The 71,892-nt window shown below is 48.4% G+C and overlaps 2 protein-coding genes and 1 long non-coding RNA gene across 5 annotated transcripts; 2 read left to right on the forward strand and 1 right to left on the reverse strand.

The window, feature by feature from the left end:
• Window positions 1-17,468: 17,468 nt before the first annotated feature.
• On the reverse strand, window positions 17,469-19,796 carry LOC125523068. Its single transcript, XR_007290092.1, has 2 exons — window positions 18,741-19,796; window positions 17,469-18,391 (listed from the first exon to the last, which is right to left on the reverse strand). It is a non-coding gene; the product is annotated as an uncharacterized LOC125523068 (long non-coding RNA).
• A 2,324-nt stretch (window positions 19,797-22,120) lies between these two features.
• Window positions 22,121-58,770, forward strand: LOC125525873 (glutamyl-tRNA reductase-binding protein, chloroplastic). Of its 3 annotated transcripts, XM_048690878.1 has the most exons (6): window positions 22,121-22,563; window positions 23,484-23,564; window positions 25,901-26,005; window positions 32,904-32,951; window positions 57,705-57,854; window positions 58,243-58,770. In XM_048690878.1, the coding sequence occupies exons 1-6, from the start codon at window positions 22,192-22,194 to the stop codon at window positions 58,465-58,467; spliced, it is 981 nt and encodes a 326-aa protein (XP_048546835.1). In that variant the 5' UTR covers window positions 22,121-22,191; the 3' UTR covers window positions 58,468-58,770. The 3 variants fall into 3 exon arrangements, with proteins under 3 accessions (XP_048546835.1, XP_048546837.1, XP_048546836.1); XM_048690879.1 differs by lacking the exon at window positions 32,904-32,951 and having other exon boundaries at window positions 22,125-22,563; XM_048690880.1 differs by lacking the exons at window positions 25,901-26,005; window positions 32,904-32,951.
• Window positions 36,656-37,615, forward strand: LOC125525874. The gene is given in 1 exon segment (XM_048690881.1): window positions 36,656-37,615. A coding segment is annotated over 1 exon segment (960 nt).
• Window positions 58,771-71,892: the final 13,122 nt, after the last annotated feature.

The raw sequence follows: 71,892 nt of genomic DNA on the forward strand, positions 1-71,892 counted from the left end.
CATATCATGTCATCATGTGCATTGCATTTGCATACGTGTTCGTCTCATGCATTCGAGCATTTTCCCCGTTGTCCGTTTTGCATTCCGGCGCTTCGTTCTCCTCCGGTGGTCATTTCTAGCTTTATTTCGTGTGTGGGGATTAAACATTTCCGGATTGGACTGAGACTTGCCAAGCGGCCTTGGTTTACTACCGTAGACCGCCTGTCAAGTTTCGTATCATTTGGACTTCGTTTGGTACTCCAACGGTTAACCGAGGGACCGAAAAGGCCTCATGTGTGTTGCAGCCCAACACCCCTCCAATTTGGCCCAAAACCCACCCAACTCTGCTCCATCATCTAGAGCGTTCGATCACGATCGCGTGGCCGAAAACCGCACCTCATTTGGACTCTCCTAGCTCCCCCTATGCCTATATATACACCCCCCATTCCAAATTCGCGGATCCTCTCCCCCCTAACCCTAAATAAATCTCCCCGCCGCCGCCGGACATGTCCGCCGCCTAACCGGACACGTCCGGCCGCCACAGCCGCCCAGTCGCGCGCCGCCATGTGGGGGAATGCCCACTTCACCGCGCCGCCGCCCGCGCGGGCCCGCCAGGCCCAAGGCCGGCCCCCGCGAGCCCGCGAGCCGAGCCGCCTCGCCCGCCGCCTCCTCAGCCGCGCCCCGCCGCCTCCTTCGCCGGCCGCCGCCGCCAAGCCGCCATCGCCGCCGCGCCGCAGCCGCCGGACCTCGCCGCCCGGCGCCATCGTCGCCTTGCCGCCTCCGCGGGCCACCGCCACCGCCGAGCGCCGCCACCATCGTCCGGCCACTCCGGCGACCGGATTCGGCCGGCCCCGGCCTCCTTCGACCTCCCCGGCGCCGCCCCGCGTCCCCCTCCGGCAAACTCCGGCCAGATCCCGGCGATCCTCGACTTCCGCGCCAAAGTCAACCCTAGATCCGGTGGTAAAATTCGGCTAAGTCCTCAGAATTCTCAGTTCAAGTGCTCATGTTCACGGCTCCGTAACTTTGCATCCGTAGCTCCGATTCATGCATGTAGCATATCAAAATGTTCATCTCAGAGAGTACATCATTTCATTCCATTGCATCATTTTCATTTGAGTTCATCTTGATTCCAGAAATGCTGTTAGAAGAAGGCTACTTGAGATAATTGTCAGATCTGCTACTCTGTTTAGCTTTTTGTCATTTTTGCAATGATTAATGTGTGCTTGTTATGCCCTGATGCTCTACATATGTTTTGTTAAGGGTTTGTCGTCTTTCCAGAGGTGCAACCATGTATTTTTAGGATGGGTGTGGTGACTAGTGCAAGCTTGCAAAGTGGTGCACTTGCTAATTCTGTTTTCAGGGACTTAGTAATTTCACCAAGTCCTGGAGTGTTTATCTCATGATGCCATATGTTCATATTGTTTCCTAGTGATCCGTGCCTCTTTTGAGGATGATCAGTAAGGGAGTTTTGTTAATATTGTAGTGCTTTATCCATCCATGCCTTTGTTTGCAATTATGGAGCACCCTAGCTTGAGTCAATCGAGCTCAACTTTTGCTACTTTGTGAATCTGGGCAGATTGTCAACTTGTTTGCAATTTTGCCGGTGATGTTGTAGTTGATCCGTGCATGCTATGCTATTGTTCTTGCCATGTCTAGATTGCATTTTGTGCCTTCTTGATGGGTGTATGCTTGTCTTTCCATGACTTGCACCGTAGTGAGTGCATCGAGCTCGTAAACATGCCTACTTGAGTTATATTTCAGCATGTGTCAGTTTTTCACTAAGTCTGAAACTGATTATGTTTTTGCTATGTTCACATGCTTGCAATTGTATTTTCTGATCCCTTTTGGCTCAAGGTCACTAAGGGACTTTTGTTAAGCTCTTTGAGTAGCTCCATGCCATGCTTTACTTTGCCATGTTCAGGTCCTGTAGCATGTAGTTTTGTTGCTCCGAAGAGGACTACCTGATCTGAAATTCCAGACAAGTGCTGATTTCACAAAGTCTGAGATCTGTTTGCCATATGCATTTTTGCCATGCTTGTTTGAACCTGTTAATGAATGAATTGGCCGTAGCTCAGTACTAGACTTTTCTTAAACATCTTGTGTGCATCCCTGCCATGTACTTTGTTGTCATGTTTGGGTGCTGTAGCATGTTCATTCCATTACATTTAGATGGCTACTTGCTGTAAATCGCAGACCGGTGTCAATTTTGAATCGCTTGCCATTTCCAAACCGTAACTCCGATTCCGGCGTTCTTTATATCATTTTCAAGCGATTTCATCTCATATTTCAAGTGGCACCCTTGGATTTCTAAGTTGAGGCCAGTTTCATGCATTTCCTGTCATATCTTGCATTTTGCATCCCGCATCGCATTCCGCATAGCATATCATCATTGTATCATATTGCTTGGTCTTGCACGTGGTTGATTGTAACCTTGTCGCTTGTCTGTCTTGTTCGGGTAGAGCCGGGAGACGAGTTCGCTAACGAGGAGCCCGTTGAGTTTGCTTTTGAGGATCCAGTCAACTCTGACAACTGTGCAGGCAAGATGATCATACCCTCGAAATCACTACTATCTTTGCTATGCTAGTTTGCTCGCTCTTTTGCTATGCCAATGCTACGATGCCTACCACTTGCTTCAAGCCTCCCAAATTGCCATGTCAAACCTCTAACCCACCATGTCCTAGCAAACCGTTGATTGGCTATGTTACCGCTTTGCTCAGCCCCTCTTATAGCGTTGCTAGTTGCAGGTGAAGATTGGAGGCCGTTCCTTGTTGGAACATTTTTATTTACTTGTTGGGATATCATTATATTATCTTGTTATCTTAATGCATCTATATACTTGGTAAAGGGTGGAAGGCTCGGCCTCTCGCCTAGTGTTTTGTTCCACTCTTGCCGCCCTAGTTTCCGTCATATCGGTGTTATGTTCCCGGATTTTGCGTTCCTTACGCGGTTGGGTTATAATGGGAACCCCTTGATAGTTCGCCTTGATTAAAGCTTTTCCAGCAATGCCCAACCTTGGTTTTACCATTTGCCACCTAGCCCTTTTCTTTCCCTTGGGTTCTGCAGACTCAAGGGTCATCTTATTTAACCCCCCCCCCGGGCCAGTGCTCCTCTGAGTGTTGGTCCAAACTGTCAGTCCGCCGGTGGCTACCAGGGGCAACTCTGGGCTGGCCTACCGAAAGTTTGGACAATCTGAGTGTGCCCTGAGAAAGAGATATGTGCAGCTCCTATTGGGATTTGTCGGCACATTCGGGCGGTGTTGCTGGTCTTGTTTTAACTGTCAAAGTGTCTTGAGTAACCGAGATACCGAGTCTGATCGGAACGTCTTGGGAGGAGGTCTATTCCTTCGTTGACCGTGAGAGCTTGTCATGGGCTAAGTTGGGACTCCCCTGCAGGGATTTGACTCTCGAAAGCCGTGCCCGCGGTTATGGGCAGATGGGAATTTGTTAATGTCCGGTTGTAGATAACTTGAACCTTAATTAATTAAAATGAATCAACTGAGTGTGTTACCGTGATGGCCTCTTCTCGGCGGAGTCCGGGAAGTGGACACGGTGTTGGAGTAATGTTTGCGCAGGTTGCTCTCTAGTTTCTCGCTCGCGCTGTGCCTCCTCTTCTCGCTCTCTTTTGCGAATAAGTTAGCCACCATACTTGCTAGTCGCTTGCTGCAGCTCCATATTTTACCTTGCCATCCTATAAGCTTAAATAGTCTTGATCGCGAGGGTGCGAGATTGCTGAGTCCCTGTGGCTCACAGATTACTATTACACCAGATGCAGGGCCTGATGATTCCGCTCCAGGAGACGCGTATGAGCTCAAGTGGGAGTTCGACGAAGACTCTCAACGTTACTATGTTTCCTTTCCCGATGATCAGTAGTGGTGCCCAGTTGGGGGTGACGGGACCGTGTCGCATGTTGGGTTCTCTTTTATTTTGGCGCCGTAGTCGGGCCATGAGTGTTTGGATGATGTAATGTTATTTATGTACTTGATTGACGTGGCGAGTGTAAGCCAACTATGTTATCTCCCCTTTTATTATCATATTACATGGGATGTTGTGAAGATTGCCTAACTTGCGACATATGCCTTCAATGCGATTATGTCTCTAAGTCGTGCCTCGACACGTGGGAGCTATAGTCGCATCGAGGGTGTTACAAAAGGCCCCCTCCCCCACTAATTCCCCTGGGCCTTAGCCCAACTAGACCGGCCCATCCGGCCCACCTAACCCATCCCCCCTCCCGGTCGCCTCTCTCTCCTGTATAGCCGACCGGGCGCTCGCCCGGGCCGTCCCCGTCCAACTAGCTCGCCGGCGCCGCCCCGAGGGGATAAGGATCCCCGCCGCCTCGGTCCTCCCCCCCCCCCCCCCCCCCCCCCCCCCCCCCCCCCCCCCCCCCCCCCCGCTCTCCACTGTCGCCCGCTCCGCCTCTCCCTCTCCCACCAGACCCCTCCTTGCACTCCCCCTCGTTCCCCACCGCATCCGAGCGTCGCCATGGCCTCGCCGCCGTAGAACTCGCGACCTCCGCACCTATCCGATGTGTTCGCTCGCTCCACCTCCTTCGACTACGCCTCCCTGGCGAGCCGCAGGATGCCGGCGTGCCTGCGGACGCTGCCCCGGCCTCATCTTCTTCCTCGGATCCCCAGCGCGTCTCCGACGAGCGCCGTCAACTCTGCTGCTCCTAAACCACCAAGGGTCTTTCGTGACCGCTCGGTGAGATCCATGCCTTCCTTCTCGTCCTCTCTACGCTGCCTGTCGCCGCCCGTAGCCGCCGCACCATGTTTGCCCAAACGGAGCTTCGTCGTCGTTGATGCTGCTATCACCACGGACGCTGTCGAGCTCGGCTGAGCTCGCAGTCGTGCTCGCCGTAGCCGTAGGATTCGAACGCGCCACTTGCCGCTGCTCTCCGTGCCCGGAGTCGTTGTTTCCATGCACACCCGAACGTCGTCGCCGCCTGCGCTCGTCGTCGCCGTGCCTCCGATGACCAAATGGTCACGGGCCAGCGCCCGTTGCATTCGCCGCCTCACGGACGTCTCGCCCTGGCCTCTCAGTTCACTCGCTAGCGTGCTGCGTCACTGTTTCCTCTCACGCCCGACTCCGGCCGTCCGCCGATGTGCTCGCCGCCATCATTTCCGGCCACCCCCCGCGCATTCCGACGCCGTAGATAGTCATGGGGCACTCTCCTCTTTCGAACGCAAGAGACGACGCTCGATATGGTGCCCCGTAGGCGAATCCCGACGCTCGCCGGTGTTCGGCCGCTGCGCGCGAGCTCGCCGGAGCTACTCCGGCGGCTCCGCTGAGCTGGCACACCGGGGCCCGCCCCTGGGTCACTGCCTGTGGGCCTGGGGCCCCATCTGGCCATGTTGACTGAAGTCAACTGCGCTGATGTGGCAGCTACTACCACTGACACACGGGCCCGCGTTGTTTAAAACTTTTTTGTAAATAATTAAAATGTTAATTATTTCATTAATTAAGTTAGTTAACTAAATAGTCACTGACTGCTGGGCCCCACCCACTAATTAACCCATTTAGTTAGTCTAAACCCCCATGTTAGTGCCCCTGACAATGACATGTGGGTCCCACTGGACCCACCTGTTTGGTTTGACTGGTCAACCGACCAGTTGACCTGCTGACATCACTCCGATGTCATGCTGACATCATATTCTCTTTTCTGTTAATTTAATAATTCCAGAATATTGTTTAAGTCTTTAGAAAATCATAGAAAAAAATTCATAACCCCGATGGAAATGTTTTCTATATGAAAGTTGCTCAGAAAAATCCCACGAATCCGAATGCGCGGTCTATTCACCTGTCACATGCCCCTAGCATGCTGAACATGGAACCGTCCCCTCTCTTTCATCTGTCCGGAATTCGTCTAACACCGGGGATTCATCCTCGGATGTTTATCCCCTCCGTCTGCAACGTGTAGTACTACGTTAGGACAACCCTAGCTCTGCCTATCGTCATGTTATGCCTTGTGATGCATTGTTTGCTCTGTATTTACTGTTTCTTCCCCCTCATCTCTCTGGTAGACCCCGAGACCGATGTTGCCCCTGTGATCGACTACGTCGACGATGACCCCTCCTTGCCAGAGCAACCAGGCAAGCAACCCCCCCTTGAGCATTCCGATATCGCCCATTTCTTTCCCTCTCATGCTTGCATTAGAACTGCTACTGCTTTCTGTATGATCCTACTCTGATGCATAGCCTGTTTTTGTTACCTGCTTTCATACCTTACATGCTTATCCTAAACTACTTAGTATAGGTTGGTTAGTGATCCATCAGTGACCCCCACCTTGTCCCAGTTGCCCCGCTTTATGTTCGATGACTCGATCACGTGATCGATGTCCAGGCTCCGACACTGCACATCACCCCCCTAGTTGTATGACTCTACAGAGTTACCATCGAGTGCCGAGGGTGGAAGCTCTTACATCACTCCTGATGAGATCTCTATAGTGTAGCTATACGGTCGAGGTCATCAAGGGTGATTTCCTCCTTAACCACTTCCGTTACGGCTCTGTCGTGCAACCCATCAAATGTGAACCTCGAGGGTGGATCCTCTTACGTTCACCTTGATGATAACATCGAGTGGGATTCACCGGGGGTGATTCCTCGGGTTTTCCCCTTGGTGTTAGACACACAGTTACTATGGTTACTATGACTTTGCACTGAGCCATGTTACTAAAGACGGGTCGGCCCTGAGGGGTACCCGCGCGAGCTTAATAGCGAGTGATGTGGAGTCGGATTGACCTCGAAGGTGCCCGTGAGATACTTACGAGGCGTGGCCGGGCATTCTTAGCCCTCTCCACAAGTACTCGAGATGGGGCGACGGGGTCACATCGATCGTGAGTCTCTGCTCGTTACCGCGTGCTCCTAATCCACTATGATTTGGATATTTGATCTGAGAGGCCTCTGGCCTGATAGCACTAACCATCACGTGGGCATTGTATGGGCGTTCTGCGTTGTATACATCAGCCGAAGTTTAATAGGCGTCAGCGACTGAGCGACGCGCGTCGGGTTGGACTGCGTAAGCTCCTGCCTTGTTTAAGGAGGTAGCTAGGTCTGCTCACCAGCCGCGTACGCAACATGCAGGAGTTCCCGGGGAGATGACCCATGACCCCTGGGGGCATAGGTTTAGTCCGGCGTGCTGGCCTCTCTATTAAGCCTAGGTCGGGTTGCGGCGTATTGTTTGGCCGAGGCCGGGCATGACCCAGGAAAGTGTGTCCGACCGGAGTTAATCGAGCGTGATGGGTAAGTTGGTGCACCCCTGCAGGGAAGAAAATATCTATCAATAGCCTGTCCTATGGTAACGGACACTTGGAGTTGTATCCCGATCGATACAACTAGAACTAGATACTTGCGATGAGAAATGAATTGTGCGTGAGAAATGGATAGTACGGCTCTGGGATTGCTTTCTCGCAGGGAGCCGAGAAAGGATCTCAGGCCGAGGTTGATAACTCTATTACTACTTTGCATTATGTCGATCTGTACTCTTCTATATGCTGCAAGATGCTTGAAGATGCTAGTCTTCGATAGGCTAGGCTTTCCCCTTCTCTTCTGGCATCTTGCAGTTTAGTCCACAGATACAGCCCATTTTCCTTGATACAGATGCATACTTGGTTTAGATCTGATGTAAGTCTTGCGAGTACTTTGGATGAGTACTCACGGCTGCTTTGCTACCTGTTTTCCCCCATACCCGATTGTTGCGACCAGATGACGGATCCCAGGAGCCAGACGACACCACTGATGATTACCACTACCCCGAGAGTGCCTACTACAACGTGACGGTCGCTGACGACTTGGAGTAGATAGGAGGCTCCCAGGCAGGAGGCCTTGCCTTTTCGATCGTTGTTGCTTTTGTGCTAGCCTTCTTAAGGCAAACTTGTTTAACTTATGTATGTACTCAGATATTGTTGCTTCCGCTGACTCTTGTGTATTCGAGCTTATGTATTCGAGCCCTCGAGGCCCCTGGCTTGTAATATAAAGCTTGTATTATTTTAAATTTGTGTCCAGAGTTGTGTTGTGATATCTTCCCGTGAGTCCTTGATCTTGATTGTACACATTTGCGTGTATGATTAGTGTATGATTGAATCGAGGGCGTCACAAGTTGGTATCAGAGCTGACTGCCTGTAGGTAGCCCCCTTTCCAACTCCTTGGCCGAAGTTGAGTCTAGTCACTACAAAAACTTTTACTAACATGGTTGTGTGTCTTACGGGCCCACGTCGCCATATGGGTGGTATTAGGATCTTTTACTCCTCGATCTTTACTCTGGGACTCTGATCTCTCTTCTATTCGGGTTACAATGGTTTTACTAATTCTAACATTAGGATCCCGTGACCACATTCACCCCAAAGCTGGATAAGCCATAGTTTTTCCTTAGAGTAGTATTCTGGATAGTACACACACTGTCGTGATGACAACGAAGTGGTATCCATCGTACCTCTCTCATTATGCATGTTTCATCATGAATGATCCTTGTTTTTACAATGCTCAATGCTAAACTACCCCCTGTTACATGTTAGAAGGATGGTTAGACCCGCTGGTCGTGGCTGTGGTGCCAACGATCCACCACCGCCCGAATTCTTTGCTGGAATGATGCAACAATTTGAGCTGAACCGCCAGTTCATGGAAGGAATGATGGCTTAGTTTCCTCGTCCGAACATGAATCAACAGCCAACCCCAGGAACTCTGCAGGACTTCTTTCGTCTCAACCCAACTATTTACCGCAGCTCAACTCAACCCCTTGATGTTGATGACTGGCTCTGCAACATCACGTATGAAATGGAGTCTGCTAGTGTGGCCTCTGCTAGCTATGTCACCTTTGCATCTTTCTTTCTGAAGGGTCCCGCTGCTCAATGGTGGAACAGCCACAGGTGTACCATGCCTGCTGGAACGGTCATCACTTGGCCGGATTTCCAAGCTGCTTTCCGTGCCCGCTTCATTCCTTAGGGAATCATGGACAGGAAGAAGCGAGAGTTCCGCAACCTCACCCAAGGCAACAATACTGTAGATGCTTATCAGCGGGAATTTCTGGACTTGTCTCGTTATGCTGAAGAAGACATTGCAACTGATGCTCGTAGGCAAGAAAAGTTCAGTGATGGACTTCACCCTGATATTAAGCTAGCACTGCTCGCTCATGACTTTGCCAACTTCGCCACCTTGGTGAACAAGGCTATTCAGGTTGAGACTGGTCTTCAGGAACACCGGGGATCCCTTAGGCGCAGCCGTGATGCTGGCTCATCTTCGAGCCCGTCAACACAGAAGCGTCGGATATGGATTCCCCATAGCTTGTATCGTCCAACTGCACCAACACCAAGACAGTCCTATGTTGCTCCGCGTTTTCCCCCTCCACCATAGAGGCAGCCCCTTCGGGCTGTACCACCCCAAGTTTCTGCTCCCAATCCCAATGATGGTCTGTGCTTCAAGTGTGGCCTTCCGGGTCACCACTCCAGGAACTGCCCTCAGAATCAGAATCAGCTGGCTCTGCCTTCTAATGCTCGTGGTATCAATCAACCCCGCAACCATAATGCCAGACCATATGGTCGTGGGAAGGCTAACAACATTGATCTGAATGAAGCTCAAGACCAGTCTGCTGCTATGATGGGTACTCTCCTTGTTAATACAGTACCAGCATCCGTTTTATTTGATTCAGGAGCATCACATTCATTCATGTCAGAAAAGTTTGCATACACACACGACATTCGATGCGAGCCCATGAACACTCCGATAGTGGTACGCACCCCTGCGGGTCGATGTCAAACTACCATGATTGGTCGCAACGTTCCCGTTGAGATTGAAGGGTTGGAATTCCTTGTTTCTCCCATTATTCTGGAGTCTTCCAATATTGACCTCATTCTGGAAATGGAATGGTTGAAAGCGCATACTGCTTCTATCATTTGCGCCACCAAGGTCGTTCACCTCCTACATCCTTTCGATGAGATAGTAAGCTACCACGCTCAACTTGTTCAAAACGCTGAAGCACGACTTTATGCTTTGAATGCGTTGAACACAGCACCTCTTGAGGGAATTGAAAAGATCCCAGTTGTTCGCGACTTCCTAGACATCTTTCCAGAAGAACTTCCAGGAATACCTCCTACTCGGGCTGTCGAGTTCGTCATTGACTTGAAACCAGGCACCGTTCCTATTGCCAAACGACCCTACAAGATGCCGCCTCATGAACTCCTTGAACTTAAGGAGGAAATCGACAAATCTCTTCGAAGTGGTTTCATTCGTCCAAGTTACTCAGCTTGGGGAGCACCTTCTCACTTTGTAAAGAAGAAGGATGGAACGAACCGTTTGGTCCAAGACTATCGTCCTATCAACCAAGCTACAATTCAGAACAAATATCCCCTTCCTTGGACCAATGATCTGTATGATCAACTGGCTGGTTCATCGATATTCTCTAAACTCGACTTGAGGTTAGGTTACCACCAAATCCGTGTTCGTGAAGAGGATATTCCAAAGACCGCATTCGTCACTCGTTATGGTTCTTACGAGTACACTGTCATGTCTTTTGGCTTGACCAATGCTCCAGCCGCATTCTCTCGTCTGATGAACTACATATTCATGGATTACCTCGACAAGTTCGTCGTAGTCTATCTGGATGATATTCTGGTATATTCGAAGAACAAAGAAGAACATGCTGAACATCTTCGACTTCTTCTAGAAAAGCTTCGAGAACATCAACTTTATGCCAAGTATTCCAAGTGCGAATTTTGGTTACCCAAAGTCACCTACCTTGGTCATGTAATCTCCAAGGATGGTATTGCCGTCAACCCAGAGCGCGTTCAGGCTATTCTTGACTGGACCCCTCCGAAAACTGTCAAGCAAGTTAGAAGCTTTCTCGGACTAGCCAGCTATTGTCGCCGCTTTGTCGAGAACTTCTCCAAGATCGCCAAGCCACTAACCAATCTGCTTCACAAAGGCGTTAAGTTCGATTGGACAGACAAATGTCAGGAAAGTTTCCAGGCACTCAAAGACAAGATGACATCTGCCCCAGTGCTTGCTCCCCCTGATTCTCGCAAGGACTTTGTCATCTATTGCGATGCTTCACGTCAAGGATTGGGCTGTGTCCTAATGCAAGAGCGCGGAGTGATTGCTTATGCCTCTCGTCAAGTGCGTCCTCATGAAGAGAACTACCCAGTTCATGACCTTGAGCTTGCTGCGGTTATCTATGCACTGAAGCTATGGCGACAATACCTTCTCGGTAATCGTTGCGAGATCTTCACTGATCATCAGAGTCTGAAGTATTTGTTTACTCAGCCAAATCTAAACCTCCCTCAGCAGCGATGGATGAAAGCTATTGCTGACTACAACTGCGGTATATCCTATACCCCTGGTAAGGCTAATGTAATGGCCGATGCCCTGAGCCGTAAGTCTTATTGCAATAATCACATGGTCTACAAAGCTCAACCCCGCCTTTATGAAGAGCTATGCAAGCTGAAAATTCAACTAGTTCCACAGGGTTCTCTGAATAACCTTGTCCTGGAACCAACTCTTCTGAAAGCAATTAAGTCTGCTCAAGCCAAAGATGCTCATGTTAATCTGATGAAAAGGGATCTTGCCTTAGAGAAATCCAAAGATTTTTCACTTGATGAAGATGGAACCTTATACTTCAGAGATCGCATTGTGGTACCCCGATTCGAGCTTATGACAGAGAAGGTGATGAAAGAAGCGCATGACACCCCTCTCTCTATTCATCCGGGAAGTACCAAGATGTACTTGGACATTCGTCAAAAGTATTGGCGGTCTAAGATGAAGCAAGACATTGCTCGATATATTGAAGAATGTGACGTTTGTCGTCGCGTCAAAGCAGAACATCAGAAACCGGCTAGACTTCTGCACCCTCTCCCTATTCCTGAATGGAAACGGGATAAGATTCAGATGGACTTTGTCACTGGCCTTCCCAAGTCTCAGAAAGGTAACGATGCTATCTTTGTCGTCATCGACCAATTCTCGAAGGTTGCTCACTTTTTGCCAATCAAGGAGACTATCACTGCTAGTCAATTAGCAAACTTGTATATCTCCCGAATTGTGTCACTCCACGGCATTCCGAAGGAGATCAGTTCAGACCGTGGCAGTATATTCACTTCAAAGTTCTGGGATAGTTTCCAAGAGGCAATGGGAACTCATATTACCTGGAGCACTGCTTATCATCCCCAATCCCAAGGCCAAGTCGAGCGAGTCAATCAAATTCTTGAAGACATGCTTCGAGCTTGTGTTATTTCTTTCGGTAAGAAGTGGGAAGAATCTCTCCCTTATGCGGAGTTCTCTTATAACAACAGCTATCAAGCCAGCTTGAAGATGGCACCCTTTGAAGTGCTTTATGGACGTAAGTGACGAATCCCTCTGAATTGGTCAGAAACTGGGGAATGGACGCTGATTGGTCCAGACATTATTCAACAAGCTGAAGAGCAGGTTCGTATTGTCCGGGATAATCTCAAGGCGGCCCAGTCCCGTCAGAAGAGCAACTATGACAGAAAACATTGGGGTTTAACTTATCAACCTGGTGAACAAGCTTATCTGCGTGTCACTCCTTTGAGAGGCACTCATCGGTTCGGAGTTAAGGGCAAGCTAGCTCCGCGTTACATTGGTCCCTTCCGCATCCTCGTCCGTCGTGGACTGGTGGCTTATCAATTGGAGTTGCCACCTCAGTTCTCTCACGTCCATGATGTCTTCCACGTGTTGCAACTGCGTCGATGCTTCAAGGATCCGGAACATGAAGTGGATCCGAAATTGATTGAAGTTCAAGATGATCTCACATACAAGGAGCATCCGATCTGCATTCTTGAAGAAGCTGAACGTCGAACATGCCAGAAGGTTACCAAGTTCCTCAAAGTGCAATGGTCAAATCATTCTAAAGATGAAGCCACTTGGGAACGCGAGGATAACCTCCGTGCTGAATACCCCGACCTGTTCCCTTCTACCTCTTAATTCTCGGGATGAGAATTTCTTTTTGAGGAGGAGAGTTGTAACACCCCGGTGTAATGATGCTACAGTAACCCCTGGGGTTAAGCTAATCATTTTGCTAAACAAGTGTTTGGTCATCATTGTCCTCTATCTCTTTCATTATTCTAGTTTCTGATTCAAAATCAAATCCTAAGTGAATTTCAAAAATGCTCAAACATGAAAACTAAAATGTTCATCATGTGTAAATTATTCTCCTGGTAATATTGGTGGTGAACCAATATTTTTGCAAAATGCCTATGTGGCCTAAAATAGCTAAAACGGAAAAGCTTTAAGAGAAAAGAAAAAGAAAAGGAGAAAAGGGAGAGGAAGGAGAAAGGCCCCCTCCCCCACTAATTCCCCTGGGCCTTAGCCCAACTAGACCGGCCCATCCGGCCCAGCTAACCCATCCCCCCTCCCGGTCACCTCCCTCTCCTGTACAGCCGATCGGGCACCCGCCCGGGCCGTCCCCGTCCAACCAGCTCGCCGGCGCCGCCCCGAGGGGATAAGGATCCCCGCCGCCTCGGTCCTCTCGCCCCCCCCCCCCCCCCCCCCCCCCCCCCCCCCCCCCCCCCCCCCCCCCCCCCCCCCCCCCCCCCCCGCTCTCCACTGTCCGCCCGCTCCGCCTCTCCCTCTCCCACCAGACCCCTCCTTGCACTCCCCCTCGTTCCCCACCGCATCCGAGCGTCGCCATGGCCTCGCCGCCGTAGAACTCGCGACCTCCGCACCTATCCGATGTGTTCGCTCGCTCCACCTCCTTCGACTACGCCTCCCTGGCGAGCCGCAGGATGCCGGCGTGCCTGCGGACGCTGCCCCGGCCTCATCTTCTTCCTCGGATCCCCAGCGCGTCTCCGACGAGCGCCGTCAACTCTGCTGCTCCTAAACCACCAAGGGTCTTTCGTGACCGCTCGGTGATCCATGCCTTCCTTCTCGTCCTCTCTTACGCTGCCTGTCGCCGCCCGTAGCCGCCGCACCATGTTTGCCCAAACGGAGCTTCGTCGTCGTTGATGCTGCTATCACCACGGACGCTGTCGAGCTCGGCTGAGCTCGCAGTCGTGCTCGCCGTAGCCGTAGGATTCGAACGCGCCACTTGCCGCTGCTCTCCGTGCCCGGAGTCGTTGTTTCCATGCACACCCGAAACGTCGTCGCCGCCTGCGCTCGTCGTCGCCGTGCCTCCGATGACCAAATGGTCACGGGCCAGCGCCCGTTGCATTCGCCGCCTCACGGACCGTCTCGCCCTGGCCTCTCAGTTCACTCGCTAGCGTGCTGTGTCGCCGTTTCCTCTCACGCCCGACTCCGGCCGTCCGCCGATGTGATCGCCGCCGTCATTTCCGGCCACCCCCCGCGCATTCCGACGCCGTAGATAGTCATGGGGCACTCTCCTCTTTCGAACGCAAGATACGACGCTCGATATGGTGCCCCGTAGGCGAATCCCGACGCTCGCCGGTGTTCGGCCGCTGCGCGCGAGCTCGCCGGAGCTACTCCGGCGGCTCCTCTGAGCTGGCACACCGGGGCCCGCCCCTGGGTCACTGCCTGTGGGCCTGGGGCCCCAATCTGCCATGTTGACTGAAGTCAACTGCGCTGATGTGGCAGCTACTACCACTGACAACGCGGGCCCGCGTCGTTTAAAACTTTTTGTAAATAATTAAAATGTTAATTATTTCATTAATTAAGTTAGTTAACTAAATAGTCACTGACTGCTGGGCCCCACCCACTAATTAACCCATTTAGTTAGTCTAAACCCCCATGTTAGTGCCCCTGACAATGACATGTGGGTCCCACTGGACCCACCTGTTTGGTTTGACTGGTCAACCGACCAGTTGACCTACTGACATCACTCCGATGTCATGCTGACATCATATTCTCTTTTCTGTTAATTTAATAATTCCAGAATATTGTTTAAGTCTTTAGAAAATCATAGAAAAAAATTCATAACCCCGATGGAAATGTTTTCTATATGAAAGTTGCTCAGAAAAATCCCACGAATCCGAATGCGCGGTCCATTCACCTGTCACATGCCCCTAGCATGCTGAACATGGAACCGTCCCCTCTCTTTCATCTGTCCGGAATTCGTCTAACGCCGGGGATTCATCCTCGGATGTTTATCCCCTCCGTCTACAACGTGTAGTACTACGTTAGGACAACCCTAGCTCTGCCTATCGTCATGTTATGCCTTGTGATGCATTGTTTGCTCTGTATTTACTGTTTCTTCCCCCTCATCTCTCTGGTAGACCCCGAGACCGATGTTGCCCCTGTGATCGACTACGTCGACGATGACCCCTCCTTGCCAGAGCAACCAGGCAAGCAACCCCCCTTGAGCATTCCGATATCGCCCATTTCTTTCCCTCTCATGCTTGCATTAGAACTGCTACTGCTTTCTGTATGATCCTACTCTGATGCATAGCCTGTTTTTGTTACCTGCTTTCATACCTTACATGCTTATCCTAAACTACTTAGTATAGGTTGGTTAGTGATCCATCAGTGACCCCCACCTTGTCCAGTTGCCCCGCTTTATGTTCGATGACTCGATCACGTGATCGATGTCCAGGCTCCGACACTGCACATCACCCCCCTAGTTGTATGACTCTACAGAGTTACCATCGAGTGCCGAGGGTGGAAGCTCTTACATCACTCCTGATGAGATCTCTATAGTGTAGCTATACGGTCGAGGTCATCAAGGGTGATTTCCTCCTTAACCACTTCCGTTACGGCTCTGTCGTGCAACCCATCAAATGAGAACCTCGAGGGTGGATCCTCTTACGTTCACCTTGATGATAACATCGAGTGGGATTCACCGGGGGTGATTCCTCGGGTTTTCCCCTTGGTGTTAGACACACAGTTACTATGGTTACTATGACTTTGCACTGAGCCATGTTACTAAAGACGGGTCGGCCCTGAGGGGTACCCGCGCGAGCTTAATAGCGAGTGATGTGGAGTCGGATTGACCTCGAAGGTGCCCGTGAGATACTTACGAGGCGTGGCCGGGCATTCTTAGCCCTCTCCACAAGTACTCGAGACGGGGCGACGGGGTCACATCGATCGTGAGTCTCTGCTCGTTACCGCGTGCTCCTAATCCACTATGATTTGGATATTTGATCGAGAGGCCTCTGGCCTGATAGCACTAACCATCACGTGGGCATTGTATGGGCGTTCTGCGTTGTATACATCAGCCGAAGTTTAATAGGCATCAGCGACTGAGCGACGCGCACCGGGTTGGACTGCGTAAGCTCCTGCCTTGTTTAAGGAGGTAGCTAGGTCTGCTCACCAGCCGCGTACGCAACATGCAGGAGTTCCCGCGGGGAGATGACCCATGACCCCTGGGGGCATAGGTTTAGTCCGGCGTGCTGGCCTCTCTATTAAGCCTAGGTCGGGTTGCGGCGTATTGTTTGGCCGAGGCCGGGCATGACCCAGGAAAGTGTGTCCGACCGGAGTTAATCGAGCGTGATGGGTAAGTTGGTGCACCCCTGCAGGGAAGAAAATATCTATCGATAGCCTGTCCTATGGTAACGGACACTTGGAGTTGTATCCCGATCGATACAACTAGAACTAGATACTTGCGATGAGAAATGAATTGTGAGTGAGAAATGGATAGTACGGCTCTGGGATTGCTTTCTCGCAGGGAGTCGAGAAAGGATCTTAGGCCGAGGTTGATAACTCTATTACTACTTTGCATTATGTCGATCTGTACTCTTCTATATGCTGCAAGATGCTTAAAGATGCTAGTCTTCGATAGACTAGGCTTTCCCCTTCTCTTCTGGCATTCTGCAGTTTAGTCCACAGATACAGCCCATTTTCCTTGATACAGATGCATACTTAGTTTAGATCTGATGTAAGTCTTGCGAATACTTTGGATGATTACTTTGGATGAGTACTCACGGCTGCTTTGCTACCTCTTTTCCCCCATACCCGATTGTTGCGACCAGATGATGGATCCCAGAAGCCAGACGACACCACTGATGATTACCACTACCCCGAGAGTGCCTACTACAACGTGACAGCCGCTGACGACTTGGAGTAGTTAGGAGGCTCCCAGGCAGGAGGCCTTGCCTTTTCGATCGTTGTTGCTTTTGTGCTAGCCTTCTTAAGGTAAACTTGTTTAACTTATGTATGTATTCAGATATTGTTGCTTCCGCTGACTCTTGTGTATTCGAACTTATGTATTCGAGCCCTCGAGGCCCCTAGCTTGTAATATAAAGCTTGTATTATTTTAAATTTGTGTCCAGAGTTGTGTTGTGATATCTTCCCGTGTGTCCTTGATCTTGATCGTACACATTTGCGTGTATGATTAGTGTACGATTGAATCGAGGGCGTCATAACTACCACTATAAACAAATATAAGAGCGTTGAAACGTTCTTATACTAGATGATACCCCGCGCGTTGCTGCGGGATATTGTTGCGGGATGTTTGACTGATAATTTTTAGATATTGCATCAAAGTATGAATGTGATAATTTTGGCAATATTGAGTAGGTTACTTTCTGTGCAATCAAAACTAAAATACAACTCTTGAACTATCGGCAATTTTGACTCTTTACGAAGCTCAGTAATAGTGGTGGAACAGTTAATGATCAAACAGAAGGATTTCTTGTTGCGCAATTTCCCTCCTGAAATACATGTGAACGAAATCCGAACATAAAATCACTGCCCCTAAATACCTATCATGTTTTGGCTCAATAGTATAACATTTTAATCAAGAATGAACTTGGCCAGCCAGCTTCTTTCTGCTTAGACTCAAATTAGCCAATATCTTGATAACATGAATAACAGAAGAGAAACTATAGCCCTTAGTGGAATAAGCATGAAAACTTAACTTGCGAAGGACAAACAGAATGCAAGATGAAAAACAAACACAACATGAAGCGATAAATTATGTGCACTTTCAGGTTACAACATTAAGTGACACCGTAGAAGAATGCAAGCAAATTATAGAGAAACTTTCAGCACACAATTACCTACAAATCTTTGCATATAGTGACTTTGACACCATCAGAGTAAAAGCAATATCGTCTTACCAGCTGAATGGCACCCATGAATGACTGCTACTATTGGCACTTGAGATTGCTAATAATTTGCAACCATCATTATTAGAAGACAGTGAACTGAGATACTAATACACTACAGCCATGTAGATGCAACTAACATTCTCAATACAGAACATCTAAACCTTCCTCCCTCCTAAAAGAACATATATGTCAAGTCAAGTTAATAAATATTTTATGAAATGCAAGTGAACGGAAAACATGCTTAACAAAAGTATATACCGTTCTGTAATTAAAAGGGCTTCAAAGTTGATAACAGCATACCTCTCGAAGCTAATCCAGTAAGAGGGCTTCAGGTTACAGAAAATCCTTACATTATTATATGTCACAATATAACTTCTCAGTGTTTAACCATCCATGGTGGAAAACAAGGATATACATGATAACCCAATTGTTTGAAGTACATGGATGTTCATATGTGCCATGAATCGACCGTCATGGATTTCTACCAAAGAAAGGTGCAATAAATTGTGGTAAGGTAGCTAATATAAGGCCATACATGCATATGCTAATTTTGCCTAATAGGAAGAAGAAAACCAAAAGAAATATGAAATATTCTATTAAAATGTAGAATTCCAGCAGCTCCGACTCGATTTATATTATGTGATACATGAACACTGCAATTGCTATAGATAACACGAATTCTTGTTGATCAATATCTCTAGTACAAAATCGCTATATCCCGAACTGTAAGTGTGCATATCAAACTGAATGAAACTATGACGGCTTGATGAATAGATGAATCAATCAGTCAACGTGTTTTCTCCATAAGAGCATGAAGTATACAACATTACCTTTGTACTGTACTTGATTCTTTGGTCCTTCCGCTATATTATCCTAAGAATTATTTTGCTATCACCGGTGTCTCCCTGTCATCATCCTCTAAAACAGCAATCAGCTGATAAGACGTCAAAACCATGGTAATAAAATTATTTGCTTTTGTAGGTTATTGTTGTGATTAACCAAGAATTAAGCAAACACAATTAGTTGCTTGTTTCTAATTGAACTACAACAATGAGGACTTTGTACAAAATACCATGGCAAAAGTTCTGAACACAACATCTTCAGAAAAACACAGTACAGTATTCTCACCTTATCAAATGCTGGATGCTCACAATTCTATTCTACGACACCCAGCAGATTTTGGATGAAAATTTCCAATGATGCAGCAGAACAAAATCTCATATATTTCTCACCTTTTCTTTGGGCTGCATTGAAGCGAAATTTGGAAGCTCGGGAAGGGAGCGAGGCCAGCTAAGCTCGGTTGCAAAAGGGGCTGGCACAACTCCTCACTTCAGAATTTGATGATGGCAGGAGTCATCCCTCTCCTTGTCGTGCTTCCAGCGATCGCGGGGGTCGGCATGGTTGTCTGCTAAGATTATTGGACAGGACAATTCCGCTCTGTTTTCGCCACGTAAGGCGGGATATGGTGGGGAACACACCCGCTGGGCTCTCTCACCAATGTACCCGGATCGAGGAAGGTGCAGTCTGCGGCGGGGTGTGGCCTGATGCTGTCACCGGTGGGAGGAGGAATCCATGGCTACGAGCAGCGACGCCAACAGATCAAACATGACCACTGAGGAGGAGGTCGCTGCTCCTAGCCGGCGCTCCACCTCGGCACCAGTCTGCACCTTGACCTCTCCGCCTCATAGCTCTGATGTGATCAATTGATCGCTAAATAAAGAGATGCATCCCTTCCACTGCCACGATTTAATAAATAATTTGGAGAAGATGAAGTGGGGGAGAAGCCATGAGGTTGCGATTCGGAAGCAGAGGAGGCGCTGCGTTAAGAAAGAGGTCACGGGCGTGGGGAAGAGGATAGGTGTGATGGGAAATCTCTCGGGGAAAAACGTGCGATGGCTGAGAGGACAGAAAAAATAAAAGAAAAAATTGATGAAGTGGCAGATTAGCTGAGGTGGATGGCTACATGATTATTGCTGATGTGGATAAGTTGCATGTCAAGAGAAATATATTAGTGGGGATGAATTGTTTAGGTATTATACTCCCTCCGTCCGGTAGGGCTGCAAACGAGTTGAGTTCGAGCGAGTTCGTGTTCACTCAGCTCAACTCATATTAAAATTCAAGCGAGCACAAACTGAGTGAGCTCATGATCGAGCTGTAAAACATGACTCATGCTCAGCTTGTAACGATCTTGAGTCGATCTCGAGCTAGCTTCGAGCTAAATGAGATGGTGAAAATTATAAATTTATGACTATCTCGTCATTCTAGGGAGGGCTCATCTTGGTATTTTGGGCCAACTAGCAATAAATGGTGATCTTCATGGACAAAAAACAAGAAAATGAAGGTGCATATGTTGGGAACTTTTTCCAAAGACAATAGGATATTTAACACATAGTCGATCACGTATCATAATTAGGCCTAAATCTCAGCTACACTTAAATAAGCTTACATGTTTGCTAGTAAATAAAATGAAGAAAATTCATGAACATCATATATGGTAACAAATTATCTTATTTTCATTTAATATGTGGCATTATCATTTAACATAATAATATCATGTTGAGTTATCGAGCTAAAATCGAGCGAGCTAATATTGGCTCAAGATCGGCTCATTTCTCGGTCGAGCTACATAAAGTGTTCAAACTCAGCTCGTTTCTTTTCGAGTCGATCTCGAATCAAGCCAAAAAAACGAGTCGATCTCGAGCGGCTCATGAGTCTCGAGCTTTTCTTGCAGCCCTACCGTCCGGAAATACTCGTCGGAGGAATGGATGTATCTAGGTATATTTTAGTTCTAGACTAGATACATTCATTTTTATGCATTTCTCTAACAAGTATTTCCGGACGGAGGGAATAGATTTGTTTATGGAGGAAGTAATAAAAAAGGAAAACGCTCGCTTTCCGCCGACTAATAACGCGCAGGCATCAGCCGCCTCCCCTGCCAACCACGTGTCTAGGCGGGAGCCCACTGCAACGTCCTTATTTTTTCCTGAGCTCACCCGCCGCCGCGAAACCAACCAACACGTTGCTCGTTTTGTCTGCTCTTTCTTTCTCAGGCTACACATACGCCCACTGTCGTATGCTACTGATTTGTTTATAATTTCTTAGAATGGAGACACACTGCCATGCCATGTACTAGTAGTTAGTACTGGCTACTAGTACCTTTTTTGTACGTAAAAAAATAGATACGGTGTTATGTTCACTGCCATGCCATGTACTACCTTTGGAACAAGTTTCTGCAACAACGGTGTTGTTGCGGAACGACGACAGCGAACGACGACCGTACCAATGCGCGACGCGACAGGAGATATTATTGCAATTTTTGTTGTTGCAATTTTTGCAACAAGGATCTTGTTACAGAAAATTAGATACGGCGGGAGGTATGTTTGCAATTTTTGCAACAAGGGTCTGGTTGCAAAAAATTAGAGAAGAGGTTTTGCAAAAGCTGACTTGTTGCAAGAAATTAGGGAAGAGGAGGTTCATAACAAAGCCCGTCTTACAAGAAATTAGAGAAGAATAGGTTTCGCAACAAGAGGGTCTTGTTACAGAAAATCAAAGAAGAAAAAGTTTTACAACAACAAACTTGTTGCAGGAAATTAAAGAAAAGGAGGTTTCGCAACAAAGGTCTTGTTGCAGGAATTTAGAGAAGAGAAGATTTTACAACCAGAATATTGTTACAGAAAATTAGAAAAACAAAACGGACCGTTTGCTTCACACTATCGGAGGAAGAAGCGCAACAACCGGCTTGTTGCAATTCGGGACGCGCATGATTGGGGGAGATCTGATGACTAAGGGCCTCTTTGATTCATAGGATTGTCAAAATGAAGGAATAGAAAAAATGCATGAATAGGGTGACATGTTCCATAGTATTCTACAGGATTTGAAAGAATGTTTGATAGCATAAAAAAACAAAGGAATTCTACAAAGAGGTTTAAGTGGATGGAAATTTTCCTTCAAAATGTAGTACAAATGGATCATATGGAAAAATTCCTAAAGATGCCAATTCTACGAATCAAACAAGTATCACAGAAAAAAATTTTAAGGGTTTAAATTCTTTAAAAATCCTATGCAATTCCTTTAAATCAAAGGAGCCCTAATTCAGTGTTTATCGGATGGGATGAGAGGTGGTTGATATTTTAGCGCTTTCCGTCAAGGGACGCGTAGCGTCGCCCAAAAAGGAAAACGCTCGTAATTTCGTTGGGAAAGAATGTTTGGAGACCTATTCTACCATCTCACCCCCTACAATATCCCCACGAAATCTCTACCCAAACGTTCTCCAATTCCGCCATGTCGTTGACATCTCCTTCCCTCCTCTCTTCGCCGCTCCCCTCCCGCGGCGCCCTCGTCTTCAATAAGCCGTCTGCTTCGTCGCTCGCAGTCTCAACGGCGAGGCGTGGAGTCCGGGTGGTCGCAGAGGCCGCGGCGGTATCGTCCCCCGCATCGTCGGTGTCGGCACAGCGGACCCAGCCGTCGGCAGCCGAGGTGGCGCGGACGGTGGTTGAGCTCGCGCCTTCCGGGACGCTGTCCGTCGTGGGCGCCGACGGTTGGCCGCTCGGTGTCGGCGCTCGTTTTGTCGCCGACGCCGCTGGCGCGCCCGTGCTCTGCCTAGCCGCAGCGGGAGTGACCGTGCCTGATGCGCGGGCAAGTTTTCACGTTGAGGTGAGGGAATGCGGCAGTTCGACTTCATCATAGTCGAAGACGCCACCGTGCTATGCGCCAATTAAGACCACCAAAGGCCCGTGGGAATAAAATGTGGGTTAAGATATAATTTCCCCACTAGTAGTACACCGAAGTCATGTTGTTTTCGGAGGCTCCTAGTGTCCATGGTGCTCATTTTGCGATGAATATCGAGCTAGAGTTCGGAGACGCAGTTGTGTGCCCTTAATCAGAACTACATAACTATTTCTTTTTTGGAAAGACAACACTTGATCGAAGATTATATGTTTTGTTGTTGTTGTTGTTGTTGTTGTTGTAGAATTTCTCTGATGAATATAATCGGTTTTTGTCGCTGTTAATTGCACTGTGACTGAAAAACAAGAATTATGATCCTTCCAGAGGTTTGTCTTGATGTTTTTTTTTTCGTTCCCTTATATTGAAGTATATTTGTTCTGTCATCTGGTGTTGGATATAACTAAGAGATGTTTTGCAGTTGAAACTTTGACCCTATGAATTTCCCGTGTCAGTTTGGACTTTGATGTGTTAGATTCTTGTCATTTTGAGAATGTTCCCACATTGTAGGGTGTCCAGTGATATTTGATTCATTCTACTTATCACTTTTGGTCTGCTATTGGTAGCCGTGTAGCTGTGGTGAATTTGTTCCTCAGATCTCATTCTTTTGGAATGTGAAGTGATCTCTTGATTTATGTATTGTTGTTGAACCAATGGCCAAATTCCCAACTACTTTACTGCTTTCGATTTTATTGCTGCATTTCACGATAAGCACTTTTTTGTTTTGCTTCATTGTGGTTCGTAAGTTTGTTACGAAATCATATCGGGCCCATAGTCTAACTTTGACATCTAAAGTATGTATCATCTTCATATTATACTCACCGTTTTTTCTTCTACTTTTGGTGCTGCAGTTTCGGCAAAGTGGAGCCAGGACACCACAATGTACTTTTCTTGGTGCCTTGACTAAACCTAGTGATAAATATGAGCTGAAGGTAAGAAAATTATTTTATCGCATCTTGCCAAGGAGATTTTCGCATTGCACTTGTGAACTATCAGTTGATTACATAAGGAGTTTTCTGCTCTAGAAGTATGGGCTTACATACTATGTTGGGCACAATAATGTTATGGCGTGGTTGCATCTCGGGCCTCCTCTTCCTCTTCCTTTGGGCCTCCTCTTCCTCTTCCTTTGGGTGACACGTGCGACGCCCCAAAGCCTACCCGCCGCCGGCATCCCCCGCCCCTCTTTCCCCCTCATTGTTGCTGGAGGAGGCCGCCGGGCAAAGCCCGCACTGATGACGGCGGCCGCGGGGCGTTTCTTAGCTCGTTGCAGTTGCCGATGGACTTCCTGCGTCGGTGAATGTTGTTGGTTGTGGCTGCACGCCCCCTAGTCAAACGCCCCTAGTTCACCTCTCCCCGCCTTGGATGTAACCCCAAAATCACCACGCCGCTGCCTCCGCCTCTCTCCACCCCAGATCGAAGGGCGGGAGGCGTGGACTCGTCGCCGGGGGCAGCCGCGTGGCTTGCCGCGCGGCGTCACTTGTGGTGGCTAGGGTGAGCGGCGGGCCTTGCTTTGGCGGTCGTGTCTACCGATGGCAACATCAGGTCGACCGGCTAACCGACACGAGTCTCGGGGCCCCCGCTGCCTCCTTCCTTCCCCCTCTCTCATGTCCCTCCTCGCCTTGGGAAGCATGATGGATGCAAAGGAGCAACCTTTTTCCTGGTTGGCTAGTAGTGGTCGGCAGATCCAGGGGAGCATGGTGGCTGCAAAGGCCCCTTGCCGACTGAGCGGAAATCGACGACGGTGAGTAGTCAGCCAATATTTAGCTTAGTTGGTTTGAGGAGGTTTCTTACGGCTGTCAGGACAAGAAGAACAGTGGTTCGGTCCACGACCGGTGAGAGATCGGCGTGGGTAGGCGATGTTGGAGATGCTCCTGGCATGGTAACTGCCTTAGGTAGCTGCGTCGTCTCGGTGCTCGACTGGAGGCGGGCTTCGTTGGTGCTCTGACATGGTGATTGGCAGCGTGTCGCGAGTGTTCGGCGATGCGTGCCTTATTACCTTGCCCGTTGCGCCCGTATTCACGCAGCTAGTCCTCTTCCCTCGTAGTCTTCGTTGATTTTTACTTGGCACGGCCGTGGGTGTTGTTGTGTGTGCAAGCATCATACCACATATCTGGGCATCCTTGTTGTGGATCTGGGATGGCTAGTGCAAGGGCCCTCTAGCCACAGGTTGGCTCCTAGGGATGGCGTCGTGGCTGGTCCGTGCTCATCTTTGATGCGTGGCGTGTGTTGGCCTCTGTTGGCGGGGTGGCGGCCATACATGTTATCTAGCGAGCGTGATTGTAGGTAGAGATTGGATCTTGCTGTTGTGACTTGGCAGGGTTGTTGTTGATGCATGAGTTGTGGCCATGGTGCTCCGAGAAAAGCCATGCATGACCTTTGTCTGTGCCAATGTCGACGCCTTTGGGCGTCGTTTCCTCCTTGGCGTAGTCGTTGAGTAGCCCAAGTCCACCTCCGTCCCTTGTGGTCTAATCCTGGGTGAAAACCTAGATATGGCTTGTTGGATTGGATGCCGACAGCATCGCCGATGTCGCTCCCTCCCTTGAGGTGTTGTTTTTGGTTGTCTGACCCTAGGTTGACGAACGTGCTCGTAGGTCTGCCTGCATCACACCCGCACGAATACCATGGATGGCATGGCTAGCAGATTGCGGAGAATCCCATGTCATGGCATCTTGGTCACATAGGGGCACTCGATGGATCTTGACTGACGGCTGCTGGCAGATGTGTGGTGGTGTGGCGTTCATAACACAAGTGGCATATGGTGTTACCGTGGCCTCGACACCCGTGGCGGTGTGTGGCCAGTGGTCTGCGACGTCATCAACTATGTCGCCTCAAATGCAAGAGCGACCTAATTCTGCCCTTCTTCGCAGAGTCAGATGCTCTCTTCTCGTGTTGGGGGTCTCTGTTCTGTGCGCTTGTGTGGATGACATCCAGTTGTAACGCATGTTTTGCGACAGTCGATTGTGTTCTTATCTTGAGTGGTTGGTTGTTTCGGCCTAGTGTTAGGCTTGCAATTTGTTACTCTATTCTATTGAGCCGCAAACCTTGCGTTTTCTCGAAAATAATGATAATGTTATGGCGTATTTGAACGAGCAAATCGAACTGCTTGGCCGTGATTCTGGACTCTTCCTGAAAAAGTTAGCATTTAGTTTATTTGGAATGTTTCTGTTAGTTCTAGTCTCTCAAAACTTAATGCATTATGAACGGCAGATTGTTCAGTTCTTGTGTAGTTGGACTAATGGCTTGTAATGTGCTGAACTGAATTACGCAGAAGCTGTCTACTAGGTGGGAAACCAAATTTGGGGAGGAGATAGATGAAGATCGTTTGTATCTAATATCTGTAGAGCGGATCTTGCACATGGAAGACTTCAACGAGGTAGATCACATTTATTTCTTCTAGTACTTGGGTTTTCGCATATTCTGATGTTAGTAAAGGGAGGGTCCTTAGTCTAGTACTACTAGCATGTTTGTTGTAACAGTCCCAGTTCTAAACTTGCTTAGATCTCCCTACTTCGACCTAACCCCATATGGGTAGCAACTGGGTTGCGTTTTAGTCTGGCTTCACGCAGAACAATTGGTCGAGAGTTACTACCATTGGATGGCTGAGCTTATATGTTTGAGTATGACTTTTCTCCCTAAGAAAGGTGGACTAATCCCTACAACTGCACACATATTGTGGGACTGTGGCCACACGTGGACCGAATCCTGGACTAAACATTGGTGATATAAACCGCATAGGTGGCCTGATCTTCACGATTTGGAGGTGGATTTGAGGAAGCAACACAAGAACAAGGGTAAGCAAAGGGGAAACAACACCTAGGACAAGATCTACAAATCTGAAGTCAATACGAGAGATGCATCTTAGATCCAAGAACAACTAAGGAAATAAAGGGTAACAAGGGTGGTTATTCCCTAATCCCTAGGAGATATAGATGTCTTGAGAGATAGTTCTTCTCCAACTTCTAAGATGACCAAAGCGCTCTTAAGATCTAGTTTATGCTTTGCTAAATTCTAGAAAATGAAGGAGGTACGAATTATATAGGTCCTAGGGAACGAGGCATAAGTCAGGGGTACAAAGGACATTCCGATATTTACTCGTAGGCAGACTTGTGGGCAAGAAGGGGGGTGGGGGGTTGCACACGGGTCCCATGGGCATGGGGTGTCCAAAGAGCTTATGGCTTGACCCTGTGGGCATGGGGGTGCAGGACCCCGTGCGGAGAGCTTTTGCTCACTTTTGAACAATGGGTGCCGTCTTCTTCTCCTCCTCCTTGTTGCTCCTTTTGTACTTGGCAAACCTTCCTCACTTTCCCTTGGAGGTCCTCATTTTGCCTTTTGGAGCCGATAGCGCAAAGTTGTCCTGATGTTTCGATGAGATAGTAACTATTGATTTCTGTGGAGTCAACTTCGACGATTCGACTACAAACATGCGATGATGTTGCGCCTTAGTAATCGCTAAACCAACTCCGAGAGGTTATTGACCATGTCGGACCACGATCAACCTGACCACGAAGCTCTATTCCCGGCAAGCAATCGAAGAACAAGCAAGAACTAAGATTTGCAATCTGAATTTTGTAAATAAAAGATAATGATTATTGATGAAAGTTGGGGTTCTGTATGGTCTTGGCATGGTTGTTCGACACAAACAAAGTACATAAAGTTGCTATGGCTAACTTTTAACTAAACAAAACCCAAGTCTAAACGATACCCTAAGGGCTGTATTTATAGTGAGACAATAAAGAATTTCATCCACCCTTGACAAGGTGAGACTAAAATCCTTTCTAAGTCGTTTTCCCTACCAATACAGACTCGAAAACAACCTATGATATGGTATTTCGAAATTACATGGGACTGGCCCAAAAATAAGGTGGCGCAACACCTATAGAAAACTATGGATGAAAATCATGAAGTGACATCTTGTATATTGTGTCCAAGTCTTCATACGTCATTATGGCAGCTTCAAAATCATGTCATCCCCACTTGAAGCTCCACTCTTGTTCCTTGTGCGCGCGTCTTCATCTCCATGCTTTTTTTTTTAGAACGAAGACGCCGGAGGGGTCCGGCTTTAAATTAATAAAGCCCACAAACAGGCAGAATCCAACAAGTTCAACACAGAACAACATAAAGTAAAGTGGCCACAGCCAAGGTACGTTACATGCTACCGGCCAAAGCCTGCGAGGAAATGGAAATAAGCTGCAGCGCGCAAACGGCCAATCCAAAAGACTGCAACCAACGGCAAGCTAGTGGCGGGCGCCAATCTGGATCAAACGATCCGCTCCATAGCCTCGGTTATCCGGTCCGCATCACGCCGTTTCCCCAACGGCGTCCATGTCTGAAGGAACAAGTGGCATTTGAAAATAATGTCAGCCGGGTGAGAAGGAAATTTGTGCTCAATAGTCATCTTGTTGCGTGTAGTCCAGATGGTCCACAGCAAAGCACCCACACAACTCCACAACACACGCCCAAAACCGCCCCTATGAGCGACAAGGATAGCACGAAGGTCCGAAGCCGAGAGCGGGTTTCAATTCTGATCAAAAGCCTCCCTAACCGCACTCCAAGCAAAGCGGGCAAGGTAGCAGTTAAAAAAGATGTGGTTGGCATCTTCGTGCTGTCCGCATAGCACGCAAGAGCCATCGGAAGGCCCGTTCCTAAGAGCGATGTTATTAGAGGAGGGCAGGCGGTCACGAAACATTTGCCATAAGAAAATTTTGATCTTTAGGGGAATAGATGCTTTCCATAGCCCCCTAGCTATGTCCAGGGTCGGTCCCTCGGTCAGTTTGTTGTAAAGGGATTGGACAAAGAACTTCCCAGAGCGCGAGAGGGCCCAGGAGACCGAGTCGGCCTCAGGGCGGAGGACCACTCCCTCCAGAGCAGCAACAAGCCCATCCCAACAGGCTCGTTCGTTAGCGAGGATGGGTCTTTTGAAGGAGACAACGGGCGATTGAAGCGAAGCGCGTCAGCCACAAGTATATCAATGTTAGTGACTAATTGGTAGGCAGCGAAATGACTCCGCCATAAGGGTTCCGTGCCAAACCAATGGTCTAGCCAAAATCGCGTTGAGGTACCGTTGTTGACGCAGAACTTGGCTCCTAACGTGTAGGCTGGCATAACTTTCTGGATCCCATTCCAAAAAGGTGAGCCCTTAACTTTGGAAGTGAGGAAATTCCCATCAGGAAAGTATTTGGCGCGAAGAATGTCCGCCCAAAGCCCCTGCTCGTTTTGGGAAAGTTTCCAAATCCACTTGGTGAGGAGCGCGACATTCATGAATTTGGAGTTAAGGATCCCAAGGCCCCCGAATTTCTTTGGGCGGCAAAGCGCGGCCCATTTGATCAGGTGGTACTTCTTTTTGATCCCAGTTCCTTCCCAAAAGAACTTGGACCGGGGGGTATCGAGCTTGGCATGAACCCCATCAGCCAGCAAGAACATGCCCATTGTGAACAGAGGGAGGGAAGAGAGGCTGGAGTTAGTCAGGATCAGCCCGGCTGCCGAGGAGAGGAACCGGCCGCGCCAAGGGCTAACCCGGTTCGCCACCTTGCCGTACAGGGGTTCCCATTCAAGGATAGAAATGTGTTTATCCGAGATAGGCAGGCCCAAGTACTTAATTGGAAAGCTCCCTAGCTTGCAATTAAGCAAGTTGGCGATACGGGCAGCGAGGAGAGGGTCCAACCCAATGGCAATCACCTCGCTCTTAAGGAAATTAATCTTAAGGCCAGAAATGATTTCGAACGCAAGGAGAATGAGTTTGATTGAGGCTACACTATGATCGTCAGGCTCAAAGAGCAGTAAGGTGTCATCCGCATATTGAAGGTGCGTGAGTCCACCCGGGAGAAGGTGAGAAACAACACCGCGGATGTGGCCGGCGTCCTTAGCCTTATGAACCATGGCTGATAGGGCGTCCGCAACAAAGTTGAAGATCAGAGGCGAGTAGGGGTCCCCTTGCCTGAGGCCTCGTTTGTTGCGAAAGAAGTTCCCAACCTCTCCGTTGATCGACACAGCAGTCTGGCCTCCCGAGACCAGGTGCATGATGCGGTGAACAAAGCCTTGCTTGGATCCCTTTCGAGTCAGGACCTCGCGAGTGAACTCCCAGTTCACGCAGTCGTAGGCTTTCTCAAAGTCGAGCTTAAGAAGCACGGTCGGCTGCCCAGTGCGTTTAAGCTCGTGGACAATCTCCTGCAACACTACCGGCCCTTCGAGAATGTTGCAGCCTTTGAGGAAACCGGACTGACTATGATCGATAACACGCTGCGCTACCGGGGCAAGTCTGGTCGCATAAGCCTTAGAGCAGATCTTGAAAGGCACGTTAATAAGAGTGATGGGACGGTACTGCTTAATAGTGTCGGCCCCTTTGACTTTGGGGATGAGGCTGATGACACCAAAGTTGAGGCGCGAAACGTCTACCGTACCTAATGCAAAACCATTAATAATCTCGTAAAAAAGGTCTTTAAGCGCAGACTAGAAACGGCAAAAGAGCGCGACCGACCAGCCATCCGGGCCAGGCGCAGTGTCAATCTTCATTGCTCCCACCGCTTCGTCGATCTCCTCCGTGGAGAAGGATAGGGCCAAGAAGTCGTTCTCGGCTTGCGACACACGAGCATCTTCTCCCCAGAAGTCGGCCCGGAGTTGTAAGGGCTTGTGACGCCCTCGATTCAATCGTACACTAATCATACACGCAAATGTATATGATCAAGATCAAGGACTCACGGGAAGATATCACAACACAACTGTAGACACAAATTAAAATAATACAAGCTTTATATTACAAGCCAGGGGCCTCGAGGGCTCGAATACATCAGCTTGAATACAAACGAGTCAGCGGAAGCAACAATATCTGAGTACATACATAAGTTAAACAAGTTTGCCTTAAGAAGGCCTGCACAAAAGCATCTACGATTGAAAAGGCAAGGCCTCCTGCCTGGGAGCCTCATAACTACTCCTGGTTGTCGACGGTCTCCACGTAGTAGTAGGCATCGACGGTGGCATCCGGCTCCTGGGCTCCGACATCTGGTTGCATCAACCGGAAAGAAGAAGAAAGGGGGAAAAGGGGGAGCAAAGCAACCGTGAGTACTCAACCAAAGTACTCGCAAGCAATGATCTACACTACATATGCATCGGTATCAATGAAATGGGCTGTATCTGTGGACTGGACTGCAGAATGCCAGAAGAGAAGGGAAAGCCTAGCCTATCGAAGACTAGCATCTTCAAGCAGCTCCAAGCATCTTGCAGCATCAGAAGAGATAAGAGTAGCATAAAGTAAAGTAGTAGTAGTGTTAACAACCTCGGCCAGAGATCCTTTCTCTGACTCCCTGCGAGAAAGCAATCCCAAAGCCATACTATCCAGTTATCACCTCAAGTATGTAGTTCTAGTTGTGTCGATCGGGATACAACTCCAAGTGTCCGTTACCATAGGACAGGCTATCGATAGATGTTTTCTTCCCTGCAGGGGTGCACCAACTTACCCACCACGCTCGATTAACTCCGGCCGGACACACTTTCCTGGGTCATGCCCGGCCTCGGCCAAACAATACGCCGCAACCCGACCTAGGCTTAATAGAGAGGTCAGCACGCCGGACTAAACCTATGCCCCCAGGGGTCATGGGCCATCTCCCCGGAAACTCCTGCACGTTGCGTACGCGGCCGGTGAGCAGGCCTAGCTACCTCCTTCAAAAAGGCAGGTGCTTACCAGTCCAACCCGGCGCGCGCCGCTCAGTTGTTGACGACTATTAAGCTTCGGCTGATGCATACGACACAGAACGCCCATACAATGCCCATGTGATGGTTAGTGCTATCAGGCCAGAGGCCCCTCGGATCAAATATCCAAACCGTTAGTGTGTTGGTAGTGCGGTCACGAGCAGAGACTCACGAAAGATGTGACCTCGTCGCCTCGTCTCGAGTACTTGCGGCAAGGGCTAAGAATGCCCGGCCACGCCTCGTAAGTATCTCGCGGGCACCTTCCAGGTCAACCCGACTCCACCTCACTCGCTATTAAGCTCGCGCGGGTACCCCTCAGGGCCGACCCGTCTTTAGTAACATGGTTCAGTGTAAAGTTATAGTAACCATAGTAACTGTGTGTCTAACACCAAGGGGAAAACCCGAGGAATCACCCTCGGTGAATTCCACTCGATGTAATCATCAAGGTGAACGTAAGAGGATCCACCCTCGAGGTTCACACTTGAGGGGTTGCACGACAGAGCCGTATCGGAAGTGGTTAAGGAGGAAATCACCCTCGATGACCACGACCGGATAGCTACACTACAGAGATCTCATCAGGAGTGATGTATGAGGTTCCACCCTCGGCACTCGATGGTAATTCTGCAAAGTCGAGCAACAAAAGGGGAAAGTGATGTGCGGTGTCTGGGCCTGGACGTCGATCACATTGATCGAGTCATCGAACACAAAGCAGGGCAACTGGGACAAGGTGGGGGTCACTGATGGATCTCTAACCAACCTATACTAAGCAGTTTAGAATAAGCAGGTAAGGTATGAAAGCAGGTAACAAAAACAGGCTATGCATCAGAGTAGGATTATACATAAAGCAGTAGCAGTTCTAATGCAAGCATGAGAGGGAAAGAAATAGGCGATATCGGAATGCTCAAGGGGGGGGGGGTTGCTTGTCTGGAAGCTCTGCTGAAACGGAAGAAGGGTCGTCGGAGACGTAGTCGATCGCAGGGGCAACATCGGTCTCGGGGTCTACCGGAGAGAAGAGGGGGGGGGGGAGAAACAGTAAATACATAGCAAGCAAGTACATAACAGGACAATAGGCAGAGTTAGACGTGTTCTAACGCGGTGCTACACGTTACCGGCAAAGGGGATAACATCTGGGCATTTTCGGACAGACGAACCGGAGGGGGAAAATTCGATGTTTGCTATGCTAGGAATATGTGACAGATGAACGGACCGTGTAGTCGGATTTGTCTCGTTGTTCTAAGCAACTTTGATGTACAAAGTATTTTCATCCGAGTTACGGTTTATTTTCTATGATTTTTCGAAGTTTAAACAAATATTATGAAATTCCTGAAGATTGGCTAAGTCTAAGAACTGCTCGGTTTTTGAACATTACTTAGCTGTTTTTCGGAGGCTATAGCTGTTGTTCTGTACATCCTATGATCTTGTGCCTTACATCAATTATGAGCATTTTTCTGAGATCTACATGTTAGTAACACCTTCCTCCATATTAGAGTTCATTTGCTTGATCATCAACAGCTCTAAAGTAGCTATTATTATAAAGCTGTTTTTCAGTTTTCCAGCTAACAGAACTTACCATTTTGTGAATTTTATAGGATTTAATCCGCGCATCAAATGGATTTGGTCCAGTGGGGTATATTGAAGTTTGTCAAGTGTACTTCCTTCACATATTATTTTTACTCATGTTAACAATTGTTTTGCCGGAGTTTGAGGGCTATCTAGAGGGTTAACCATCGTAGAATTAGAAAAGCTAGCTAGCGCTACAGTAACTTTCAGTTACTGTAGCTGCAGCAGTACAGGCAGAGCAGCGACAGTAGGCAGCGAGCAGCATCGGCAATGGGGAAGCAGGGGCAGCGCAACGGCGTGGCGCAGGCGCGGCGAGGCTGGCCGAAGGCGGGCGAGGCCGGAGCCACGCACACACTGCACGCACCATACACACAGCGTACACCACACACGGCTCATGGCCATGGACATGGCCATGGCCATCTGCAACAGCAGCAACAGGCGGGAGCGGCGGCCGGGTCGCGTGGGTGCGGCCACGACCCACGAGCAGGGGCGCGCGGGCCAGCGCGGCTGCGGCCAACGGTGAGCGGAGACAGACGGGCGCATGGGCGGTCGGGGCGAGGTCAGGGTGTGGTCAGCGCGCACACGCACGGGGAGCGGAGCTCTCGTCATGGCGGCGAGCGGCGGAGCGGACGCCAAAGTTCGGCGTTGGTGGTTACGGCGATGTGGGGGCATGTCAAGCGACGCGGGGAGCGGGGTTGGGCTCCTACGAGCTTGGGCGCGAGCTCGGGCTACGGTGGTCACGGCGGCGAGCTCGTCTACGGCAATGAGTACGGCCATGACGTGGTCAACGACTACGAGCGCGGAGATGGGCAAGGGAGTAAGGGGAGAAGGAGTGGAGCTCACAACGCCCCTGCAGATGTGCAAAGCGGGCTTGGGGGAGGCTCGGTGTGGGCAGACGGCGGCGGATCGAGCGGCAGGGTTGCGGTGGCCGTGGCGTGGAAGACGGTCGCGGGTGTCGTCGTTCAGGCGTCTTGGCTCCGATCCAGCGATGAAGACGATGAAGGCGGAAGCTGCGGCTCTCCTGGACATCCTCCGGTGGCACGGAAGCTCGATGGCCACGATGATGGCGAAGGCGATGGCGACGACGTCTCGGGCACGTGCGAGGTGGACGGAGCAGAGCGTGGGAAAGAGGAAGAAAAGATCTTGGGAGTCCAGAGCGTCGGTGCTGGTCTTCTTATCCCCTCCAGGCGCCCTGTAGCGACACGATGGCGAGAGGGTGTGGCGGGAACGACGTCCTGGCTCGGGCGTCATGGACAGCTGGAGGGAGAGGTTGGGGGCGACCTGGGAGCGGGCTGGGCCGGCACTGTCGCTGAGCAGGCCTAATTGCACAGTAGCTTTAGTCCTTGTCTTTTCCCTTTCCTGCTATAATTCTCAGGCACTGTTTTGCATTTCCTTTTAGTACCAAATGAGTTTTGTTTTGAACAAAACTTGGCACATAAATCTAACACAAAACCTTGATATGGAACAAAAAGATTTGGGGTCAAAAGGAGTTGTCTAACTCTTTTTTTTTGAAATTGAAAAAGCCAAAATAATTGATGTTGGACCACTAAATTAATTCCCATGGGCATCTCGGGAATTTAACAGAGGTTGTTTCAACATGACAATGATCAGGGGAATTTATAGGATAAGGTGAACATTTTAGTTTTACTGATTGAAGAAATAAATATTTGATTGGCATTTTAAATTTGAATTTGTGTTTGGTTTGAAACAGAGTGAGGATTAGCAACTTAATTATGACGACATGGCATCATTAGGCAAGATATTATTGTAGCATGATACTGGGGTTGTTACAGGGCTTCTCCTCGGCTGTTCCCAACAAGTTGAGGAAGAAACCATAGATGTGGGCCGAGATCTCGGCCTGACTAACCAACAGCCCTTGATCGGATTGAAGTCTCAAAATCGAGCACTTCCGTTTACTTCCGTTTATGGCCGTTGGCAAAGGCGTGGAAATATCCCGTATTCGCGTTGTCCTTGGTGATCCACTTGATGCCGCCCCTACGGCGCCAGTATTCCTCCTCCCTAAGGATAGCAAGCACCTGGTTTTCAAGAGTGTAACGGTTGGCCCATTCCGCTTCCAAGAAGGGTCTGGTATCAGCTTGAGCGTCTAGGGCTTTAATTTCGGCGATAATAGCATCCCTAGCGTGCTTCGCGTCACTCCCGTGGTTTGCACCCCACCCACGGAGGAAACCACGGAGGGCACCGGCCTCGAAATCCAAGTGTCAAGAGGACCCCTGGAGCGGCCGACCGCAGCTCTTGCACGCTCCCAGCGCGCAATGAGCAAGGGGCCGAAGCCCTCAACCTCAAACCACCCTGTTTCAAAGTAGAAACGAGGGCTGCGCTTGATCCGGTCCTCCCTCGAGGCCAAAATCAGCGGCACGTGGTCCGACCCAATGCGCGTTTCTGCCACCAACGTACACATGGGGAAGAGCACTTCCCAATCGGAGGTCACAAAGACACGATCGAGAACACTACGCACCAGGAGAGTTGTTTGTTGGTCCACGTAAATCTAGCACCTGTCCTAGCAATCTCCCGCAGGGCACATGCCACGATAGTATTATTTAACAAGTTCACTCTAGGCCAGTCGATATCGTGGTTGTTCTTATCCGCTCCCGAGCGAGTAAGGTTAAAATCGCCCCCAAGGACGATGGGGATATTGGCGGCTTGTTTGGCCCCAACCAAACTTTGGATTTCACCCAAGAAACAAAGGAAATCCTGTGTTTGATCGTGACTGAAATGAAAAAAAATACCCGCATCCCAGCTTACAACATCACAAACATCACTGTTACATCCCAGAAGAAGACCGCCCGAGTGGCCGCAGGAAGGCACCCAGCCCCATACAAAACGATGAAGAGGGTCGTAGGCTGCCAGATCTCTATAAGTAAAATCGGCTTTAATCGTTTCTTGAAGCGCAACGACGTCAATACGCTCTCGGGCAATGTACTCTTGAGTTGGGTTTGGCGACCTGAATGGCCGCAGCCCCGAATGTTCCAGAAAAGGTAACACATCAGATAATTCGATTGCGAAGGCGCACCCCTCTGGATGTCACCGGTTTTGCCACACGTTTTTTAGCCGGGGCACGGCTCGTCGAGGGGGTAGCCTCAACCTCCCTGGTTTCAGCGGCCCCACCCGACACCACAACAGACCCAACAGGGTCAGGCACTGCCAGAGCCGTGGCAAAGGCCTCCCTGGCCTTTGCCAACGCGGCTGCCTCGGCCAGAGCCGCTTGGGCATCTTCGCGAGCGCGAATCAGCGAAACTAGCTCACCGCTCTCCGCACCTACTTTAAAACCGCTATCGTCTAGGATCGAGACAAGTTCAGGGTCTGTAAAGGCATTCAGAATCTTAAAGGAGGGGGGGGGGATTACCTGAAGTTTTGAGGTTCTTCTCCGCTAGGCGCAGCTGCGCGCTCTCCATGGAAGACAGCTCGCCCAGCTGTGCCTTGGCCCGGGCACTAGGAGCGCGCTGGGACACTGGGGATGCACGAGAGCGCCGAGCCTTAGCCGACTTGCCCGTAGAACCCAGAGCAGCCTGCAGGTCCACGCACACCGACGCATTAGGCGAAGGAAGGGAAAGCATGGCGAGGTTGGCCGAAGGCTTGCGTCCAGCCGTCTTCTTGGGAGCACGCCTAGATCCCCCCGCGCTGCGATGAATTGACATCGGGGTTTGCATGGATGGTTCGTTGAGCACCACACCCGTGTCAGAGCCTAGCAGGCTGGGAGAGGCCGGGGCGCCCGAAAGCATAGAGCCAGCACCAGCCAACGCCTTAGGACCAACCTGGTTAAATGCCCCCATCAGCGCACGAGACGGTGTCGGACTGCTCCCAGCCGTGTTCGCAATCGCAAGCGCCCCGGCTCCGCGACTTCTTTGTCCTCATCGAGCGCGAGAGCTTTGAGGCCCAGCTTATCCCAAGTCTCTGTATCAATCGACGTATCCGGCATGCTGTCCTCATTCTCCTCTTCACGGCAGGCCATCTCCACATCCTGCTGGAGGTTGCCATTGGCGATGCTCGTCCCTTCTTGAGCTCCGGGAGCAGCCTGCGGCTGGCCTGCCGCACCCCCGGTCCCCGAACCAGGCTGGCCCGCGTGTTTGTCGCTAGGGCGGGGAGGAGCCTTGTCAGAACCTGGCGCCACTGGCCCCTTACCAGTGCGCTTCGGGAGTCTTTCCACCTCCACCTTGATGTCATAGCCCTCATGGTTGAACCATACTTGCACGAAGCCATTCATCTTGTTCGGGGCTTTGCAGCCAAACTTCATCCTCACCGGTCCCATCCGAATGAGAGAGAGAGCTCGTCCACCACAATGGGCCTGCCCAACATCTTCAGTCCTTCCATCAGGCGATCGACGCGGCGGTGCTTCTTAGGGATGCCATGGAGACAAAGCCACACCTTCGGCATGGAGAGGGGCACGCAGGTCTCCTGGATAGTATCACGCACCCGCACCGTAATGTCATTGATGGAGAGAAACAGTTTACCACTAGATTTGACCATGTGCAGCAGATCCGCGGAGGGAAAAGTAACTGCATAATCATCATCACCCACTTGAGAAATATGCCAGTCCCAATCCCCCGCCACCATGTGCTTCAGCTCCTACTTGAGCACGCGCAGCGAGAGCCTCCCTGGCTCCGCCGACAAGATAGCACCATTGGCAGCCTGGAGATTATTGCCCTCCACCTCCTCTTCTTCCTCAAACTCCAAGCAGAAAAAACCTTCGCCCGGGATAGCACTGCCCATGATCTGGAGGTGAAGATGCTTGCCCCGCGACGGGCAGAAGGCCGAGGTGTGTCCTTCCTGCTTACAGATCACGCAGAGGGGAGGGAAGGTGCACTTGGCCTGGAAATGCCCGGTCCTGCCGCACTTGAAGCATTCGCCCCCCTCTTCTTCGACCGGGATGGGCGCGGCCGCCGACCCCCGCGGCGCGTCCGGCAGCACTACCGCCAGCGGAACGGCCGACGCCCGCGGCTTCTTGGCCAACGGATCCCCATGGCCCCCACCACAGAGTGGGTGCTCCTGAGGCTTGCGCTCCAGCTCGCGCCGCCGCGACCCATGCTTGCGCTTCTTCTTCCGCTCCTGCTGACCCCACCAAGGGGGAGGAGGACCCCAATCCCCCTCGCGCCCGTGAGATCCAGAGCCATAGCTTTGGCCATGGCTACCCCGTAGCCCTGACCGAATCCACCACCTTGTCCTTGATCGAAACCACCGCCACCATCTTCACGCCCCGCCGTCCTGGCCCGCTGGCCACGCTTCGCCTGCTCCCGCAGCGCCTTCTCACGCCTCCGCTCCTCGTCGGGGATCAGAGGATCCATCGGCCTCTTCTCCGCACGCCTGTCTCCCATGGCTGCCACCGCAACAAAGGAGCGGGTGAGGGGTGGAGGAGGAAGGGGGGAGAGAGATCTGGCAAACTGCCTAAAGCGCCACACCTCATTGGGACGAGCTGGAAACCCTAGCGAGGGGTCGCGCACGCCCCTGCGCAGCCATATATAGCGACGCGACCCGGGCTCACGGGCTCCATCCTGGACAGGCCGAGAGGCACATGGCCCAGCTGAGCCAGGCCCAGCAGCTGCAGCGCCCACTTGACCCCCCACAGCCCCATAGGAATCCACCCCAGAAGGCGGTTGGGCCCCAAGACAGCCCGAGGCCGGCCCAGGCCCAACAGGCGAAAGCAGGCCCAAGGCTGGCACCCCGCCCGGCAGCAGCAACCCTAGCGCGTTGGCTGTCTCCGCCACCCGCGCCGCCGCCGCCGTCAACAACGCCAGAGCTGGCACGAGAGGGAGTGAAGGCCACTCCTCGGCCGACACCGAGGCCGCCACAGGGCCAGGGGACGACGAGGAAGCGCGGGCACGGCTCCGAGGGCGCCGGAGGTCTCCAGCACCGCACCGCCGTAGCCCGAGAGCCAGCCACTGCCACCCGGAGCAAAACGACAGTGACGGTCACCCCGACCGGCGCTGGCCTCCACCGCCACCTGCACGAAGTCGCCGAGGGTTGCGCCCGCCGGCGGGGGTGCCAGTCGCGGCGGAGAGGACCCATCCTCCTTGTCGGACTCGTCCGCCGCCAGGGCCCAGAAGCGGCCACCGCATGCCCCCCGCCCCGACTCCGATGAGCACACCTGAGTAGGGCGCGCCGGGGCGCCGCTCGGGCCCCGCCGCACCTGCACCCACGCATCAGCCGCGACGAGATCACCGGGGAAAATGGAGGCGCCGCCGGCGTCGCCCTGGTCCGCCCCCAACGGCTCGCCCGAAACAGAACCCATCACTTCCCAGTCCCACACGAATAGGTCGTTCCTTCATCTCCATGCTTGATCATGCCCCAATGTTCATCCCTCTTGTCCATGCTAGGCCCTTCATTCCTAAGCAATACAAAAGTATCCAATTTAGGCAGCGTCATGTTCTCATGAACATTGGAAACATTACAAAGAAACGAAAGTACCTGATAATTTTATTAGTGTGTGAGCTCTAGTAACTGATCCATTTATGTGTAGCAGTAGGGGATATGGGTGGAGTGTTAGGGATGTCCTTATCATCCTCCCCTTCTTAAAAGTGAAGTTGTCCTCGATGGAAGCTCATCTCCCTCTTCCAAATAAGGCTTCAAATCTGTAATGTTATATGTGTAACTAACCGTAAAATCTGCAGACCATCAACATGTGCCATTAGCTTAGACTTGCGCAATTAGGAAATCTATCTTTGCGTAAATGTAACCAAACAAGATCTTCAGGTGCAAAGACAACATGTTTTCTATCTTTATCTTTAGCAAGTTTGTATTTAGCATTTATTTGCTCAATGTTTTCCTTAGTTAGCTCGTGTATTTTAAAGATAAATTCAACCCGTTGTTTTGCATCAAAATTAACCCTTCTTCGAAGATGAAAGAGGCAACAAATCAATGAGTGTACGAGGCTTAGTGGTAGAATGCATTGAACGATTATAAGCGAATTCAATATGAGGCAAACATTCTTTCTATATTTTTAAGCTATTATTTAAAACAATCCTAGGCATAGTAGACAAAGTTCTATTGACTATTTCAGTTTGTCCATCAGTTTGGGAGTCACATGTAGTACTAAAAAAACAGTTTAGTGATTTTAGTACCCAATTTAGCCCATAAATATCTTCAAAAGTGGCCAAGAAATTTAGCATCATGATCTAAAACAGTAGTATTTGATACACCATGCAAGTGGACAATTTCACGAAAGAACAAATTGGCAACATTAGCATTGTGTCTTTTTGAAAATTTACTGACGACAACAAATATGGTAGCCCTCCCCTTCTTTGTTTGAGGTAAACCTAAAACAAAGTCCATGGATATGTCCTCCCATGAAACACTAGGTACAGTCAAAGGCATATATAAACCATGAGGATTGAGTCGTGACTTAGCTTTTTGACATGCAGTGTAGCGAGCAACAAAACGCTTAACATCTCATCTCATCTTTGGTCAAAAGAAATGTGTAGCAAGTACGTCCTTTGTCTTCTTCATGCCAAACTGTCCCATTAATCCTCCACGTGTCTCCTGCAAAAACAAAAGACGAACGGAGCTAGTTGGAATGCATAGTTTGTTAGCACGGAACACAAATCCATCATGAACTTGTTCCATCTTCTTTCTTCTTTACAATTTTGCATTACATCTTCAAATTCAGCATCATGCACATTGATCTCTGATGGGCTCCAAACTAAACATTTTAAAGTCAAGTTATGAAAGCATAGTATAGTGATGAGACCATGTATCATCAATAGTATTTTCTTTACCCTTATTGTGTTTAATGACATAAGGAAAAGTCTAGCATGTTTACGGTCCAGTTTTGCTTGACTTGTAATATGTTTCAAAGATTCATGATCAGAATGTATAGCAAATTCTTTGGGCCATAATAATGCTGCCAAGTTTCTAAAGTCAGAGCATAAGTAGAATAGTTCAAACTAGGGCCACTCAACTCAATTTTTCAAAAAAGTATGCAATGAGTTTACCATCTTGTGTTATTAAAATCAGGAAGTTGGAGCAAAGGAGCATGTGCTAACTTCTCTTTCTATACCGTGAAGGCTTTTTCTTGTGCGGTAGCCCAAGCAAAAGGTACCATCTTTTTTTGTAAGCTCATTAAGAGGTGCAACAATGGTGCTGAAATCTCTCACATACCGTCCATGGAAACCAACAAGTCCAAGAAAACTCCCCATTTCTGTGATCGTTTTGAGTTGCGGCCAACTCCCAATCACTTCAATTTTGGCTCTAGCAACTTCAATTCCCTGTATAGTAATAACATAGCCAAGAAACGATACTTGGTCGGTGCGAAAGGTGCACTTCCCAAAGTTACCAAACAAACGTGCATCTCGTAGAAAAATAAAAAGTTAAAAACAGAACGTAAATGATCCAAGTGTTCCTTCTAAGATTTGTTATAAATCAGTATATCTTCAAAATAGACCACATCAAATCGTCCAATGAAAGCACGTAAAACTTCGTTCATTAATCTCATGAAAGTGCTAGGTGCATTAGTCAACTCAAAAGGTATGACTATCCACTTATATAAGCCGAACTTAGAAATGTTGTTTTTCATTCATCTCCCAATTTCATGCGAATTTGATGGTATCCACTACGCAAATCAATTTTAGAGAACATGGTAGAGCCCCTTAATTCATCAAGCATATCATCTAGCCTAGAATTAGGATGACAATATCGAATAATAATATTATTAATGGCTCTACAATCAACACATATAGGGCATGTTCCATCCTTTTTTGGCACTACTATAACAGGAACAACACAAGGACTAAGGGATTCGTGTATATAACTTTTGTCGAGTAACTCCTGTACTTGACGATGAATCTTCTTTGTCTCCTTTGGATTGGAATGGTATGGCAGCATGGCGCACAGTTGGGCAGTAAGGCACCAGGAATTAAGTTAATCTTATGCTCAACCCCTCAAATAGGTGGTAATCCCGATGGCACGTCTTGTGGATAGACATCAACAAACTCATGCAAAATGTTAGGGACAACAGGAGACAAAGAGTCCTCAAATGAAAATAATGCGTCTTTACACACAAAAGCATAGCAAGCATGCTTGCTAACATCCGGATTGATAAATAAAATGGACTTTTCAATTTTATTTCATTCACAACAGAGGATGATGGTCTGTTATTAGTCCTATGTTGCTCAAATTCTTTTGCCACAATTTGATTTTCACTCTTGTTTTGCTCCTATTTTGCTTTACTATCTCTAGTTAGATCATCTTTCAATATTTGTTCAGGAGACATCGGAAGTAAAGCAATATTTTTATTCATATGAACAAGAGCATACTGATTTGTCCTAGCATGGTGTACAATTTTTTATATCAAATTATCATGGTCTACCAAGTAAAAGGGAGCATGCTTGCATGGGTGCCACATCACAATCAACAAAATTAGCACATGCAACAATACTAAAATGCACACGAACAATACGTGTTACCTTAACCTTGTTGTTGTTGTTGAACCACTCGATATAATAAGGAGGATGCGGTCTCGTGGTGAGGGACAACTTCTCCACCATCTTCATGCTAGCCAAGTTGTTGCAACTCCCCCTATCAATGATGCTGTGAACTGAACGTTCTTTCACAACTCCCTTTGTATGGAACAAATTGTGTCTTTGATTTTGCTCGGCTTGGGTCATCTGCACACTCAAAGCCATATGAGCAGCCAGACTAGCATACCTGTCGGCGTTGTCAGCAGCCATATATTTCATATCTTGATCAAATTCATCGCCACCCTGTTCTTCACGTGTAATAAGAGTCAGCATATCCTCACTGTAGTCACTAGCGGACTCATACCACCATCTTCAATAACGATCATCACATGCTTGGATGGGCATTGGCTCGCATAATGACCCACACCAGTACAACAAGCACATTTAATATCACGATCACGTGTTTGACCTGTGGATGCCATGGATGACGAGGAACTCTGCGCAACACCATCAGGTGTGCTCTTGGCTGATGGTGGTGGTGTCTGTTTTGTTGTCTTTGTGGAAGACTTGAAGTTGGCGTCAGAAGGTGGTGCAGTAGGATGTGTGGAAGTAGAAGACGCACACAACGTACACGATGAAGGTCGTGCTGCAGAAAAGTTAGTTCGTGCCGTGGTCTGTTGATCCTACACTTGAAGCTTTGCAAGCAAGATCGAATAAGCGAGTGATGTTATACTCCTTATACTCTAAGATGGTTTGAATTTCCCTGTTTAGCCCACCCAATAAACTTGCAAGCATAGCTTTATTATTTTCTTCAATACCACATCTAAGCAACCAAGTTTGCAATTCCCGATAATATTCCTCTACATATTTTTTTCCTATCAAGGCTGCAATTTTTGAAGCAATTCATGTTGATAGTATGGAGGAACCCAACGAGTACGCATAACATCTTTTAAAAATAATCCAAGTAGTTGAAATATTAGTAGGATGCAATCGACAATGAATTCACAAACAACTATAACCCGTCTATCCTCAGGATATTGTAAGCATGTATAACGTTGTTCAGTTTCTAACTCTCAAGTAAGATACACATCGGGAATATATCTACCCTTAAATGGCGGAACATTTAATTTCAGTTTGGCCACATGTTCACCATCTCATACCTAAGGGGGTGGTGGTTGTCTACCTTTTCGATTGCAGCGTGTGGACAACCAGGTGGTTGTCCGTAGTTCTGCTCTTGTGCAATCTCAGCTTCAAACTTGTCCTCACCCTCGTAGGCCTCATACTGCTCGTCAGTAGTAGAACCTTGTTCCTGCTCAATGGTGACATGCTTTGCACATCCAAGTTGATTTGGGAGGTGACGTGCAGGAAGAGGTGGTAGTGGTTGTTGAGGTGCAGCATGTGGTGGTGGTAGACGCGCGAGCACTTCATTGGACTTGGCGGCCAACTTGGTGTTGAACATCTTCTCTAAGCTACCTATCTTGTCCATGGCCCCTCCAAATCTGGACTGAATGTCTTGTACCTGTGCAGTCATCATTTGTGCAAATTTATCGTGTAGCTCCTTGCCCGTCGTGTTCTCCCAGTCCAGCTCATCGACTTGTGATCTTGGCATCGTTAGTAGTAACAGAAACACACAAGAATATGGTCTTACTGACTACTAATAGGATGTGGTGTTGTGGAAAGTCACAAATCCGTCAAGCTAACCATAAATTCTTATCAGTTCTTACCAAGCAGCAGGTGATGATTAGCAACCGCTGTAGTCAAAACTCTCAAAGCTTGAGTAGAGTGATTGCCAGGTGCTGTCAAATGCATGAAGTAGATATATGTGCTTGGAAGACTTAAGTATGGTAGCAAAAAGGTTATTGTGCTGGTCCTAGGCTAGACCGTACTAGAGATGCGAGCCTAGAACACTAACAAAATCACGATGCGACACGTAATCAAGGGAGGAACAAACAAAGAGATAGCAGGTTTATCATGTATATGGAACGCATTTTGGTAAACCAGTTCAGTAGTAAGATGTACATGATTATACTAACATGCCTTTTGTTGCTAAGTACTCCCTCTGTAAAGAAATATAAGAGCGTTTAGATCACTACAGCATAAAAAAAACATATCCATGTACCATGGTCATTGTATTGTCTATTCCATCCCATTTTGTGTTGGCTCATTATGAATCTTTATTCTTTGTCGCACTTTTTTTGCTCTCTTTTTTGCACTTTTTTTTCGCTCCTTTGCTCACTAACATTAAAAACTGCCTAGCTAGAAATTTCCAGGCTTATATTCTTTTTGGAGCTTTAGTATGAGAAACCCAGACGTTTTTTGTGTGAAACTAGCTAATAAATCGGGCAGTCGAACCTGTGTAGAGAGAAAATCAGAAAAATACTGTTGGGAGTAGTGGGATTCAATCCAAGGTCGTTGGCTGTGGCCTATCCTTGATCTGATAACCACCTTAGTTGCGCTTATTTGTTGTATAACAAAGGAAACCATTGCCATTTGCCCTATTTAAATTCTATATAGCATATATTATTACTCTAAATATAGTATTCGATTGTAGAAAACTAGCAAACGAATCGGTGAACCGGCGGTCTGACCAGCAAAAACCTGAATCGAAGGCCTTAATGGTTCGATCATCGGTCCGCTTTTTTAACTATGGTCCGTACACACCCCTGCCTACTCATCACTAACCACGGTACTAAGGATACCCCCTCTCGAAAGTTGTTTCTTGAACAACAACATTAACGCCGACTGTGGGGAATCCTTATCGTGTGTGAAGTTACCCTAACCAGCCAAGCTAGACTGCTCCGATGAAACGAGCCTCAAATGAGGCTGAAGTATCTCTCAAGGGAAAGGCCTTCACGACAAAGTTGAAGGACCCCACCTGCTCGCAACACCACGTGTTATCCTTGCTCCATTGCCAACTTGGGGGCACTCGTCAATGTAGAGAATGTCAACATCGACTCCATTTGAGCTTTGGTCGAGACCCTCCAAACCGGCGTGGCAAATATCGGTCTGCATCCCGGACAGTCCTCTCCGATGAACCTCGGGCAGCATCCACCATGACTCCACCGTCGCAATAGCAGGACGAACCCTGTGTCACCAACGGAATCTGGTCCGATTAGAGGACCACCGTTCCAAGCCAACTTTGTCTCTTAGATGGCTCTGGTACCCTCTGGATCCCCATGGTTCTAGCCCTATTGGGCCTGCACATGGCCGTGCCCCCGCCATACTCAGGCCCGCCAACCTATGCCGCTCCAATGGGAGGACCTCATGCTGGAGATGCTCACTAAAGAGCCATCATCCTCCAAGTATGGTCCGCAAGGGACTCGCCCCAAGGTAGCCAAGCCTACATTGAACATAATGATTGGGAGTTTGTCGTCCCCAAGGAGGGCGATGCCGGTTCAAAAACAAGAACGGCGGGAGCAAGTCATCGTGAGAGCACTCTCGTCCCTCTAGTAGGGTCTGGGGCCGCCTATTGGAAATCTCCACTGACAAAAAAAGCGTCGACTCGTATGAAAGGTCGTTGCTAGCTCGTTTAACTTGTTAAGCTCGTTAAAGATATGAACATAAAACCTTACAAATACGATAAAAACATTACTTGGGAAATTTAACATGTACATATATGGTCATGCACCTGTGAGTCTCCTGGGGTGAGTGAATGGGCCTTGTGTTGGGACGCAAGGTGTTTAGTGGTTGTTTTCTACTACCCCTAAAAATGTTTATTTTTTCACCGAGCCTAACGAGTTTCACGAGTACTTGTGAGATCGGCTCGTTTAACTCGGTCTATAAAAGATCTTAAACTAAAGCTCGACTCGACTTGTTATTGTTCGAGTTCGAGTCGATTCGAGCCGAGTCACGAGCTACTCGTTTAGCTCGCGAGCTTCGAGCTTTTTTTCCAGCCCTAATTGCGGCCACATGCCAAGTTGTTAGCACCGTCCTCACCGTGGAGCGGGAAGAAGAGGGCAAGGCTTACAAAGTTCAACGTCCAGTCTACTAAATTTCTGAAGTTCTGACTTCGTCCAAGCAGAGATATCCTCATTACCAGAAGCTCGTATGTGGTCTTTACCTGACTGCGAAGAAGGTAGCTCATTACTTTCAAGAACACACAGTATCAATCGTTAGCGATGCCCTGTTTTTGAGATTATGAACAACCGGGATGCGACTGGTCAAGTGGCGAAGTGGGCTATTGAGCTCTTGCCCCTAGACATCAAATTCAAAGCAAAAGAGGCGATCAAGTCCCAAGCATTAGCAGATTTCCTGGCCGAATGGACAGAGCAACAACAGCCGACTCAAGGTCATTCTGAACATTGGACCATGTTCTTTGATGGCTCCAAGATGTTGAATGGTTCGGGCGCTCGGGTAGTCCTGGTGTCTCCAGAAGGCGATCGGCTCAGCTATGCTTTGCAGATCCACTTTGATTCCCTCCAACAATGAGGCTGAGTACGAAGCGCTCCTCTATGGATTACATATGGCCATCACACTCGGCATCCGTCGCCTGATGGTCTACGGTGACTTGGATCTCGTTGTGAATCAAGTGATGAAGGAATGGGACATCAGAAGCCCTGCCATGACGGGATATTACAACACAGTGAGAAAGTTGGAGAAGAAATTCGAGGGTCTAGAGCGTCACCACATCCCTCGAGCTAAGAACCAAGCAGCTGATGACCTGGCAAAGATCAGTTCAAGGAATGGGACATCAGAAGCCCTGCCATGACGGGATATTGCAACGCAGTGAGAAAGTTGGAGAAGAAATTCGAGGGTCTAGAGCTTCACCACATCCCTCAAGCTAAGAACCAAGCAGGTGATGACCTGGCAAAGATCGGTTCCACTCGGAAACCAGTACCCAACAACGTGTTCCTTGAGCACCTTCATTCCCCGACAGTGAAAGAAGATCCTTTCACCAAAGAGCCCCCGCAAGTAGTCGAACCCTCCGATTCGACTGAAGTTGAGATCCCAGCAGTTATCGACTTGGTCATGAAGATTCTGGCGATCACGCCCGATTGGACAGTACCTTATATTGCGTACCTGCTTAGGCAGGAGCTTCCAGAGGACGAGGTCAAAGCACGTCAAACTGTTCGTAGATCCAAGGCCTTCACTGTGATGGGCGACCAACTGTTCAGAAAGAGCGTCACCGGCGTGACTTAGCGCTGCATCTCCCCAGAGGAAGGCCAATTGATCCTCGAGGAGATCTACTCGGGAACTTGCAGACACCACGTGTCCTCTCGGACGATTGTGGCTAAAGATTACCGAGCGGGTTTCTACTGGCCACGTGCCAACGAGGCTGCCCAAGAGATAGTCCAACGCTGCACCAGCTGTCTGTTCTATGCAAACTTATCACACAAGCCAGCGTCTGCATTGAAGACCATTCCACTCGTCTAGCCATTTGCAGTTTGGGGACTTGACATGGTCGGCCCTCTCAGGGCAGGGGCGAGTGGATTCACTCACTTGTTGGTCGCTGTCGATAAGTTTATCAATTGGATGGAGGCGAAACCCATCAAGAAGCTAGACTCTCGGATGACGATCAAGTCTTCAGATATGGCGTCCCCCACAACATCATCATCGATTATCGCTCAAACTTTGACTCAGAAGAGTTCAGGACATTCTGCAGCACTCAAGGCACTCAGGTCGATTATGCCTCTGTGGTACACCCGCAGTCGAATGGACAAGCCGAAAGAGCAAATGGTTTGGTCCTCCAAGGGTTAAAACCACACCTCATGCGTGATTTGGAGCACGCTGCTGGAGCCTGGGTCACCGAATTGCCGTCTGTTCTTTGGGGCCAAGGACGACCCCTAATCGGTCTACCAATCACGCTCCCTTTTTCATGGTGTATGGAGCAAAGGCTGTCCTGCCGAGTGATCTGCTCCACAATTCAACCCGAGTGGAATTGTACTCTGAGGCCGAGTCGGAGCTGGCATGCCAGGACGGCGTCGACCTCCTGGAAGAGGGAAGAGAGATGGCCTCATCCGCTCGGCCACATATCAACAGGACCTGCGGCGCTTCCATGATAGACACATCAGGGGCCGGGGGTCGGGCCTTTCAGGAAGGTGATCTTGTGCTCCGAGTGGATCAGCAGAGGCCTCATAAACTTGCTCCCACGTAGGAAGGCCCTTTTATCATTTCAAAGGTTCTGCATAACGGAGCGTACAGGCTCTACAACCTCCTAAAGAATATAGATGAGCCCCGTGCTTGGAATGCCGACCTGCTTCGGTGGTTTTATACTTGACGTCGACATGTTAAGATGTAATAAAAGCACTAAAGTGATATTTGATAAATAAAAGCATGTCTTTTCCAGTACTTCATTGAGTTCACCTTTACACACTTGAGCCCAAAGCCCTTGTGGGTGAACACTCGTCAGCTTAGTTGCGAACCAATTTCGCCTAAGTTGAGAAACTACTTCGAGTGACGAAATTCCCTCTCACTCGGGGGCTTAGCCGCGAACCAGCTTTTGCCTAAGTTAAAAAGCTACTCCGAGTGACGAACTTCCCTCTCACTTGAAGTGGTTTTTAAACTTGGGCGAAAGCTGGTTCTCGGCTAAAGCCCTTGAGTGAGAGGGGAGTTCGTCACCCGGAGTAGTTTTTTAACTTGGGTGAAAGCTGGTTCTCAGCTAAATCCCCCGAGTGAGAGGGCTTAGCTGCGAACCAGTTTTCGGCTAAGTTAAAAACCACTTCGAGTGACGAACTTCCCTCTCACTCGGGGGCTTAGCTGCGAACCAGCTTTCGCCTAAGTTAAAAATCATTTCGAGTGACGAACTTTCCTCTCACTCAAAGGTTTAGCTGTGAACCAGCTTTTGCCTAATTTAGCAACCACTCAAAGTGACGAACTTTCCTCTCACTCGGAGGCTTAGCTGCGAACCAGCTTTCACCTAAGTTAGAAACCACTCCGAGTGACGAACTTCCCTCTCACTCGGGAGCTTAGCTACGAACCAGCTTTCGCCTAAGTTAAAACAACCGTTCCGAGTGATGAACTTCCCTCTCACTCGGAGGCTTAGCTGCGAATCAGCTTTCGCCTAAGTTAAAACAAACACTTCGAGTGAAGGCTTCCCTCTCACCCGAGGGCTTAGATGTGAACCAGCTTTCGCCTAAGTCAAAGACATTAAAGGAAAAGCATTCGAATAACTCCAGTAGTTCAAAAGCAAATGCAAGTACCCGGGCCCAAGACCAGAAAGAGTTTAAGTGGATACAAATTCACTTGGCATACCGAGGCAAATGGTTAAAGTTTAAAGTTTTCCCACGCGTCTGAGGGACTGGCAGGCTCAACAAAGGTGTCCAGATCGATGCCATCAACAATTCGAGTGACGGCCTTGATGAATGTCTCCATGAAGTCTTCAAACTTGAGCTTCTTCGTGTTGGCGACCTTGAGAGACTTCAACCTCTCTTCGTTCACGTCTTTGCAGTGGATGGGGGGGGGGGGGGGGGGGGGGGGGGGGGGCTCGTTAAGGCGAGCCATCATCGCCTCCAAGTCACTATGGAGTGTCTCCTCTACCCACAGCTCCTTGTCGATCCTTCCCACCGCGCCCCGCAGATGAATGATGTACCCCAAGGCGTCATCGAGATGAGCTTCTAGTCGAAGAATGCCCAGGGTTGTCTTGTCCTTGACAAGTGACCTGGTGGGATCCAAATCCCTCTCAATCCTCTCAGTCTCCAACTCGACGTTGCAGCAGTATTCTGCCAAACAAAAATATGACAAAGGTCAGCATGTGCAAACAAGGTTCACTCGGAAACAAACAAAGTTCACCCGGACGATATAAAATACCTTCGAGCTTGGCGCGCATCTCCTCGGTAGAATCCTGTATGTACTTCTCTAGAGAGTCCCTTTTTTGGGTAAGCTGGGCGATCTTCTCGCTCAAAGTCTTCTTCTCCTGCTCGAAAGCACTCGCTTGAGTCTTGAACTTGCCATCCCACTCGGCTTGTCGCTTTTTGAGCTCGGTGATCTCCTTCTTCGCCTCAGCAGCAGTCTTCAGCGATTTGTTCTCCTCCTTAAGCTTCTCGATTGCGGCCAACTTCTCTTTGGCAGCCTTGGTTTTCTCTCTCACCACCTTCTGTGCTCCCACCAGATCGTTGTCCTTGTCGACAAGGGCCTGCTTCATAGTTTCTAAAGAAATGCAGTTCCTGAGTCGCAGTTGGATTCGATGGTTTTCACTACGCACATCTGCTCGAGTGAAATCACCCGGTTCAAAGAAAGGAAGAAAATGAAAATAAGACACTCGGTTGCTGAAACTTACCTCTCATGGTCCGCACCTCCGCCCGCGCATGGGCTTTAGATCCAGTCGGAGTTGGTTCTCCTCCTTCTCCAGTGACACATACTGAGCTCCGAGCTCGCAAGTTCTCTGGAGTACAAAAAAATGAGTCAGCCGACGGTAAAAGGTACTCCGAGTGCTCGAAGATCAACACTCCTGGAAGGAACAAGCCAGACCAGTACCAGATCCTCAAGCACCCTCTTACCTTGTTGGCATCGTACACCTCCTTCAGGCACTGGGTCATCAGCTCCGCTTGGATCATTGCCTCCTTGCTAGCCCCCGTCTGGTCCTCCGGCACTCTATGCAAGCTGAACAAGCTGGCGGGAGGGACATGCGCCGGAGCTGGGGCAGTTGGTGCGGCCGCAATGGGATCGGTACCAGCATGGGAAGAGCCACTCGTCCTTTGTGGCGCAGTCGCACTGAACTCGGGCAGAGCTTGAGGCACTTGGCACAGTGGCGTCTTCCGAGCAGCGGTCCTTGAGTCGGTCGACATCTTGCTCCCTTTCTTGGCGCTCTTCTGTGGCGGCTCTTTGTCGTCGTCCCCAACAAGGATGATCTCTGCGGGCGCTGCGTTCACTCGACATCATCAGCCAGAGTTCACAATTCAGCCGGATCGAAAGCAAAACAAAAGGAAACAGTCTGAACCTTTCTGGGAAGTGGCCACATCCCCGGACTCAGCCTCGACGTGTTCCTCGTCGACCTGCATCAGCGACATTGAAGTTGCAGGTCTGGTTAGATTCACTCGGTCAAGAAGAATCAATGGAGTTCCTTGAAGCGAAAGAGGAAAGTGCAATACTTACGTCAACGTGATGGGCACAATCACCTTGATTCTAGGCAAGGCCACGGCCTTCCGAGGTTTGGGGGTTGCGACCTTGGGCTGCTTGGCAGTCTTCTCTGCTGGCTCCGGCGTCGCTGTCCGAGTGCGCTTTGGATTCCTTGCACTCGGAGCCGCGTCATTGGTCTGGCGCCCACTCGGATCATGGGACTTCTTGGTGCGGTGTTCTATGCGCTCCTCAGCAGACGGGTAAGACTCGGCCTCGCCCCCTCTTTCGTATTGTCGTCCTCCTCGCTGTACTCTTCACTATCAACATTGCCATGGTCACTCTCCACATTCCCAAGAATGTGGTCTCCATTCGGCACGGGCGAAAACACTTGTTGGAACTCCTGCGAGGCACGAGAAACGCAAATAGTCAGATCAGTCGAAGTCACTCGGATATCTTATGCAGAAATGATTCAGTCGGAAATACAAGCTTACCTCCGTTGGCCGGTGCTCGTTGTCGTATAGCGGGATCTGCCTCGACCACTAAGGGTTGTCGCGAGTGCCGGTGAGGCTCATGAGCCACCCTTCCACGACCTTCTCGTCCACGTGCTTCGAGTCTACTTGAGTTGGATTGTTGGGACCCTTATGCAACCATATGGGGTGAGCCCGTTCCTGCAAAGGCTGAATCCGTCGTCAGAGGAAAACCTCCAGCAGATCCAGGTCCGTCACTCCGCCCTGAATCAGCCCGACTAAAGCAGTCACCAGGATCCCCACATTCGTCTTTACTTGTCCATCGTCAGTCATGAAGGAAGATTGACCCTCTCGGTCATATAAGGGAGAAGACCAGTTGACGAGCCGGTGCAAGGGATATCATTGCAGTAGAACCACGTCGACTGCCAACCTCTGACCGAATCAGGAAAGGTCATCGTCGGGAAAGCGCTCCTACCCCTCATCCGGATCCCTAATCCACCACACAGTTGGGTCACGTGGGTTCTCTCTCCATCAGGAGAAGCCTTTTTCACCGACTGAGAGCGACATGTGAAGATGTGCTTAAACAACCCCCAATGCGGCTGGCAACCCAGGAAGTTTTCACACATGGAAACGAATGCGGCAAGGTAAGCTATGGTGTTCGGAGGAAGGTGGTGGAGTTGAGCACCGTAGTAATTCAAGAAACCACGGAAGAAAGGGTGGGGTGGCATAGAGAAACCTGACTCCACGTGGGTGACGAGGAGCACACGCTCCCCTGGCCGCGGTGCAAGCTTGATCTCTCCCTCCTCCGGCAGCCTCCAACTCCCTTCCGGCAGCCTCCAACTCCCCTCCGGCAGCAATCCGTTGATGACGAGTCCACCGAGATCTTTCGCTGTGGTGGTCGGCGGGAGCCAATCACCCTAGACCCAGCCCGTCGGAGGCGCGACCTTGGAGCTCGACGTCTTCTTCCCCTTCTTCGCCTTCTCCAGTTTCGCCGTCTTGTCCTTCGCCATCGCCGCGTAGCACTCCGGTGCCGAGCGGGCTCGCACAGAGTGGAGAAGAGGAGACGGGAGGACTGGGGGCGAGAGGAGAAAGGGGATCTCGTGCCCTCCCACCTGACGTGGGGGCCCTCTTATAGCATCGGTTCCTCTGCCCGCTGATCCTCATCGTTGGCTTCTGGGCCCGTGGATCTCCTCGAATCTCGCTGGTGGAGATCCTGCGATACGTGGCGAAAAGCGGGGCGAAAATCAAGGCATCACGCCCCACTTCCCCCACTCACCGCGTCGCAACTGTTAGCGCGCGCACACATTCCCAGTTTTGAATCCCGCGAAATCCGGGATCCGACAATCCAATTGCTTGTCATTTAAAGCCCTTCCAAAAACGCTCGGGCCTGGCCAGCCGCCCGACGCACGAAGGCTCATTTCACTCGGGCGGTGATACCCCTCAATTGGCTCGGCTCAGAGCGGAGCCCTCACTCGGACGCCACGTGATCCAGAATCCGTCGAGGCGTCGTGCAAGGTCGAGACCGTCGAATGACCAGCAAGAGTCCTTGAGCGCTTCCATAGCACTCGGCTCACCTGGGAATTCACTCCGACTTAACCCTCCTAACCCCGATAGATTCGGGGGCTAATGATGGGGTCATGTACTAAGGGTAGGGTAACGGTCCAGACCTACAGACCCTACCCTAGGACACCATACACCTTATATTGGGCCCCAGGGCCAGGATAGCATTCAGATGCACGTCAGTCAGAACGTTCACTCGGACGGAAGCATTCCACTCGACCGAACCCGTCGGCACTCGGACAAAGAAGTCCAGGAGACTCCTCGGAATTACAACGGTCAGGACGTGTGTTCACCCTCATCAAGTGTAGTTAATGCACCTGTTACCAGTGACGACTGTCCTTAAACTCCCCCCTTAAACCCTTGGTAATGGCAGCATTCATGGGGCGAAGGCGCACTCTATATAAGCCTCCCCCCAACTCCATAGCAAGGGTTCGCAATCTTTCTAATCTATACACTCTAATCAATCAGCTCCTGAGCACCGAGGCGTAGGGCTATTACCTCCACCATGAGGGGCTTGAACTCGTAAATCTGTGTGTAACAACTGCGTCGTAGCTGGGCTCAGACGTAGGCGTATTACCCCCGTACACTACTGTTAGACTTACACCCACGACACCTACTAGAGGAGATAGATCGACCAAAGCTCTCAGTGTTTTTTGGAATAACTAAGCTCTCTCAAGTTCTTAGTTTATACTTTGCTAACCCTAGATCTGGCCTAAGGTACGGTTTATTTAGTCTACAGACGAAGGGGTAGGTGGGGAGGAGAGATACATTGTCATTCAGCCAGATTCCTGCTTGTAGGCAGTTGGCTGGACATTCCAATTGAAATTAGCCCGGATAGTCCGGGCCTTAATGTGTGCCTTTCTCCTAGATGGCGCGGGCGTCAGCGAACTGGCAAACTCGGTGGCTGAACAGTCCGGGACTGAAGTGGCCAGACAGTCCGACGTCAAGCCCTGACAGTTCGGCCTCTGTCAGGCTTTGAGTTTTTGCTCTCGGATATCCAGGGCGCGAGAGCTTGACAGTTGGCCGGTCTCTCTTGCGATTCTCTAACTGTGACTGGACTTTCCAGGATGATTCTTCCGGATTGTTCGATTGCCTGTATGTGGCAACTCTTCCTCCCCTTCTTCTCCCTTCTCCACAGCTCAAACTTCTTCCCTTGCTTCTTCATGGGTGGTTCCTTGGTACTTGAGCATGCACCAGATCTTGGATTGAGGTAGTAGCAATGTCTCAGATGAATGCATGGGGAGCTCAGAGAGTAATGAAGTCACCTTGGTTTCAATGGCTCATGCGCGAGCTCATGTCATCGGTCCACTTGGAGTTTGTGGGGTTGATGATGGGTTCATGGTGATGTCCATGGGATGCTCGGCATCATCTCCCCCTTGGGGAAGATCTGTCCTTGGATCAAGATCCTAATCACCATGAAAAGGCGCAAGGTCGGTGAAGTTGAAGGTGTCGCTCACCGAGTGTAAATCTTGTATGCGTTATCGCTACCGTCGGCTCATGGAAGTAACTTGAACTTGCACTCTTTCGAGAAGTGATCTTTGTGAAGGTTCACCCACACGAGGTCATCGGTAATGAACACCGTAGGCTTCTTGGTGAAGTTGACCTTGTCGGCATGGCGTTGAACTTTTCGCTCAATGGTGAGTCTTGTGTCATTGTGCATTATCTTCATGAACTCGGCGCGGGCACTTGCATTCATATTGGTGAGCTCTTGGCGAGGTACCGATAAGATGTCCAAGGGTGAAAGTGGGTTGAACCCATAGACAACCTCGAACGGAGACTTGAATGTTGTTGAGTGTCTTGCAGGTTGTAGGCAAACTCGGCGATCGGTAGGCAATCTTCTCACTCTCTAATATTCCTTTTGATGAGCACTCGGATGAGGGTGGAGAGTGTGTGGTCGACCACTTCTAGAATTGGTATAGTTTTTACAGGAGTGAAAAATGTGTCAAACAACCACAAAGACCTAATGCTTATGTATCGCTAACATGCCGCAAGGTCACGAATCCTTCTTCGGCTGGTGGCAGGCATCCACGTTATCTGCTCCAGCTTCCCTTCGCAAAGGCACTGCCTCCCTTGGGATCATCGTGGCCCGGACCCTCTGGAAGCATAGGAATGCTTGCACCTTTGACGACGCCCGCCCATCAGTTACTGAAGCTTCCCGAGCTGCCCTGGCCGAAGCCGCAATGTGGGCCACGGCTGGTGCAAAGGGACTACGTGTTTTCATCTTTGAACCACCTTGAACGAACCTTGTAACCGCCTTGTAACCGTAACTTCGCGCAAGTCTAGCCACGAGTGTGTGGCTCGACCAAGCGCCTGTAAACTCTTCTCCTTATCAATGAAATGATACGCACTATGCGTATTCGATAAAAATTTCAGTGACATATAACATCCTCACTTTCCACCACAAATGGATGAAGTGGTGTCTTTGGTTCATCCTCTAGAGGTGCATCCCCAGGCGCAAAGTCGTCGAGTTTGATGAGGAACAAGCGTGTACACCGGTGACCCAGGACGTACTGCACGTCGCAGTTGTAGCAGAGGCCTTGGCGGCGTTGTTCTGCCATCTCGGTGGGTGTGAGGCAACGTGTAGCGCAAGGAGCTAGTGTAGGGGCAGCAGCTGCAGCAGGAACGGCCTGTGGTGCAGGAAGAGCAGCAGGCAGCGAGGTCGGCCTCCACACGGCATTGGTGCTGGGAATGGATGGCATTGTTCATATGCCTTAGAGAGGGAGACTGCCGTGTGGAGGTCCATCGGCTGCTGAAGCTTGACATTGACTTTGAGGCTCTCGGGGAGCCCGGGTGTGTACAAGAAACGTTGCTGCACTGAGCTTAAGGGCTAGCTGGTCCTGTGCAGCAGCGCTATAAATCTGCTGGCGTAGTCGGCAACGGTGGAGGTGCGGAAGCCGAGCCAACTCGCCCAGGGGTTGGTGTGTACAGACTGCCACTGCCCAAACTGAAGGTGTCACGCCTCTTTGAAGTGCTGCCAGGAGGGAATTCCGTGATCGCGCTCAAACTGGAGATACCAGGACTGAGCATTGTCGACAAGGTGGTATGCCGCTGTCCACACCTTGTCAGCCTCCTCCGTGCGCTGACCCCGGAAGAATTGCTCACACCTATGAAGCCAGCCGAGTGGATCGACGGAACCACGGTAAGTTGGAAAGTCAAGCTTGTGGAAGCTTGGGACAACGAGCTGGAGCCAGCACCTTGGTGCTGGTATGGGAGGGGGGCAATTGACGTGAGGTATTGTGAGATTGCATTTGTAGGCTGGGTATGTAGTGTTTGAGGAAGTGGGTGATTAGGGTTGGTGGGTGGCTGTTGGTAGGGCAGCGGTGGCAGAGATGCGTGGTGGAAAGCTGGGTTGAACGGAGGGTAAACAAGGGGTTGGTGATGGGGTGGTGGAGGGCCAGTTTGCTGTGGAAAGAACTGGGAGGCTGGAAAGCGCGGTAGTGACGATGGTGGGGGAAGGCGTGGATTAGATCCTGTTTTCACGAGGGTGGGGGTGGTGGTGGCATGGGCCGGAGCGGAGGAGGCGGAGGAGTCGCTAGCTGCCAGGTGAAACACCGCGTGTGGGTCAGTGAAGCTGAGCGCCAATGCTCGAGGGTCGACCAGGGCAGAAGGTGGTGGAGTGCTGGTCGTTGCTCCAGGGCGTCAAGGTGCTGGACGAGGCCCTCCATGAAGGCCTGATCAGTGGTCCGTTGCGCCACCACCTCCTTCATCTGGGTCGTTAGCTCCTTGAGCATGAGGTTGGTGTTGCCACCTTCGACTTTGTCATCGTCCGCTGTCGTAGTTGACTCTGATACCAGATGGAACAAACTCTAATTACTCAGCCTAATATATAGTAATAGTCTGAATTCTGATGATTTATTAATCTCGGGAGAAGCACTAACATATAGGAGGAATAGCTTGGCTGACAAGCTGACTCGAAGGAAATACAATCTGGTCTCTGAAACAGGTTCTTCTGGAGTCTGTACCTAATACGAATCTGATCGTAATAACTTGTAGCAGTACAAGAATCCTAGTCACTTTCGGCTGGACCAGGGGGTGGTGCGGCCAGGGCTGGGGCCCACCGACCATATGGTTCCGCACATAACAATGATGCTAACTGAATATTATATGGTTACCAAAATGGTTTCTCAACTGCCTTCTATTTTGCTAATTGCCTTTAGTATCATATATTTAAGATCCATCTTTAGCATGTTATGAATTTACTGATTTGTGTTTCACTTCATATTTTTTTCTGCTCATAGATACATGTTGAAGAGTCTACAATACCTTAGTAAATTGTAGTTTTCATTTTGCATCAATGATTAATTCTCTGAAATTTTTCTGTACTTGGATTTTGCCAGTGCAATTTGGCACTAGGAATTTGCTAATGATCAAGATGGTGATGTTGCATACTTTTTCTATCCAGGGCCGTGTGTGGGTAGTCCCGTCAGAATACAGTGATGCAGAACCAGATCCGCTTCGAAACTTTGCTGAAAGCGTTGTTGAGGAAATGAACAGTGAACATGCTGAAGATGTTCATAGGATATACAATATTTATGCCGAATCAGATTTTCAGGTAGTATTCAACTTATTCTGTTAATCCTTGGTTTGTTTCTCAATTATTGGGAAAAAGAAAGCCTAATGGAAACGCATATTTTGTTTCCTTGGAAGTTAACATAGAGCTGTAGAGTTATTTATATTCAGCTTCTTGCACTTCAAAGCAAAAAGGCACAACTAACTTGTGCATCAGACATATGAGTTAAGAAATTGAAGATGGATATAAATTGAGCATCTTTTTTTTTTATTTTTTAGAAGAAACAGAAATTTAGCCGTGTAGGAAATTTCTGATTTCATTTTTTTAGAAGACCTCATTTTATATTCCTATAAGATACCATATGCAACTACTAGGAAGCTTTTGAACTGTTGCTATAGTAGAATTAACTGTGTCCCATGTGTGGTAATAGGCATTGGATGTGAAGATGATTTGGGTAGACAGACTTGGTTTTGACTTGCATGTTCATTCCGAGGAAGGCATCTTCGCTGTTCGGATACCTTTCTCAAGGCAGGTCTCTGACCAGAAGGCGGTGAAATCGTCATTCAACATGATGGCTCATCATGCATGGGAGGTGGACAAGAGTTATGCCACCCCAGAGTTTGAGAAGGTACAATTCTTGAAGAAGGTCACATAGATGGTGTGATATCTGTATTCGATATGATACCTCCATTGTCAGTATTTTTCTGTCAGTTTTTTTTCGAATCGATTTCTTTTTTTCTTTTTTCTTTTAGCGCAAAGCGAACTATTCTTTCGCCTTTTTCTGTCATTTAGATGACCATGGTTGTGATATTCTATGCCTAACACATACGGAGTAGTTTTAAGTGTCTTTGTGTGTTTCCATCCATCTCTTTGCCTTATGTACCATTGATTAGCGCCATTCTGTAATAAGAGCAATGAATTTAGACGGTAATGTTTGATGTACATTGTAGTTGGTTCACCATAGTTTCACCCTCACCTGTATCTTTGAATTATGAGATGAGATCGGGCTAAATTATGTTCCATTATACTGTCTTTCCTGCTAGCGCTTGCTAGTGTGCCTTTGTGGCCTCTGTCAGTTGTAAGTTGTAACATGCAAAGTGATATGCATTTTCCATCCTGTCCTTGCAAATGTTATTTCAGAAAGCAGTCATCTAAATCCATTTCAATTTTTGTACCCCAGACATTTTACTTGATAAAGTTTTTTTTAAACATATGTAGTTATACAGTGTTACTTTGTGTCTTATTTAATTGTGAGACTGCTGGGCAACATGGGTAAGATCGTTCTGTGTGAGCATTCCTGAGATTCGACTTTATATTTCGTTCAACACATGTCACAACCGATGCACGTGGAATTCGTGTGAGTATAAATCATGAACTAGAATGTGATGCACGCCTTGCCGCGCCGTTTTTCAGTTGCGAATTAAGTTTACAATGTTTGTTTTGTGTGCAATTTATTATGGTTGGTTGGCTTGTTCATGTGTAATTGTCAGTTAATTATCTTACAAAGCAGCGTCATCTTGTTTTAACATCTCCATGGGAATATAATGTGGAGAGAAATCCATAAACAATTGGTGAGTGTGAGTTACAGCAACTATACACAACCAATGTAAACTTCAACACCGATGCATTAAAATTCACATGACAAAGAAATCAGACCATCATCAATATTCATACCCTCGAAGCAAAACTGAAAAAAATCTGCAATATGTGTCTATCTGGATTCAGCAAATTACAAATAATTTTAACAAAGAACTAACAGTATTTTGGATCTTCAAAATCAAAGAACTCAAGATTCATCGCTCGATATAAAACAAATTTTCTGAAGAAATAAACAAATTGAACCGTCATGCAGAACTAATAAAACTGCATAGTACTGGAACTGCACATCTGGATGAAAGGATTAGCACACTTGGATGAAATTTATACATAAATATTTACACTGTAAAAGGATTATATATCCAAACTAATCAATGATTCATATAAGTAAAATAATATATGCATACAAAAGCACTTTCCTTCACCCAGGAAGAAGATCAAGTACTGTGAAAGCAAATTTCACCATCTTGGTAAATCACCAATGACCTGAATCTGTTGCATGCTTTAATGTTGTGAATAACACCATTATATGTCATCACACCACTGGAATGCAACCTTGGGAGCTTGGGAGATAATTCTTGTATGCATTTCTTTACCGCCATCCTTAGAAAAAATTGGAGCTCAAAATCAAGAGTGGTCATTAGAAGACAATTTTTTTCATGGTTTCAGCCTAGGCACTGTCACAAGATCTTCATTTATAGGTGCAAGTAAATGAAAGTATGGCGACTCCCACCTCCCACCCCCACCGAAACCCTAGCCACCTACCACCCCGACGATCTCCACATACCACCGTGGGTTTTGCCATCTAATCCACCCATCCTCTCCGCGTCCTCTGATCTCCCCACCGGTTATCATCTCAATGGTGGTTCATGCATCCATCTCCCCCAGGCTCGATTTTTCCCCGTGGATGGGGTTTGCGCAGGGGTTTGGCGATCTATTCACCGCACGGTGCACCCATCAGCTGAGTCCGGGCATTTCATCATGGTTGTCTCTTCTGTGCGGCACTCGTTTCGTCTCACTAAGGAGAATGTTTCATTGGCTTTGGAATCCGCAATTGGAGGCTATTGTTTTGATCTCAAGGTATCGTGCCTCAATGACCATGTCTTCTCTTTTCATGTGTCTTGCAAAGAAGTTAGGTTTTTCGTCTTGCACTAGAGGAATTTTGTTTTTCTCAATTCAAGTGTTTCTATCATCTATGGGGACATGGGGTCCAATTGGTTGCGAGACATTAATTCTTGGCAGTTTGATTGTCAAGAAGAATGGAACTTAATTAGTCCTTCTAAGCATAGATCACGTTTAGGGATGGAAGCAATGAAAGTTCCTTCAGTTAAATACTCTACGCGTTCATCCTATCCTACCGAGCAAGTTAAGAAGCTGCGCTTTGCCACTGTGACGCCCCCGATTCAATCGTACACTAATCGTACACGCAAACGTGTACGATCAAGATCAGGGACTCACGGGAAGATATCACAACACAACTCTACAAATAAAATAAGTCATACAAGCATCATATTACAAGCCAGGGGCCTCGAGGGCTCGAATACAAGAGCTCGATCATAGACGAGTCAGTGGAAGCAACAATATCTGAGTACAGACATAAGTTAAACAAGTTTGCCTTAAGAAGGCTAGCACAAACTGAGATACAGATCGAAAGAGGCGCATGCCTCCTGCCTGGGATCCTCCTAAACTACTCCTGGTCGTCGTCAGCGGGCTGCACGTAGTAGTAGGCACCTCCCGAGTAGTAGTAGTCGTCATCAACGGTGGCGTCTGGTTCCTGGACTCCAATGTCTGGTTGCAGCAATCGAATATAGGAAAGGGGAAAAGGGGAAGAAAAGCAACCGTGAGTACTCATCCAAAGTACTCGCAAGCAAGGAGCTACACTACATATGTATGCATTGGTATCAAATGGAATAAGGGTATCTTATGTGGACTAAACTGCAGAATGCCAGAATAAGAGGGGGATAGCTAGTCCTTTCGAAGACTACGCTTCTGGTAACCTCCATCTTGCAGCAGGAGAAGAGAGTAGATGGTAAGTTCACCAAGTAGCATCGCATAGCATAATCCTAACCGATGATCCTCCCCTCGTCGCCCTGTGAGAGAGAGATCACAGGTTGTATCTGGCACTTGGAAGGGTGTGTTTTATTAAGTATCCGGTTCTAGTTGTCATAAGGTGAAGGTACAACTCCAAGTCGTCTTGTTACCGAAGATCACGGCTATTCGAATAGATTAACTTCCATGCAGGGGTGCACCACATTTCCCAACACGCTCGATCCCCTTTGTCCGGACACACTTTCCTGGGTCATGCCCGGCCTTGGAAGATCAACACGTCACAACCCTACCTAGGCACAACAGAGAGGTCAGCACGCCGGTCTAAATCCTATGGCGCAGGGGTCTGGGCCCGTCTCCCATTGCACACCTGCACGTTGCGTACGCGGTCGGTGAGCAGACCTAGCCTCCCTTATACAAGAGTAGGCGTTCCAGTCCAACCCGGCGCGCGCCGCTCAGTCGCTGACGTCACAAAGGCTTCGGCTGATACCACGACGTCGAGTGCCCATAACTGTCCCCGCGTAGATGGTTAGTGAATATAAGCCAGTGGCCAGACTCAGATCAAATACCAGGATCTCGTTAAACGTGTTAAGTATCCGCGAACGCCGACCAGGGCCAGGCCCACCTCTCTCCTAGGTGGTCTCAACCTGCCCTGTCGCTCCGCCACAAAGTAACAGTCGGGGACCGTCGGGAACCCAGGCCCACCTCTACCGGGATGGAGCCACCTGCCCCTTCAGCCCCCAACTCCAAACAGTACCACAGGTAATGTAACAGTGTAAAGTATATAGTATATACCCGTGATCACCTCCCGAATTAATCACGGCCCAGTAGTATAGCATGGCATATGGACAAGAGTGTAGAGCCATTGATGGAACACTAGCATCCTATACTAAGCAGTAGGATAGCAGGTAATGGTAACAACAGTAGTAGCAAGGACATGCTATGCATCAGGATAGGATTAACAGAAAGCAGTAACATGCTACACTACTCTAATGCAAGCAGTATAGAGAAGAGTAGGCGATATCTGGTGATCAAGGGGGGGGGGCTTGCCTGGTTGCTCTGGCATGAGAGAGGGGTCGTCATCGACGTAGTTGAACGCAGTGGCATCAGCGGCAGTCTCGGGGTCTACCGGAGAGAAGAGGAGGGGGGGGAACAGTAAATACGAAGCAAACAAAGCATCACAAAACATAACGAGGCAATACGCGATGCTAGTTATGCCCTAACGCGGTAGTAAGTGATACCGATGAAGGGGGGAAACATCCGGGAAAGTATCCCCGGTGTTTCGCGTTTTCGGACAGATGAACCGGAGGGCGAAAGTTGCGTGTTTTCTATGCTAGGGATGTGTGGCGGACGAACGGGCTGCGTATCCGAATTTGCCTCGTCGTTCTAAGCAACTTTCATGTAGAAAGTATTTTCATCTGAGCTATGGTTTATTTTATATGATTTTCTAAAGTTTTAAATCACTTTTAGAATTTATTTAATTAATTTAATCCAACATTATCCAGAATAGTGCATGCTGACTTCATCATGACGTCAACATGACATCAGCAGTCAACAGAGGTGTTGACTAGTCAAACTGACGTGTGGGTCCAGTGGGACCCACCTGTCATACTCTATTTTAGATTAATTAGGGTTTAGTTAACTAATTACTATTTAATTAAACTAACTAGTTAATTAGATTAATTAAACAGGATTAATTAACTTAATTAATTCACTAATTAAATAATTAATTAAATAATTAATTTTATTAAATAAATTTCCTTTTATTATTATTGATTTTTTTAAATTTTTTTAAACGTTCTCAGGGGCTGGGCCCCACCTGTATGTGGCACAGGGGCCATAGCAGGCGAGCGTGTTACGGGCGCGGCACCCGTTCGTTTGGGCGCACCTCCAGGGGCGGGCGGAGCCGGCAGGGAGCAGGGGAGGGGCCGGTGACCACGACGCCAGCTAGGCGGCCGAGGCAGCGATGGAGCGGCACAGGCGAGGCCACGGTGACCTGGGGAGGTAGCGGCACGACACGTCAGCGGCGGCGAAGGCGTGGGGAGCAGGGGGCGGGGGTCGAAGCGCTTTGGCCAGGGGAGCATGGTGCGCGCGGCCACCCGCAGGCGAGCGCGGCAGAGGGCGGTCCAGGGACCTGTGCGCGCGGATGGGGGCACGGTGAGCGCGCGTCGGGCGTAGCCAGAGATGGCGCGGGCGCGCACGAGGGTGGGGACCGGGGTGCGTGGTGTCGAGGCGAGCCAGGGAGAGACGAGGCGAGGGAGGCGCTCACTGGGGCCGTAGGGTTAAGGGCAGTGGGGCGCGAGGTGGCGGTCGGAGACGTGCGCCGGATAGGAGGCAGTCCGGTAGGGAGGTCCGACGAAGGCGCTCCGGGACGTCGGCGTCGAAGAGGTGGGTCGACTCACCCGGAGCGGCCACGGCAAGGTTCGGTGCGCGCCGGCGGGACCCTGCCGGCATGGTCCAGCGACGAGGTGGGCTCAGCGAGGGGCGCCAGCCTGGTGGCGGAGATGGGATGCGCCGGCCGAGGTGGGCAGCGGGGCGCTGCCTCAGCGGAGCAGCGGCGATGGGGCGCCGTTGCACCCCGATCCGGATCGGGAGGGATTGAGAGGAGCGAGGCGTGAGGGGAGAGTGGAGGGGGCTGGTCCCGGATCCAGATTGGATCGGGAGAGGGAGTGGCGACGTGGGGGGGGGGAAGTGGGGGGTGTCGGTGGGTTAGGGTTTGGCCTGGGTGGGGTTATCCAGCCGGGGTGGGCCAGCTGGGCCTATTGGCCCAGTTGGCCGGGGTTGTCCTTTTCTTTCTATTTTTATTTTGTTTTGTCTTTCTCTTTTCTTATTTTTATTTGCTATGTTTGCTTTCTTTTAGTTTCGTTTTATTTTAGTTTTAGTAAATTACCACAGTGGCACCTAAATAGATTTTACAAATTATGCCACTACCACAATAGTTTAATACTTATAACAAATTAGTTTTGAAAATGTTTATTATTTTTAGAGCATTTAAATAATTGTATTAGCTACTGTTTTATTCATTTTAGAGTATTTAAACGTTTTATAAAAGTAGGGTTTCTTCACCTTAATTACCTATGCATTATCTGGCACAAACCGAACATTTTAGTTTTAATATTTGAAAGCTTTTGATGTTTGCCTCTATTTTGAATTTGAATTTGAATCGGTTTTGAACTAACCCAGAATTAGCAACAGTAATCGAGGTGACGTGGCATCATTAGTAGAAAGTTTCTGTAGCTTAATTATCCGGGCGTCACAATTCTCCTCCACTACAAGAAATCTCGTCCCGAGATTTAAGAGGGGAGTAAGGGGGAAGACTAGGTTACGAAATTCTAATGATTCTTCTCGGTCTTGGTTGATCTTCTCGAAGAGGTCGATCCATTACATTGTTGTCTTCATTTCTCTGCTTCAAGTCATCATGATGAAGTCAACATCCTTTCTTCGGGAACTCCATCGTACTTACGAAAGGATAAGGGGGTATTACGGAAGAACGGACCGCTTGCTTATCTAGTAGATAACATCAGGGAAGGTGGCGAGAAGTAACTCTCGAATTGAAACTTAAGACAATATCGAGAGCAAAGTAAGAAGGTGCAAAATAGAAGTTTCAAGCGCATAGGCAATCGTTCGTTGCCTGAAGCGAAGTGTGAAAGGGGTTCAGAGTAATGGGAATAAGTATAACGTCTGATACCAAATTGATGATCTCAAAGGAAGGTGGCTCGTGAATTACACATGAGGCCATGCGCGAGGAATAACTTTGGGAACAGGGGGTGTGCAGGTGTTGGGTTTCGTAGTAATTTCAAAAAATTTCCTACGCACACGCAAGATCATGTGATGCATAGCAACGAGAGGGGAGAGTGTTGTCTACGTACCCATGCAGACCGACTGCGGAAGCGTTGACACAACGTAGAGGAAGTAGTCGTACGTCTTCACGATCCAACCGATCAAGTACCGAAACTACGGCACCTCCGAGTTCGAGCACACGTTTAGCTCGATGACGATCCCCGGACTCCGATCCAGCAAAGTGTTGGGGAAGAGTTCTGTCATCACGACGGCGTGGTGACGATCTTGATGCACTACAGCAGCAGGGCTTCGCCTAAACTCCGCTACAGTATTATCGAGGAATATGGTGGCAGGGGGCACCGCACACGGCTAAGGAATAGATCACGTGGATCAACTTGTGTGTTCTAGGGTGCCTCTACCTCAGTATATAAAGGACTAGAGGGGGGAGGTCTGGCCGGCCATAGGAGGCGCGCCAGGAGAGTCCTACTCCCTCTGGGAGTAGGATCCCCCCCCCCAATCCTAGTTGGAATAGGACTCCTTGAGGGGGAAAAGAGAGAGAGGGGGCCGGCCACCTCTCCTAGTCTTAATAGGACTAGGGGAAGGGGGGAGGCGCACAGCCACCTTGGGCTGCCCCTTTCTCCTTTCCACTAAAGCCCACTAAGGCCCATATAGCTCCCGGGGGGTTCCGGTAACCTCCCGGTACTCCGGTAAAATCCCGATTTCACCCGGAACACTTCCGATATCCAAACATAGGCTTCCAATATATCAATCTTTACGTCTCGACCATTTCGAGACTCCTCATCATGTCCCCGATCTCATCCGGGACTCCGAACTCCTTCGGTGCATCAAAACTCATAAACTCATAATATAACTGTCATCGTAACCTTAAGCGTGCGGACCCTACGGGTTCGAGAACAATGTAGACATGACCGAGACACGTCTCCGGTCAATAACCAATAGCAGGACCTGGATGCCCATATTGGCTCCTACATATTCTACGAAGATCTTTATCGGTCAGACCGCATAACAACATATGTTGTTCCCTTTGTCATCGGTATGTTACTTGCCCGAGATTCGATCGTCGGTATCCAATACCTAGTTCAATCTCGTTACCGGCAAGTCTCTTTACTCGTTCTGTAATACATCATCTCGCAACTAACTCATTAGTTGCAATGCTTGCAAGGCTTATGTGATGTGCATTACCGAGAGGGCCCAGAGATACCTCTCCGACAGTCGGAGTGACAAAACCTAATCTAGAAATACGCCAACCCAACATGTACCTTTGGAGACACCTGTAGTACTCCTTTATAATCACCCAGTTACGTTGTGACGTTTGGTAGTACCCAAAGTGTTCCTCCGGTAAACGGGAGTTGCATAATCTCATAGTTATAGGAACATGTATAAGTCATGAAGAAAAGCAATAGCAACATACTAAACGATCGGGTGCTAAGCTAATGGAATGGGTCATGTCAATCAGATCATTCAACTAATGATGTGACCTCGTTAATCAAATAACAACTCTTTGTTCATGGTTAGGAAACGTAACCATCTTTGACTAACGAGCTAGTCAAGTAGAGGCATACTAGTGACACTCTGTTTGTCTATGTATTCACACATGTATTATGTTTCCGGTTAATACAATCCTAGCATGAATAATAAACATTTATCATGATTATAAGGAAATAAATAATAACTTTATTATTGCCTCTAGGGCATATTTCCTTCAGTCTCCCACTTGCACTAGAGTCAATAATCTAGTTCACATCACTATGTAATTAACACCAATAGTTCACATCTTTATGTGATTGGTTCACATCTTCATGTGACTAACACCCAAAGGGTTTACTAGATTCAATAATCTAGTTCACATGCTATGTGATTAACACCCAAAGAGTGATCATGTTTTGCTTGTGAGAGAAATTTAGTCAATGGGCCTGCCAAATTCAGATCCGTATGTATTTTGCAAAATTCTATGTCTACAATGCTCTGCACGGAGCTACTCTAGCTAATTGCTCCCACTTTCAATATGTATCTAGATCGAGACTTAGAGTCATCCAGATCTGTGTCAAAACTTGCATCGACGTAACTTTTTACGACGAACCTTTTTGTCACCTCCATAATTGAGAAATATTTCCTTATTCCACTAAGGATAATTTTGACCGCTGTCCAGTGATCTACTCTTAGATCACTATTGTACTCCCTTGCTTAACACAGTGTAGGGTATACAATAGATTTGGTACACAGCATGGCATACTTTATAGAATCTATGGCTGAGGCATAGGGAATGACTTTCATTCTATTTCTATCTTCTGCCGTGGTCTGGCTTCGAGTCTTACTCAATTTCACACCTTGTAACATAGGCAAGAAACTTTTTCTTTGACTGTTCCATTTTGAACTACTTCAAAATCTTGTCAAGGTATGTACTCATTGAAAAACTTATCAAGCGTCTTGATCTATCTCTATAGATCTTTGATACTCAATATGTAAGCAGCTTTACCGAGGTCTTTTTTTTGAAAAAAAAACTTTCAAACACTCCTTTATGCTTTACAGAATAATTCTACATTATTTCCGATCAACAATATGTCATTCACATATACTTATCAGAAATGTTGTAGTGCTCCCACTCACTTTCTTGTAAATACAGGCTTCACTGCAAGTCTGTATAAAACTATATGCTTTGATCAACTCATCAAAGCGTATATTCCAACTCCGCGATGCTTGCACCAGTCCATAGATGGATCGCTGGAGCTTGCATATTTTGTTAGCACCTTTAGGATTGACAAAACCTTCTGGTTGTATCATATACAACTCTTCTTTAATAAATCTATTAAGGAATGCAGTTTTGTTTATCCATTTGCCAGATTTCATAAAACGCGGCAATTGCTAACATGATTCGGACAGACTTAAGCATAAATACAAGTGAGAAACTCTCATCGTAGTCAACACCTTGAACTTGTCGAAAACCTTTTGCGACAATTCTAGCTTTGTAGGTAGTAACACTACTATCAGCGTCCGTCTTCCTCTTGAAGATCCATTTATTTCCATGGCTTGCCGATCATCGGGCAAATCCATCAAAGTCCATACTTTGTTCTCATACATGGATCATATCTCAGATTTCATGGTCTCAAACCATTTCGCGGAATCTGGGCTCATCATCGCTTCCTCATAGTTCGCAAGTTCGTCATGGTCTAGTAACATGACTTCCAGAACAGGATTACCGTACCACTTTGGTGCGGATCTCACTCTGGTTTACCTACGAGATTTGGTAGTAACTTGATCTGAAGTTACATGATCATCATCATTAGCTTCCTCACTAATTGGTGTAGCAGCCATAGGAACAGATTTCTGTGATGAACTACTTTCCAATAAGGGAGAAGGTACAATTACCTTATCAAGTTCTACTTTCCTCCCACTCACTTCTTTCGAGAGAAACTCCTTCTCTAGAAAAACTCCAAATTTAGCAACAAAAGTCTTGCCTTCGGATTTGTGATAGAAGGTGTACCCAACAGTCTCCTTTGGGTATCCTATGAAGATTTACTTCTCCGATTTGGGTTCGAGCTTATCATGTTGAAACCTTTTCACATAAGCATCGCAGTCCCAAACTTTAAGAAATGACAACTCTGGTTTCTTGCCAAACCACAGTTCAGATTGTGTCGTCTCAACGGACTTAGATGGTGCCCTATTTAACGTGAATGCAGCTGTCTCTAATGCATAACCCCAAAACGATAGTGGTAGATCGGTAAGAGACATCATAGATCGCACCATATCTAATAAAGTACGGTTATGATATTCGGACACACCATTATGTTGTGGTGTTCCAGGTGGCATGAGTTTGTGAAACTATTCCACATTGTTTTAATTGAAGACCAAACTCGTAACTCAAATACTCTTCTCTACGATCAGATCGTAGAAACTTTATTTTCTTGTTACGATGATTTTTCACTTCACTCTGAAATTCTTTGAACTTTTCAAATGTTTCAGACTTATGTTTCATCAAGTAGATATACTCATATCTGCTCAAATCATCTGTGAAGATCAGAAAATAATGATACCTGTCGCGAGCCTCAATATTCATCGGACCACATACATCAGTATGTATGATTTCCAACAAATCTGTTGCTCGCTCCATTGTTCCGAAGAACAGAGTCTTAGTCATCTTGCCCATGAGGCATGGTTCGCAAGCATCAACTGATTCATAATCAAGTGATTCCAAAATCCCATCAGCATGGAGTTTCTTCATGCGCTTTACACCAATATGACCTAAACGGCAATGCTACAAATAAGTTGCACTATCATTATTAACTTTGCATCTTTTGGTTTCAATATTATGATTATGTGTATCACTACGATCGAGATCCAACGAACTAATTTCATTGGGTGTGTAACCATATAAGGTTTTATTCATGTAAACAAAACAACAATTTATTCTCTTACTTTAAATGAATAACCGTATTACAATAAACATGATCAAATCATATTCATGCTCAACGCAAACACCAAATAACACTTATTCAGGTTCAACACTAATCCCGAAAGTATAGGGAATGTGCGATGATGATCATATCAATCTTGGAACCACTTCCAACACACATCGTCACTTCACCTTTAACTAGTCTCTGTTTATTCTGCAACTCCCATTTCGAGTTACTAATCTTAGCAACTAAACTAGTATCAAATACTGAGGGGTTGCTATAAACACTAGTAAAGTACACATCAATAACATGTATATCAAATATACTTATGTTCACTTTGCCATCCTTCTTATCTGCCAATCACTTGGGGTAGTTCCGCTTCCAGTGACCAGTCCCTTTGCAGTAGAAACACTTAGTCTCAGGCTTAGGACCAGACTTGGGCTTCTTCACTTGAGCAGCATCTTGCTTGCCGTTCTTCTTGAAGTTCCCCTTCTTCCCTTTGCCCTTTTATTGAAACTAGTGATCTTGTCAACCATCAACACTTGATGCTCTTTCTTGATTTCTACCTTCATCGATTTCATCATCATGAAAAGCTCGGGATTCGTTTCCGTTATCCCTTGCATATCATAGTTCATCACGAAGTTCTACTAACTTGGTGATGGTGACTAGAGAATTCTGTCAATCACTATCTTATCTGGAAGATAAACTCCCACTTGATTCAAGCGATTGTAGTACCCAGACAATCTGAGCACATGCTCACTAGTTGAGCGATTCTCCTCCATCTTTTAGCTATAGAACTTGTTGGAGACTTCATATCTCTCAACTCGGGTATTTGCTTGAAATATTAACTTCAATTCCTGGAACATCTCATATGTTCCATGACGTTCAAAACGTCTTTGAAGTCCCGATTCTAAGCCATTAAGCATGGTGCACTAAACTATCAAGTAGTCATCATATTGAGCTAGCCAAACATTCATAACGTCTGCATCTGCTCCTGCAATAGGTCTGTCACCTAGCGGTGCATCAAGGACATAATTCTTCTGTGCATCAATGAGGATAAACCTCAGATCATGGATCCAATCCGCATCATTGCTACTAACATCTTTCAACACAATTTTCTCTAGGAACATATCAAAATAAACACAGGGAAGCAACAACGCGAGCTATTGATCTACAACATAATTTGCAAAATACTACCAGGACTAAGTTCATGATAAATTTAAGTTCAGTTAATCATATTACTTAAGAACTCCCACTTAGATAGACATCCCTCTAATCCTCTAAGTGATCACGTGATCCAAATCAACTAAACCATGTCCGATCATCACATGAGATGGAGTAGTTTTCAATGGTGAACATCGTTTATGTTGATCATATCTACTATATGATTCACGCTCGACCTTTCGGTCTCCGTGTTCCGAGGCCATATCTGCATATGCTAGGCTTGTCAAGTTTAACCTGAGTATTCTGCGTGTGCAAAAACTGGCTTGCACCCGTTGTAGATGGACGTAGAGCTTATCACACCCGATCATCACGTGGTGTCTGGGCATGACGAACTTTGGCAACGGTGCATACTCAGGGAGAACACTTCTTGATAATTTAGTGAGAGATCATCTTATAATGCTACCGTCAATCAAAGCAAGATAAGATGCATAAAAGATAAACATCACATGCAATCAATATAAGTGATATGATATGGCCATCATCATCTTGTGCTTGTGATCTCCATCTTCGAAGCACCATCGTGATCACCATCGTCACCGGCGCGACACCTTGATCTCCATCGTAGCATCGTTGTCGTCTCGCCAATCTTATGCTTCCACGACTATCACTACCGCTTAGTAATAAAGTAAAGCATTACATCGCGATTGCATTGCATACAATAAAGCGACAACCATATGGCTCCTACCAGTTGCCGATAACTTGGTTACAAAACATGATCATCTCATACAATAAAATTTAGCATCATGCCTTGAGCATATCACATCACAACATGCCCTGCAAAAACAAGTTAGACGTCCTCTACTTTGTTGTTGCAAGTTTTACGTGGCTGCTACGGGCTTAAGCAAGAACCAATCTCACCTACGCATCAAAATCACAACGATAGTTTGTCAAATAGACTCCGTTTTAACCTTCGCAAGGACCGGGCGTAGCCACACTTGGTTCAACTAAAGTTGGAGAGGCAGTTGCCCGCAAGCCACCTGTGTGCAAAGCACGTCGGGGGAACCGGTCTCGCGTAAGCGTAC

Source organism: Triticum urartu, chromosome 7 (genome assembly GCF_003073215.2).
Source record: "Triticum urartu cultivar G1812 chromosome 7, Tu2.1, whole genome shotgun sequence".
NCBI classification, from domain to species: Eukaryota; Viridiplantae; Streptophyta; class Magnoliopsida; order Poales; family Poaceae; genus Triticum; species Triticum urartu.

Excerpts from the sequence above, each read along its gene's own strand:
- LOC125525873 (XM_048690878.1), top strand. The coding sequence starts at position 22,192 with ATGTCGTTGACATCTCCTTCCCTCCTCTCTTCGCCGCTCCCCTCCCGC. Across the intron at positions 22,564-23,483 it reads GGGCAAGTTTTCACGTTGAG|TTTCGGCAAAGTGGAGCCAG; the intron begins GTGAGGGAATGC and ends TTGGTGCTGCAG. Across the intron at positions 26,006-32,903 it reads ACATGGAAGACTTCAACGAG|GATTTAATCCGCGCATCAAA; the intron begins GTAGATCACATT and ends TGAATTTTATAG.